Source organism: Nelumbo lutea, chromosome 8, assembly GCF_056320005.1.
Source record: "Nelumbo lutea isolate HS-2025 chromosome 8, American lotus-T2T, whole genome shotgun sequence".
NCBI lineage: Eukaryota > Viridiplantae > Streptophyta > Magnoliopsida > Proteales > Nelumbonaceae > Nelumbo > Nelumbo lutea.
Window position 1 is genome coordinate 1,324,413 of NC_142691.1, and position 59,706 is coordinate 1,384,118.

General features: G+C 38.7%; 2 protein-coding genes and 1 long non-coding RNA gene across 9 annotated transcripts; 1 reads left to right on the forward strand and 2 right to left on the reverse strand.

Annotated features, from left to right (window-relative positions):
- Positions 1-5,384: 5,384 nt before the first annotated feature.
- Positions 5,385-18,380, reverse strand: LOC148842099 (uncharacterized). 3 transcript variants are annotated; one of them, XR_016102829.1, is made up of 4 exons: positions 17,883-18,380; positions 9,459-9,547; positions 5,779-5,880; positions 5,385-5,676 (listed from the first exon to the last, which is right to left on the reverse strand). It is a non-coding gene; the product is annotated as an uncharacterized LOC148842099 (long non-coding RNA). The 3 variants fall into 3 exon arrangements; XR_016102828.1 differs by having other exon boundaries at positions 5,385-5,686; XR_016102827.1 differs by lacking the exon at positions 5,385-5,676 and having other exon boundaries at positions 5,742-5,880.
- Positions 18,381-24,140: 5,760 nt separating this feature from the next.
- On the reverse strand, positions 24,141-29,609 carry LOC148842100 (uncharacterized). 3 transcript variants are annotated; one of them, XR_016103673.1, is made up of 9 exons: positions 29,241-29,609; positions 28,493-28,798; positions 27,987-28,080; positions 27,106-27,224; positions 26,877-27,023; positions 26,535-26,627; positions 26,364-26,452; positions 25,265-25,307; positions 24,141-24,836 (listed from the first exon to the last, which is right to left on the reverse strand). XR_016103673.1 is itself a non-coding variant. In XM_088959295.1 (8 exons), the coding sequence occupies exons 2-7, from the start codon at positions 28,796-28,798 to the stop codon at positions 26,396-26,398; spliced, it is 816 nt and encodes a 271-aa protein (XP_088815421.1). In that variant the 5' UTR covers positions 29,241-29,609; the 3' UTR covers positions 24,917-25,307; positions 26,364-26,395. The 3 variants fall into 3 exon arrangements, 2 of the variants coding, with proteins under 2 accessions (XP_088815421.1, XP_088815422.1); XM_088959295.1 differs by lacking the exon at positions 24,141-24,836 and having other exon boundaries at positions 24,917-25,307; XM_088959296.1 differs by lacking the exons at positions 24,141-24,836; positions 26,877-27,023 and having other exon boundaries at positions 24,917-25,307; positions 29,241-29,392.
- Positions 29,610-44,421: 14,812 nt separating this feature from the next.
- LOC148842101 (P-loop containing nucleoside triphosphate hydrolases superfamily protein) lies at positions 44,422-59,074 on the forward strand. 3 transcript variants are annotated; one of them, XM_088958675.1, is made up of 11 exons: positions 44,431-44,845; positions 45,080-45,152; positions 45,275-45,384; positions 45,590-45,733; positions 46,334-46,442; positions 46,932-47,299; positions 47,420-47,493; positions 54,743-55,047; positions 55,536-55,782; positions 58,290-58,353; positions 58,444-59,074. In XM_088958675.1, exons 1-11 carry the CDS (start codon positions 44,761-44,763, stop codon positions 58,512-58,514), a joined length of 1,650 nt encoding a protein of 549 aa, XP_088814801.1. In that variant the 5' UTR covers positions 44,431-44,760; the 3' UTR covers positions 58,515-59,074. The 3 variants fall into 3 exon arrangements, with proteins under 3 accessions (XP_088814800.1, XP_088814801.1, XP_088814802.1); XM_088958674.1 differs by lacking the exon at positions 58,290-58,353 and having other exon boundaries at positions 44,422-44,845; XM_088958676.1 differs by lacking the exon at positions 58,290-58,353 and having other exon boundaries at positions 44,433-44,845; positions 45,628-45,733.
- The last annotated feature ends 632 nt before the right edge of the window (positions 59,075-59,706 follow it).

Genomic DNA, 59,706 nt, shown 5'->3' on the forward strand with positions numbered 1-59,706 from the left:
AGATATTAAATACCATTGATAAATTAAACTAAAATGGCTTATCTCCATGGGGCTCCACAGATAAGGGATACCCATCCCCCAAACCAATATAGGGCTGTAAACAAGTCGGATCTGGTTTGGGACAGCCTATAAAATCATAAGCCCAGAACCATCTCAATTAATAATTGGGATAACTAGGTCTGTTCCGATTGGACCTGATTATAGTGATAGCTATAATTATTTAAATAAAATAACATAAAATTTGGCTTTTGATAATATAGTCCTAATAAAAATGACAATAAATTAATATAAGTGTTTTTAATCAAAACAATCTTATATCTTATCTTTTAAATTTACACTTTTACACATAAAATATAGTAAAGGTTACAAATGAACTACTTACTAACAAAACAATTCTGACAAATAAATAAATTAATTAAAAAAACAATCAAAACTTTTTGAATAATTAACCAGCCCATTCAACAGGTTGTTGACCAAAATCAATAATTTTGGAGGAAAATGGAACCAATCAAGTGACCGATTCCCGATTTTTCCGGTCCAACTGTCCGGTCCGATCTGATTTTGAAAACCATGAAAGAATTGGTTTGGGTTTGAATTATTCTGAAACCAGTATGAACCAGAACTAATCCAATTAATCAATTATTAATTGAGACAAAATAACAGCACCAAAATCCATATAATCAGTTTATACCCAACCCATTGACAACCCTAAACCCATAGGCCGAACCCGATGGTGGTGGAATTCAATCAATTCATTGTTGAACATACATAATTCAAACCAACTTTAGTACTAAATGTATATTAGCTTTATGCATATGTAAGCATGTGCTTTTAAATATATAATGCCCTATTAATTTAGATCGTATAACCAGTACATGAGAAAAACAAAACTTACCCGGAATGGGTGATTTGTATGCGGCATCAAACGATCAGTTTTCAGGAAATTCTGCAACTCTTGCTTGAAGGGAAGTTCATAGGCAACCAAGGGCGGAGAGCTAAAAGTTGGGATCCCCTCTCTCTTTTTCTATCTCAAAATTAAGAATAAAAACAATACAATTCAGTCATATAAATGCAGTAGAGTAAAAGATATATGTGTTAAATACATATTCGTGTATTTATATGTCTATTTTATATGTAGATATGTATATAATATATTAAACATATGTTTATATAAACCCATAATTAAGTATGTTTTTTATTTTACAATTACAATTTCTAGATTCCTGAATACATATTTTCAAAATCCAAATCATCCATGTATTATACACTTTTATATATTTGAGAAAACTGTATTCAAAACATTTTAAAAATTCGTCAACAATACTTTGTATTAAATACAAATTTAATGGGACCTACCACCTTTGAATGCTAGAAGAGGTGTCCATTTAATGGGCTGTGAATGGAGACTTGATCAGTCCCTAATTAAGGCTGTGTTTGGCTTGAAATAAAAGGTAAAGAAATCTATACAAATTAAGGCTGCGTTCCTACCTTTCCCTATCTCTTCCTTCAAACCAACTAACCAAAAGTGTGGGATTCTTAGCTACGTACCTTAGGCTGTGTTTGTTTGTAGTGCAAGTGCAAGTTTATTTGCACTAGTACTAATAAATGGGAGTGCACATTCTTGTTTAATTTTATTTTATTCTGTTTCATGTCTTAATTTATTTTATTTATACTGTAATCCATCAAAATAAGCTAAAATTTAAAACAAAAAATATGTCAGAATTTACACTCAAATCATTTGCACTGCCATAGTTTTGCATCAATACAAACTTAATTATGGATGAGCCCAGGAACCTCATAATGATTTTCCATGTAATCTATATTTTAATAACTGAGGCCCACCATTTTGAATTCGCATCAAAGCCCCACATACACATCTCAATGTGTATTAGGAATATCTCCCGAAATTGCCGTTGGGAGATGTTCCCATTACACAGTTGGGATGTTCTGTGCGGCGCTGTGGGGCATGCTTTATGGGGTGTAAATGTGAATTCCGCCATTTGATAGATCCTGACTAGAAATTTTGACTACTTGAACATTGCTTGTAGCAGATCCAGAGTGCCCCTAAGTAACCATTAAATGATGACTTTCGTGTGGGTTTGAGGATATTTTAGTCTATGAAAAAGACAACAGAGAATTATCACCATTTAGATCCTCCCATACAAGTGGATTTTGAAGAATGAACTAGAAAATCCAACCTAATAAAGGCTATAAAGCTTTTATGGTTATTTAAATTGAATGAGGACGTAATTGAATCAAGCTCTAATCGAAAGTTTGGGTCCGAATTTGATTAGGCTTAATTTGAGTTTGATGCTAATCAAATACGAATCATGTGGTATATAATCTCAATTAGTTATTTGAACTTGAGCATGACCAATAAAAAATTCACCTCAGATATCATATATTCATTTTCAAGCTTTAAAATCGAATTCAAATTTATCAAATATTTAATCAAATCGAGTTCAAAACAGAAATAGAGTTGGAATCAAACTCAAACCTATAATATATTAGTCGAATCAAACCAAAACATGTCAAAATTCAGTTCGACTCAGCCCAATTACACCCCTAAACCTTGAATTCATCATGCTTTCCTCTACAAATGAACTAATTTACAAAGTATGACTTATACAAACCATGAAATTTCTAAGTAATATTTCTAGTCTTTCAAATCGATTGGTCATTATTATGGTAGAATGTAGTTGCTAATTCACGGTACAGTGCGTTCAACAACTACTGTGATGCTTTGAGATCTCATCAACTATTCTACCAACTTTTAGGGTAGGTCAACAGCCTCACCCACATTTGGATCCTGAATCTTGGATCAATCAAATTCAAATGGATGACAAATCTATTTAATTAGTCGTCCTTCCTGAACTAGTACTTGGTCTCAATTTCTTCTTTCATGAATTAATGTATGACAATAAATTCTTTTACTAATCATGACCTCCTCTACATCAATAAAACAACTGAAGATGATTTGTTTTGCCAAACTAAGAGGTGTAACAGCTGAAGGTGCAAATCATGGCTTTTAAAAAGGAACCGGTGACCGACCGGTCAGGGGTCCGGTTACTGGTTCAAACGGTCTGACCGTTTGACCCAAATAGTCGGCCCATTCTGATAAAAGAATAAAAAATTGAAAAATTGAAAAATAGTCAAAACCGTTTGAACAGTTTGAATAGTCAACTAACCGGTTCAATTGTTTGCCAACCAAAAAATCAACGGTTTTTAGGAAAATGGAATGACCGTTTCCCAGTTTTTCTAATCCAACCATCCGATCCGGTCCAATTTTAAAAACCATGGTGCAAATTAACCAGCGCCAACCACCACCAAACTACTAAACAAGGAAAGTTTCAGAAAAAAAAAATCTACTAATTTGAAAACTCTTTCAAAACTTGTCCCTGTTGAATGTAGAAGTGAAAAGACTTCCACCAACACACAAATAATTAAACTGTATTAATTGTATTCATGTACTCTGTATATGGTCAGCTCATGTGCCGTCCCCTAACTATTCCTTAAAATTTGGAAGGAGTACAAATGCAAATATGTAGAGTGCAAAATTTTTTATTTTGGCACAGTTTGGAAGGAGTACAAATATTAATATATACAATGCAAATATATACAAAATACAAGGTTTTGCACTCTTCATATTTGTATTTGTACTCCTTCCAAACTAAGCCTTTGTATTATTTTATATGTATTTTCACTGTACATATTTGCATTTATACTCTTTTCAAACTGAGCCTAAAAAGAAAAGGAGAAGGGTAAATGGATATTGCCAGCAAAGTCCCATGTGCAATAGGGACTGTAGAACACAAAACTTAAACTTGGATTAATTTAGGCTAATTTATTGTTTTGTTGCAATTTAGGCTCAGTTTGGAAATACAAATACAAATTTGTAGAGTGCAAAATCTTGTATTCTATATTATTTTGTATGTATTTGTATTGTACATATTTGTATTTATACTCTTCCCAAACTGAGCCTAAGAGTACAAATGCAAATATGTGCAGTATAAATCCATACAAAATATACAAAATATAAGGTTTTACACACTATATATTTGCATTTGTACTCCTTCCAAACTCAACACTTAGGTTTAGTTTGAAAGAGTACAAATACAAATATGTACAGTATAAATTAATATAAAATACAAGGTTTTACACTCTAGACATTTACACTTCTGCTCCTTCCAAACTGAACCTTAATATCCACTAGCCTAAAAGCATGTGTGATGCACGTGCGCAAATAAGGATTAACCATATATATGATGTGGTGTTTAGATTTAACTTTTACGGTATATCTATACACAACCTAAAACTCAAAATAGAACATTAGTCCAAACTACAATATTCATTTTGTAGCATTTTTCAATTATAATCTGACCACAAAGAACGATTTAGAAATGGTCACTATAAGAAAAATGACTTTTAGCAGTAGTCAAAACTGCCGCTAAAGGTCCCTAAAACTGCTGTTAGTGACTTTATCGGCAGCTGGAAAACCACCATTAAAAGAACTGCCGCTAGAGGTGTAAAGTGGGCCATGCCGGGCCAGCATGGCACGGCCCATGGGTGGCCCGTGCAAAGTGTGGGCCATGTTGTCCTCCCTAGTGAAAATTTTAGGGGTTGGCCTAGTATAGCCCATGGCCCAGGCCCATGCGAGCTCATGCCATGCCACGGGCCAGGCTGGCCTGTGGGCCAAGCCTTGGGCCAGGTCGGTCCGTGCATCGGGCCAAAGCTATTTATTTAAAAAAATTGACAAAAAACTTAAAATTTTAATTTTATATGAATTTGTGTATAAAATTTCTTATATATGCAATAATTAAATAAATTAGTTTAATAAAATTAAAAAAATATTTATTTTATTAATATATTACATACTATATATTATTATATAATTATAATTTATATAATATTATATAACAATATAAAATATATAAATATATATAGTATATATAATTTATATGGGTTGGGCCATGTCGGCCAATGGGCCACAGGTGACATAGCCCGCTCGATTGTGTCGTATCGTGCCAGCCCGTAGACCTAAAACCCCAGGCCCAGCACGGCCCGCATAGTCGTGTCATGCCAGGCCTGGCACGGCCCATGGGCCGGTCCAAGTTTGTACCGGACCGCAGGCAGCTGGCCTGATTTACACCTCTCTGTGTCCTAAACGTTCTAGCCGCAGTTTTCTCAGGTGATGTTACAAATGTAAAACTGCCATATAAGTTTGGCACGCTTAGCGGCAGTCGCTCAGTCGCCAAATATATATATATATATATATATATATTTGTTCATATAACCCATAACTTCTTTTTAAATTACTCCTGCTTTTCATTTATTTTTAAAATGAAATACATTTGCGTCACAAAATATTTTTCTACCAAAAGAAATAACACACAAATTAATACATCTCAGTTTCAAATTGATACATTCTCTAATACAAATTTCATCATCCATTCTCTAATACAAATACATCTAATACATTTGAATCCACCCATATTTGGTCCAATCAACAGTAAAGCCTGGGGACAGTAGCCATTTGTGTCCTCACCAAGATGTACATCATTGGGGACAAGTGTGGCCGCATCCCCATTCTCTCAAATATCCCGGAAAGCAGTCACAGATCTAGAATTAGCAGGCAAGACAACAGGTCTATTCATAATTCTGGATCGTGAAAGCTTGCTGAACATAGCTTACAAATAAAACCAGATGGAAATAAGCAACAAAGTTTATGGAGTTGTAAGTATCATAGAGGATTGTTGGGGAACCTGCAAGATCACGGACCTGATGCTGTAGCTAGTTATTCATCTTTTAATCTCATTGGGTCAACTGCATTAAAAGAATTTCTTCTCACGGTTTGTGTCCGCCTCCATCTTTACCTTAAACCTGGCAAGATCGGTAATTTTCCCCATCATGAGCAAGCCATAGTTTTGAGTGGGACAAGCAATTCAGGAGCAAGCTATGCAATCCGTATTGTATTACTTATGCACATTGATAAAGCAAGGAATACAATCTGACACCATTCTCTTCTCTCTATGTTATAAGAAACTCTACTGTATAATTCGGAAATGTCGGAATGAATTTGACTGGAAAATTTTCTGGGATCGTCAAAAAGAAAAAAGGTCATTGATGAGCTCCTTGGGCTTCTCTCGTGTATAAATAAATGGGTGATTCTTATTTGATTAATGGTTGGATAAGTAGGGAAGATGAGTTTGGCCAAAAACTGCAAGTTTCATTAAAGTGGTTAGATCCACAGTGAGTCTCTTGTTCTTTCAAAGATTATCTAATTTGTTGGTGAACATTTTTTCTAGGGAAAGGGTGGGGAGTCTCAGCTATTTAGGGCCACATCACATGTAATTTCTAGATTCTCACTGAGGTTCATTTGTAATTGTGGCCTTTCTTTTGATCTCTTTATGGCCAGGTTCTTCGGCCTGAAGTGAAGAATTTGTGATGGGTAGAAGGAAAGGCAGTAGGCTGATAGAAGCTACTAGCGTCTAGCGGAGAGAGAAAACAGCAAAGCCTGCTTTAATAACAACAAAAGCAAATCCTCGAATGCTAATTGATATATGAAACTAGGGAATTAATACATAATTTAGGCTTTCTATTTATCAAATTCTATTGCTTAGCTGCCTAGGCACTGAACTTTTGCATGGAATCACCTATATGTCTTGAAAAGTATGTGACTATTATAATGCATTTTGGTAGTTCAGTAATAAATATTGCATTGGGCACTTTCCTGCAAAGTATGGACAAATATGACCTGAAATGGAAACACCCAACAGACTTTGTAGAGGATCTGTAGAAGTCAATACCCCAATACACCTTCCTCTTCATTAACTAACTTCACAAGTTTTAATGAAAACACCCAGCAGAAAATTTTACTAAATTAAAAAAAAAAGATCCATTTGATCAGTTCTGAATATATCAGTGGTCCTATTGGAGAATTTGATGTTTTCCCCAATGGCTTAATGCACCAAAACCCAAGCATTTATGTTTTTCAGTGTTTAATTGATAAACACCAAACCAAATAAATGTTTCAATCTAAATAAACACCAACGCCTATGTGGCGTTGGCATGGTGACATTGTTTGAAAAATAAAACTCCAACAGAATCAAACATCCTCCAAACCAGTCCTGATTGGTTTCAATCTACGTGATTCGTGCAACCAGTTTCAATCTAGCTACAGGATAAAGCTAGAGAAGAAAAGTTCAATTCTCTAGCTAAATTGATCAATTGGATAATAGATTATGATAAGTAATCCAGCTGCTTCACCCACTTGAAGATGATTTATCCAAACTGAAGTGTCTATTAGATAGACAAGACCACCCTTGAATTGGCTAAGTAGGTGGACCCCAAATTGAATAACCCCCAATATATATACAGTTCACCTTGTCTAAATGATGACATTCGGCCAATCAATATCTGCCACCTCACTTGAGTTCCTATAAGAATGAAGGCCACTACTAGCACAACCACCAGCATCCCACATGATATAGAATTGACCAGGTTTATTACTTGTGATTGGCTCAGTGTTACACGTAAAACATTGGAGAATTCAAACTCCATTAGATCAGTTCAACTATACTACTACCACTGGTTATGGTCCATGTTATCTATATGGTACAAGGACACGGCTGAATAGGGTACCAGATACAGAATTTACACTGAAAATTGAAATATCCAACACCAAACAGTACCCTTATACAAGTAGCCAGGTATCATAGGTCACAATATTTTCAGTCTATGTATCTAGACCTATATTTTTTTACCAGTAACAAAAAACTTTCATTAATTAAGAAAAAAGTTTAAAATACAAAGCTTGGGGGAGGTAAACCCTCTTACCCCCCCCCCCCCAACAGGAAAATTACATAGTAGCCCAAAACAATTGACTTCTTCCCACCCCCCTGTTTGGCCAAAGCATCTGCAAATGAATTAGCACATCTTTTAACCCACCGGACACACACATCCATTCCTTGGGTTAGCCACTTGAACTGCCTTCTTTCATTAACGTATGCCCATAACCCATCATTTGCCTTCTCTATCCAGCCAATTACCACTTGTGAATCTCCTTCGATAATCAACCTATTTATATTCAACTCCTTGGCCCTTTTTACCCCCTCCAAGAGGGCCTGAATTTCTGCTCTCAAAGAATCTCCAACTCCAATTGGTCCTGAAAAAAGTGCTATAAATGAACCTGCCTCTGTTCTAAACACACCACCAACCTCTGATGGCCCTAGATTTCCTTCATTGCTCCCATCAAAGTTGAGTTTGATAAAGCCCTCTATCGGAGGGAGCCACATCGGATGGACATTGACTCTACTAGGAGCCAAGACTGCTATCTCTTGCCAATTATTTATGATGGTCTCTATTGAAGTGTCCTCAAATTGGTTCATTGTTTTTACCCATTGTGCTAGCTACCCTCAAAGAAATCACTTCTATAATTGTGTCCCTGCTTCTTTCTTTTCAGAAAATATCCTTTGGTTCCTTTCCTCCCAAATCGTCCAACAAACTGCTGCCTTAGTGCACCTCCACAAGATTTTTCCCCTCTTTTTGATCTGGCTACCAACTGAATAGGTGAAGAGGCTTCAAATGCTTGATGGGGGAGTCCACCATCAGCTTTACAAAGGGTACACCAGTGCGGGGACAAGCACCAAAAAGGCCTCTCTTTTTGAAGACGATCGCAAGTATTAATTCTTTCCAAAGCTATTTCCCAACAAAGTGCTCCATCCCGAGGTGGGACCGGTTTTCCCCACACCTTTAGAAGGGATGGGAAAGGCAGGAGTAAAAGAAGAATGGGCCAGGGCATTGAAAAAGGAGCCACACCTGAAAGAGCCAGAAGAAGAAAGGGTCCAAATTCGGGAATCCCCCTTTGACGGTTCTAAGAAAACCTTTTGAAGTACTTGAACCAGGGACCACACCAACTCCATCTCAGTATCTAGACCTATAGATGGTTCATCTAGCAAAAAAAAGTGGTGCAAGAGAAAAAGAAAAATGAAGATTTGGATGAGAAAGACAGCTGTCATAAAAAGGAATTCCCTTTATCTTCCTTATTGTCAAACGTATCCTTTAACCATTCTTCCTTTTAGGAAAAAATTGTTTGCTGGAATACAGCAGCCAAAGAAGGAAAAGAAGAAGAAGAAGAGAAGAAGATTTGAGAAAGGCAGCTTTTCTCTTCAGCCAGCCCTACACTCTTATATAGATGATTGTAAAATAATGTTACATGAATGGACTAGAATGTCCCTGATTAGTGATGGGACACCTAGACAAATAAAACAAATAAAACATTAAACAAGTTTAGGCCCAATAACTAAGAACTTAAGACACAAATATGACTAACACAAACACTAAAAACAGCCGAACCAACAAACATAACTATAACTGGGGATGTAAATGAGGATGGGGACGACTCTAATAGCTTGCATATATATATAGCTAAGCTAGAACTATCATGTTTGCATACTCACCTCACTGGAGCTTATTTTTGTGACAAATGAACCAAGATAGTGCCTTCAGTTGACCTTGTATGGCTGAAGGAGACTGGCCCGATTTGAATCTGTGGATCATGTTCTATATTAACCTTGGTAGTGGTGACTGATGACTGGAGAGGTAATTAATGTACATGAGATGCAATTTGTTTCTCTTGTCAAAAGACCAAACTTCTGTTATATTTTTTTTTTCTATTTCCATAAAATTCTAAGAGAACTAGAGAAGTTGAGAAAATTAAAAGCATAAAACCAAAGAACAAATGAAGCAAAAGATCATGAAAAGTATATTAAACAAACATCATTATTTGGCCTACATACATCCAAAATCATAATATATTGTGTACCTTATTGGCTACTGATGCAGTGGTCCCAATTTCCTCTCAAGTACTAAGCAATGGGTCTGAAGAAGAGCCATTATAGGTCCGTTCAAGATGTTGGAGGTAAACCCCATCAATTGGGACCATAGGTTTAGTGGCTTTGGCAGGAAAAAAAAAAGAGCTAGAAAGAGCCATTTAAAGAGACCTAGATCATTTTTTGGATAATATGCATAACCATGAAAGGGATCCATATTGTACATAGAGCAATGGGTTCAGAAAATTTTCAGGAATTTTTCAATGGACTACACATGTTCCATGAATGTGGTCAGACATCTTCAAAGGAGATGACAATACCCAGGAGTTGCCCATCTAAAACTGATCAACACCCCATATTGAGGACCATGGAGCTTCTTCCAAAACCTGCACTGTATATGTATCAAGGTGATGTGCCTTCTCTTCTTTTTAACTTTTATCCTTATTTTAATTCATTTCTTTTATGCAGGAGTAAAAATGTATAACCTCCTTTTTAATTAGATCATTTTGAAGCTCAAGTTCTAGTGCTAGTTACATTAGTTGCAGTTCAATTTTAGAAAAATACTTCCACAGGATAGATGACAAAAGAAAGTGGAAAACTGAAAACCCTTAATGCCTATTATGATAAAGCTTGTAGAACTTCTACCGAGGAATTCAACTAGGTCAATGCACAACTGAACACATACCCATCTGGATCCATGAGAAACAGGGCAGATTTACTGAAAACTCTGCCTACAAAACAAGAATACACATAAGAGGTAACGGAGTACATAAATGTACCAGTTTTGTGTTTGTATCACAAACAAACGCAGCCTATGGACTATTTACCAATACTCCAATAGGGTAAATTATAGACAACCATCCCCTGTATTTTTGGTGTAGTGGCACTTGCCTCCTGATATATATAAGCAAACAAGATAAAGAAAAGAAAGCCAACCAGCAAAATAACAACACTACAAACTAAAGCACATAATTAACAAAGAAAGAAGAACGATCATCAAGAAGGATCTTAGGTTGAGCAGAACAACTGAATGATTGAGGCCCCTTTGGGCTGTAGCGTGAGCAGCTCTGTTTGAGTCTCTTTGAACCCAACTGAAGGAGACATCTAAATTCCTGCATAAAAGCACAATATCCTTAAACACAAAAGAAAATTTCATTTTGACAACCCGAGATAGCATGAGTTAAGGTCTGAATTATCTGTTCATAATCACTTTCCAAAACTATAGAATTGACATTTAAAGTCTTTGCCAATTTTAAGGCTTTGCCAGAGCTTTAGCATGAATCGGAGAACTAGCTTTACTAGGACCATAAGACAGCCACAAAAAGAACCTCTTGGACTACAATTCCAAAAGTAGCATGCTGGGGATCAAGAAAAGCTCCATCTGAATTGAATTTAAGGCTCTGTTCTGATGGAGGGTTGCAAAAAGAAGGCAAGGGGCTTCTTGATATTTAGTTTGCGACAAATACCCCCTGAACTTTCAGATTCCAATACTATGGCCTTTTCATTAGCAATTGGTCAATTAATTCGCATGTGACTGTCATGTGCTTGTTAAACATTTCTAAATCTCCATTTCCTTAATTTTGGGACTATTTTGGCAGGTCACATATCAAAGAGTCCAACTGTTTGATCTATACATACAAACTTACAGGCAATTTTTATGTAATATTTGGTGTATGCCACAAGGGGTATTTTGGTCTTTTTTACCTTTTTAATTTGTATGGTCACCCTAGTATATATAATAAAAAGACTGGCGCCGCCAGTATGAGTTTGAGTTTTCTCTTTCTCCCCTTCTCTTCTCTTCCTCTCCTCTTCGCCCACTCCTTTGTTGATTGGAACATGGTATCAGAGCAGGACAGTTCTCTGTAAATCATCTCCTGCAAGTCGAAACTCTTTCCTGCTCCTCTGGACTGAGAATGGAAGAGACGCACGCGAACTCCATTTGAAGACTGTTCGTTCTTGTCCTGCCCCTGTTTCTTGGACTGCAACTGATTAATACGACACCCAGAGGCCAGTGGATGACTGATTGAATCTCCCCAAGAGGTCGGTGTTCTCTTCCTGTGTTTTTTGTTGTTCCTGGGTTGGAGACTACAGAGACTCTGGACTGAATACGAACAGAAGCTTAAATAACCTCCTTTTTTTTCAGTTCTTGGTGTTGAAACCAAGAACTGGTTAAGTTATTCTGCTTGACCGAATGGTATAAAGGGAGTGTATCCCTTTTTGTGGGTGTGAAGACCCAACAATCTTCATGTTTGCGGAACCTTGGTAGGTCATAAGTGACCTGGTTCGACTGACAGAGGGCAGCAGCCTCTTTAAATGTTTTATGTAGTTCGTATTGCCTTAAGAAGACACCTCTCAGATCTGTGAAAATCTGTGACAGCAAGGGCTGTAGTCTGTTTTAGCAGTTTTTTGTATTTACCTAGTTGGGTAAGGACTGTAATCAGTTCGTGTCTGCTGCCTTCACTCGGCTCCCATGAATTCTGAAGATTCTGCAACTTCAGAAACTACCTCACATCAAGGAAGGAAGTCTGGTGGTTATGAGACCCTGCACTTTCCTTATGACCATTACCCCCTTGGACGGCAGAAACTACTTAGCTTGGTCCAAGGAGATGCGACTGTACATCATTGCCAGGGGTAAGGCTGGATATATAACTGAGAAGACAAAGGAACCTAAAGCTGGTACTGCTGAGTATGATGAGTGGGACCAGGAAAATTGCATGATAATGTCTTGGCTCTTGACCCCAATGCTGCCTTCTGTCAAGCAAAATTTCATGTGGGCTGAGACAGCCAAAGAAATTTGGGATCAAGCCAAGGCAACATACTCAGAACAGAGACAATATCCACGGATTTATCAGCTATAGGCTGAATCTTCAACATGCAAGCAAGGTAGAGGAGTTTATCAGCCTACAACTCTGCTCTCACATCTGTCTGGAAGGAATTGGACTACTACCAAACCATTGAATGGGAAAGTGAGAAAGATGACAAGGCCTACAAACAGTTGGTCTCCCAGCAATGGGTGTTTGCTTTCCTTCTTGGCCTTAACCCCATGTATGAACCTATCCGGGTACAGATTTTGGGCAGCAAGGATCTCCCGTTTGTCCAAGAGGTGCATGCTTTAGTTCAGTTCGAGGAAAGTAGGAGGTCTGTTATGAATCCTCCTGAGGGGGAGACCATAGCTTTAGCCGTAAGAAGTAACACCATTCAGCTAGGAAGGGGGAAAATCAGAAAAAGGTGGATGATAAGGATAAATTGTGGTGCACTCACTGCCAAAAGTCTAGACACACCCGTGAGACATGTTGGGAACTGCATGAAAAGCCAAAATGGGCACAAGAACTCAACAAGAAATCAGCAGCAGAACAGAACAAGAAGCCAACTCAGAAGAAGTTCACCTCTGCCAATCTTGCCTTGCATGCCTCACATGAGTCTCCAGATTGTCCCTCTAGTTCTGATCCCAAGGAAGATATTATCAGCTCCTTCTATAACCATTTGGAGCAGTATGGTAGGGCTTTCAGACAAACAGATTCTAGACCTGCACCTTCTATCTCATTTGCTTCTTCCTCAGGTAACTTAACCTCTGCCTTTCATGTGACTACTAATCCCCTAGAGTCTCTGTGGTTTATTGACTCTAGTGCCTCCAACCATATGACTGGTAAGTCAACTTTGTTTCAATCATATATCCTTTTATCTGGAAAAGATAAAGTGAGGCTTGCTGGTGGATCGTTCTCCTACATTGCTAGTCGAGGATCTATATCTTTACCTTTTGGTCTCTCATTACAAAATGTTTTGCATGTCCCAAAAATGCCTATTAATTTGTTATCCACCAGTAGTATTACACATGCTTTGAACTACTCAGTAACTTTCCTTCCCAATTCTTGTGTTTTTTAGGATGTGGCTTCCGGGAGGACTATTGGTAGAGGGAGCATGGTCGATGGCCTCTATGTGCTAGAGAATAAAGTTGGTTTTGCAGTTTCAGAGTCTTCGAGTCAGTCTAGTAATAGTCTTTTTTTTTTGTGGCACCATCGTTTGGGTCATTTGTCTTTTAAGTCTTTGAAGTACTTATTTCCAAATTTATTTAAGTTTGCTTCTGTTAATGATTTTCAGTGTCAAGTGTGTCAACTAAGCAAGCATTGTAGAACCTCGTTTTCTTTGCGTAATAAAATATCGGATTTTCCTTTCCATATTGTGTACTCTGATGTTTGGGGACCTGTGAATATTCCAATTGGGAATGGCTACAAGTACTTTATTTCTTTTATTGATGATTTTTCACGATTCACTTGGGTGTACCCTATGCACTCATGAGAAGTTCCTAAGCTTGTGAAAGATTTCCAACAAATGGTCTACACCCAATTTCAGACAGAGATTCAGGTCTTTCAATCAGACAATGCCAAGGAGTACTTTCATGGTGACCTCTCCAACTTCTTTATGTCCTGTGGATCTATTCACAGGAGCTCATGTGCAGGACTCCCCAACAAAATGGGGTTGCAGAGATAAAAAACCGTCACATCTTAGAAGTTGCTCGAGGACTCTTGTTGCAGATGCAAGTTCCAAAAAGATTTTGGTTTGATGTTGTTATGACTACCACATATATTATCAACAGGATGCCCTCTCGGTTGTTGGAATATAGGTTCCCTCACCAGCTCCTCTTCCCCAAGGCTCTAATGTTTCCCATACCCATCCGTGTCTTTGGGTGCCAGTTCTTCATCCATGATCTCTCCCCTACTCGGGGTAAACTTGATCTTAAGGCTATTATGTGTGTTTTTCTTGGATATCCCCTTTCTCAAAAGGGTTATCATTGTTTTGATCCAGTTTCAAGGAAATATTTTGTCTCTATGGATGTCTCGTTCTTTGAAAGTGTTCCCTTCTTTTCTGTTTCTCCTCAAGGGGAGAATCTTGGTGAGGAGAAACAGATACAGATTCCAATCTCGTTGCCTTCCCCACCTGACCCTCCTCCATTTCGTGTCTTTCGGAGACAACGTTATAGAAGTCAAGGCCAACAGAGTTCAATAGCCAAGGAATAGCCTGAGACTACGCAATCAATGCCATCGGACTGTCAGGAGCTGAATCAATGCCCTCATCCAGGTATTATTATTCCTGTTGAAACTTCTGAACCCAATGATATTGGCACTTCAAATTGTGATCTAGACCTTCCTATTGCAAAAAGGAAGGGGGTTAGATCATGCACCACACACCACCAATGGCTCAATTCTTATCCTATGAAAATGTCTCACCTTCATTTTGTGCTTTCCTATCTAAAATTGATAATGTCTCAGTTCCTCCAATGGCTCAATTCTTATCCTATGAAAATGTCTCACCTTCATTTCGTGATTTTCTATATAAAATCGATAATGTCTCAGTTCCTAAAGTGTCACAGATGCTCTCCTTTCTCCTAAGTGGACAGAGGCTATGAAGGAAGAAATCAATGCCCTCCACAAAAATGGCACATGGGAGCTGGTGGATCTTCCCGAGGGAAAGGAACCTGTAGGGTGCAAATGGGTGTTCTCTGTGAAACACAAGGCAGACGACACAGATGAGAGATACAAGGCTAGATTGGTTGCAAAGGGTTTCACACGGGTGTATGGTGTTGACTATGCTGAGACTTTTGTGCATGTGGCAAAAATGAATTCTATCTGGGTTCTTATCTCTTTGGCGGCAAACCTTGACTGGGAGCTTCATCAACTAGACATTAAAAATGCCTTCTTGAATGGGGATTTGGAAGAGGAAGTATACATGACTCAACTTCCTGTTTTTTGTGCTAAGGGTAAGAGCAAAAAGTGTGCAAATTAAAGAAGTCCTTATACGGCCTAAAACAATCACCAAGGGCTTGGTTTAGCAGATTTCACCAGGCAGTTCAACAAATGGGGTTCAGGCAATGTCAATCTGATTACACGCTCTTTGTTAAGAAGGAACAAGGGAAAACAACAGCTCTGATTGTTTATGTGGATGATATTGTCATTACCGGTGACTAGGTCTCAGAGATACAAAGGTTAAAAAGGTTCCTAGCTACACAATTTGAAGTGAAGGATCTAGGTCCATTGCATTACTTCCTTGGAATTGAAGTGGCCCGCTCCCAATAGGGCATCTTCATCTCTCAAAGGAAATACACCCTAGATCTCCTGAAAGATACAGGAAAACTTGGGGCCAAACCTGCCAATACTCCTATAGATGTGAATCATAAACTTGGGGACTGTGGTGGTGAGCTTTTGAAGGATCCAAAGCAGTACCAAAGACTTGTGGGGAGACTACTTTATTTATCCATGACTAGGCCTAACAAAGCATATGCTATGGGGGTTCTCAGCCAGTTTATGCATGCTCCTAAGGTAGCACATCTGGAAGTGGCAAACAAGATACTGAGATATTTGAAGAAATTCCCAGGGACAGGCCTATTGTTCAAGAAGCATGGGCATATGAGAGTTGAAATTTATACTAATGTTGATTGGGCCGGCTCGGTAGATGATAGGAAATCCACCAGTGGTTATTGTACCTTTGTAGGGGGAAATCTTGTTACTTGGAGGAGTAAGAAACAGAGTGTGGTTGCCCAATCCAGTGCAGAAGCAGAATATAGGGCCATGTCACATGGAGTTGCAGAGCTACTATGGATCAAGAACCTTTTAAGTGAATTGGGTTTCCAAGCTAAAGACCCTATGTCACTCTATTGTGACAGCAAAGCAGCTATCAACATTGTTGCAAATTCAGTTCTCCATGATAGAACCAAGCATATTGAAGTTGATAAGCATTTTATCGGAGAGAATCTTGAGAAAGGAGAAGTTTGCACCCCTTACATTAGCTCAAAGGAACAACTTGCAGATGTCTTTACTAAGGGATTGAATTCCTTGCGCCATTATGATCTATGTGACAAGTTAGGGATGATTGACATCTATGCCCCAACTTGAGGGGGAGTGATGTAATATTTGGTGTATGCCACAAGAGGTATTTTGGTCTTTTTCTTCCTTTTTTAAGTTGTACAGTCGCCCTAGTATATATAATAAAAAGACTGGCACTGCCAATATGAGTTTGAGTTTTCTCTCTTCTCTTCCTCTCCTCTACGCCCGCTGCTCTGTTGATTGGAACAATTTTAAAGCAGTTTATACACATGAATAATATGGGCAAATTTCTTAAACTACCCTTATGATATAACTAATTGACTAACTCTGCCCTTACTTTTTACCCTTCCTGTAAACTGTTCATCGTCCTCAACCTTGAGACTAATAGCAGAACAATGGTAAGTTTCCCATCATTTTCTTCAGCAGCAACCAAAGAATAACCATTTGTGCCTGCATTGTAGGTTATTTGAGAGGAAAAAAAAAAAGAATACACGGAGGCTCTTTCTTGTGTTGTGTGGTATCCAGGAAACAAATAAACCGAAAAATAGAACCAAAGAAACATTAAAGCAAGAAACCATCTATGTCTCCCACCTATGCAGCATTCTGTGAATTAGAAGTTTAAAACTTCAAATTTCCAAACGGCTTTCAAGCTTTTGGTGTTTTCAGAAAGATACAATTTTATATAATTCCAATAGATAATCAAAAGAAAAAAAAAAAGAGATAAAAACTGCATTTCTTTAACTTGGTAAGTAGTTTTGGATCATGTACCTGAATAAGACAATCTCAAGACTTGACTCAAATTATCTTCCAATTCAAAGGGTTATAACTTATAAACCCAAAACATGAAAAGCTTTCTTCTTGACAAAACAAATATATTAGAAAAAAAAAAACATGAAAAATAGAGACAAAATCTCTTGACAATCCCCCCTTATTTTCTGATAAGTCATACATAGGAAACGAAAAAAAAGATCGAGTTGACAATGACCAGTGACTCAGCCATGATTATTGTCAATCCATTTACCACATACAGCAAAGATATCGCATCAGAACAATGGTCGTCTATTAGCAATATTAAACAACCTAAAATGTAAAAGAAAACAATGGAAGAGCAAACGAAAAAATATGGGAAAAGGGCATTGAGACAAAGAGCGATCCCTAATAAAGGAAGCCATCAAATCAAACAATAGGATCTACATTATAAGTTATAACATCAAAAAACCAAAGGAAAGAATACCTAGGCATTGTTGGGGACATGTTGAGACCTCAAGTTCCCCATCGTTGCCTTGTTGTAATAAAAAATCTCTCATGCACTTTTCAAAATTTTCTTGAGCTTCTTGAATTCAACCCCAGGTAATTGTTTCTACTGCCCTCGCATGTATTCCCGGTACCTCTTACAGAAGTCCATTTACTCCTCCTCCTCCTCCTCCTCCTCCTCCTCCTCCTCTTCTTCTTCTTCTTCTTCTTCTTCTTCTTCTTCTTCTTCTTCAACAAAATTATGAAGATTTCTCACCGGTCACAGAAATTCCTTGTCTTGTTTCACAAGTTATCGAACACTCAAAGTGGCACAACAGAGCAATAAAAACGACAGTCCAGAAGTTGAAGGATCTGTATTTTGGTTTCTATCTCTGATGTGATAACAATCCTCACTTCCCCTTTTTCGGTTTTCTTTTGGCGGAAGTTGCTTTTGGCATACTTTGTTGTTGAAAGATTTTTACGTATCTGAAGCATCATCATTGGAGCTCCGATCTGTTTCCTCTTATTACTCAATTTTTTCAGTTTTTATTTTGAAATTTTGAGAGATAGCCGAGGATAAATTTGACATTTCACTTCTTTATTTTGGCAACGATGGAATAATTACATTAAGAGTAAATTTAGTCAATTAGATAAAGTTTTTTAGGCTATGTTGGGTTTCAATCCAAACGCAAATATCTATGCCACATATTTACCCATTTTCGGTTCATGAATACAAATATGATTTACATTTTAAATCGTTTTTGTATTCATCTTATTTGTTTGAAATGGGTGCAAAAATATGGGCCATCATTAAATGCTCCAAATATCATATGCTTTAATGTCTTAAGTTTAGTCAAAAAATTAATTATTAAGAGAATATAAATTTGCATCCAAAAAATAGGTACATTAATGCTTTCTTTTTACAGTACAAAAGTGTTGAAAAATACAATTTTGCTCTGAAACAAATAAAAGTTCGCAAATACAAACCAGAGTACATAAATACTCCGATTCGGCATTTGTATCACAAACAAACGAAGCCTTAAAAAAAAGTTAATTAGTTAAAGCATGAAATAAAAACCATATTGGTAAAATACAAAAACCTTCCTAAAATTTTTAACAACCATAAAAACCTCTCTTATAGTTTTTTATTTTAACAAAAACCTCTCTTAAACTTTTGAAGAATTTGACAAAAACCTCCCTTATGTCATTGATTAGATGAAAAACATTAAAATGATGTATCAATTTGTTATACCCATTTTACCCTTTTTAAACTATTTTGCATATGTTACTGAAATGCCTCTATTTGAAAATAGAAAAAAAAATCTCAAAATACCTCTATTTGAACTTTGAAGAGGAGGAACGCAACAATTTCCAACCAAACATATAGAACTACGATCTAGTCATCAAGATTGAAACCTATTTTCACGAAGTTGTGCATAATCACTAAATAGAAATCTATTTTCACAAAGGAACTCATCAATCTCGAAGTGACACAAGGGTTCAATGTACTGGTTATTTTCACTTTTTTAAACTACACGTGAAGTGTGAAACCAATCAGGAGTGAGTGTTTGCAAAGGAAAGAATCTTGGTTTCTAAAAGAAACCTGAATCTAGACTCTCTGCTGATTCGAAAAAACATAGGAGTTAAACATAGGTTAAGGTTCAAGGATGCATAAACAAAAAGCGGAAAACACAAGGAAAGAACAGTAAACTACCAGAAATGTGACTCTAATTGAAACTCGCATTGTGATGGAGAGCCGATAGAGCTTACTATCAATGAGAGCTAAGGAAACATGGTAGGTGGCACAGAGCAGCACCGAAACACAGTAGTCACGAACTTTGACATCGTTGCTTGTATGGGAGATAGAGAAGGGAGGGAGTCTGGGATGCTTCGAAATAGAGGGGGATCCATTGGCTTTTATGCATGCCACCCAAAAAAAAGGTGTTCAAGAGAGATTCTTTGCTCTGCAAGTCAGATCTTTACGAAGTACCTCAAAAAAGAGGGGAGAGAACACTTCACAATCAAATCCAAAACTTGACAAGGCCAAGCAAGAAGATAACTATGAAAAGAATCATAAAAACCTCTGTCCAAACTCTCCCGAGAGAGACACAGAGAGACCACCAATCAATGTGGAAAGAGAAAGAAATTTAAAAAGGGAAAAAAATGATGAAAGATTGAAAAGTAATCCGGTGGAGTTCAAGGATAGGAAAAGAGGTCGAAGGGAGATTTTGAATGAAAAATTGAAATTGATGCATAATTTAAAAAAGGGTAAAATAGGTATTTGAAAAAAAATGATACATCAGATTAATCTAAATCAATGACAAAAGGGAGGTTTTTGTCAAGTTCTTCAAAAGTTCAAGGGAGGTTTTTGTTAAAGTAAAACTAGGGGAGTTTTTTATGATTATCAAAAACTTTAGTGGAGGTTTTTGTATTTTACCCTATTTATAAAGTCAATTATGTAAGGTTGAAGATGAACATTGGTGCTATTTTGTGGAATTTCAATGTAGAAGCAAGGATTAAGGTATTGGTACCAAGTATCATATCGTACAATTTGAATACGGATACACTTTGAAAATGCATGGATACAGATATCATACAATGCATTAATTAAGAGTCCAATATGGACTTACTATATTTATACTAATTATTATATCAATTATTTTCTATTTTATTATTTTTACATTTTAACATAAAAAAAAGTTAACCAAATATTAAATATAAATTAATTATCATTTAATAATTTATAAATATATATAATTTTAACTTAAAATATATAAATTTGGTTAAAATTTCTAAGGTATATATCATATGCAAATTCATATTTTTTAATTATTAAAATAATTATTTCATTATTGAAATTTCTATTTGTATATAATTTTTTGAAATTAAAGATCAATTTTTCAGATAAATGTAAATTAGTGGATTTGATAAATTTAATTTAATCTTATATTCTTGAATATTTTGCAAACAGATTTTTATTTTTTATAAATAATAAATATCTTGTCATTTAATGTTAATTAAAATATTAATTAATAATTATAAAAATATATAAATTTTGTAAGATATATCATGTGAAATTTTATAAATTTTTAGTAAGGTAATTATTCTACTATTAATATTTTATTTGTATAAACTTCTTGAGATTAAAATCATCTTTTGATATAAATATAGAAGATAGATCACTTATTCTATTTGTTTATAAAATATTAATTTTAAATATTATTTATTTTAATTTTTAATTAGAGTTGTTAAATGTAAATATTGATTATTTATTTGAACAGACATTAATAGAAAATGTGTTATATCGTTAAATATTTCAATGCATGACATGGCCAAATGGTTTGATGGAGAGTTTAAGGGTTAAGGCTTTAGGCACCACGCGCGAGATGTTCCATGTTCAAATCACGCTATTAGCACATTTGCATTTTTAATCGAAGACGCTACGTAACAGTGGGGGTAAAGAATTAGAATCCAAAAGTGCAAAGGGGTATATGCCATAAATGAAAGTTTGGGGGACCAATTGTCACTGCCCTCTAATATAGGGTGGTAATCTGATAATCTTTAATTCATCCTTAATAATAATTGTAACAAAAAAAAATACTGCTTAAAAGATGGTCTTTGAGGATCTTAAGATGTATAATGACAATCAAGACCATCACTAAAAATTTAAAAATTAGTGATGAATAAAGAAAAATGTCACTAATTAGGTAGATATGATGATGATCTTGTAATGGCATCACTTTGGCTATTTGGAAAAAGATAACATGGGTTGTTTTGGGAGCCTCTACACATACCTTAGATAATTCAGGTCCTGTTTGTCTTTTCAACTAAAAAAGTATTGAATATAAATACCGTTTTACCACGGTTATTATGAGATGTCATTTACAACAGGCTCCCAAAACAGCATAGGTTGTATTTTATAAAGGGATTATGGCTAATAAGGGTAACTTTTTGGTCTTATTATCAATAAAAATAATATTTTAACATAATTTATAGAATAGGGTAACTTTTTTAAAAAATATCAAAAATTTGTAGAAACATTGTTTATCTCCTTCCTCCTTGAGACCACCTAACAAATCTCCCCACCTCCGGTCTCAATCTTTCTCTTTCCTCCTCATCCTCCTCTTTCTTCTTCTTCTTCCTCTTTGAGACCACCTAACAAATCTCCTCCTCTTTCTTCTTCTTCCTCTTATTTCTTCTTATGCCTCTCCTTCTTCTTCTTCTTCTTCTTCTTCATATGAGTTTGGAGCAAAGTTACTATGAGTTCTTCTAAAACAGTTAGAAGAACACATTCGCCCACCAAATAACCAGCAGTCGCTCGCTGCTATTATGAATTCCAAGCCATCGATTCTTTCAAGGATCTGAAGCAGAGGGTTCCGACGATCTTGGGCGTGGATGTGGATCTGAAAGGAGGGCCAACGGTTCAGGAAGCGGTGATGAAGCTCTTTCATGGCCATCGAAAGGAGGAGGAGGAGGAGGAGGAGGAGGAGGAAAGAGAAAGATAGAGACCATAAGTGGGGAGATTTGTTCAATGGTCTGAAGGAGGAAGGAGATGAAAAAGTGTTTCTACCTTTTTTTTTATATTTTTCAAAAAAGTCGCCATATTCTAGAAATTATGTTATAAAATATTATTTTTTTTGATAATAAGATAATAAAACCCAAAAGTTGCCCTTATCAGATATAATCCCTTTTAGGAAGTGATATCACTTGGAGCTTACTTTCAACTATTGACAGCTTGCACCACGTGCACAGGCGTAAAAGGCCTTCAGCACCCTGGACTTAAAAAGGAACTTTAGCCTTTGGGGCTTTAGTAATTAAAGCTGAAGAAAAAATATTACCAAGACCCCTTGCTCCCTTTCCCATGCTTTAGGTGTTAGGTGTTCCACTGCAAATAAAAAGTATAAAACCTTCCTGTTCTCAAACTTCCAAGACAATCAAAATTGACATGCCAAATACCTTTTCCATTGAAAGCCCACCATAATGAATGGAAGGGGTAAACATTATACATGGAATAAGCAGTTAGACTGGCTTTTCCAAAATTTGAATGGATCCAATCCAAAGCCCAAGTCTAACGTAATGTAAAATCAAGCCTGAAGCCCGACCCATGAACAGGTCTAAAGGCAACTACGACATACAAGTCTACCCAATTAAATCTCCACCAACCTTAACAATATACAACTACGATAAACAACCATTTTCCTGCATTTATTAATTTGATATATTACATGCAAATCCTAGAAGGTACCATATCCATTCTACTCCTCTCAAGAACCTAGATAGTTGGGACCAATATTGAGTAATGGCCTTTTATATATACAGATAGTACTTAATATAGCCAATAATCTTAGTATCTTACTATGAAAAACAGAGAAAAGTAAGTATAAAATAACAAAAAAGAAACACAAATGATTTTGTCTTGACAGAAGCAATACCACATCCTTTCAGGCAATTCCATCAAATCACCATCCCAAATATGAAAATCTATTCCCAACAATCTAGAACCAGACTCCTATAATTATCAATCCTTTTTTTAAAACAAAATTACCTTACAATTTTCAATAGAAGAATCGTAGATCGTTCTGGCAATATTATCACAGTGGAGAACTCAAGTCATTTCGATAAAACATCCTTGAAATGTGATGCAATGAAACCTGATCCCGAATAGTATCAAAATGATTCTAGTAGATAAACAATGAAACAAACTAGATACACCTGAATAGTCTCCAAACCACGCAGCTTTTGTGTCCTGATAACCTATATATTTCGGTATACCTTGCCCATCATTCTTGAGGACAGATGTACGGAATCCACACCTTTACGGCTTTACCCTGAAAACGGTTCTGCATCCAAGCTTTGGTTCGGTAATGTCATTGACATTTTTCATATCATCAACACTTGTCAACTTGTATACAGAGGAAAAATGTGAAAGACCATAATCATTCCAAGTGTAAGAGATGAATTTTGACATGTGTAAGATGAATTCGGATCTCCTAAACTTAACGCTTTATGCTAACTTGTACACTAGCCAAAGGTTGGTTTTGGTTGATCAAACTCTCAGAAGTCAGAATAGGTGGTCATGATACCGGAAGATCTCACTTTTTTAGTCTAACTATGACTTGTCATTGGTTAGTGTACAAGTAAGCACAAAGAGTAGGAGATGCGTACTGGTAAGAGATCCAGACATATTAGCAGGCTTTTAGTCGATGATGTGCTCTTGCTTAGGAGTTAGGAATGTTATCAGAGATGTACGCTGCTGCACTTAGGTCTCTGGCTAAATTCTGGCATTCCACATACATTCAGACTGTTAATCTTCTGTTCAAAATAGCAAATTCCCAATGCAACAATCCGCCAAAGGCGCCAACTTAAACTCTCTCCAGTGGATGATCTCAAAAGTCAAGACCCAGCAGCGTTGACACAGTTACATTGACATTATAGTCCACGTATAAGAAACGAGCTTGCTCACAACTCAAAAGAAACATTCTTAGATTGTTTTCCTACAAAACCTCACACCATGATTCTGGGTCTAATTCTCGCCTTTGAACTTGAATATTTCATCCTTTACCAAAAGGAAAAGATCTTGATCTCCTGTACTATCCAAGCTGACAGATGTGGACAGTACAAATGAAAAAGGAAATGCAAGTGAAATGAAGCATACCCTGATGTAATAATAGTAGATATTCAGGGATGTCACCACCCACCAAAGGAAAAAGGATGTGTCCTGGTTGCTCCTTTCTATAGACTAAGTGACTAACCATGCAGCTGGGCCTACAGAATGGCGTGCCTCTCTTCCATGCCACTGTTTATACTTTATTAAATTGCACCCATAGGGCCCTTGGATTGAGGCCATTGAATGAAATTACCACGTTTTTATCGAAATGGAAGACATAATTTCTTTTCCCAGAAGAGCCAGGATCTCGTTCGGGTTCAGTACATGATACATCCGTAGTTCCATACCCTGGTATAGATGTACGTTGCATGAAAAAAAAAACAGAACGAAAATTAACTTCCGTCGTTCATGTCTGTTACTTTTCACAGTTTTACTAGAACAAGTAAAATTCTCGTTCATAAAAAGTTGAAGATTACAACATAAATAAAAGAATTGTAGGAGAACAATATCCAAAAATACATAGAAAAAACAAAAAAACGGAAAAAGGAATGCAATATGGATACACAGGCAAGTTACCTATATTAAAAGGCAATGTAAATATGAAATACATCTTGACCAAGGAAAACCCTAAATCTCTGATAGAAGCTTTGTAAAAGCGTGTAGATGAACAACAATGACTGACTAAAATTTCAATTGAGCAAGATTTTAGTACAAAGACCATAACTTTCTAAGCATTTAAATAAGGGTCTTCATTGTGTACATCAAAATGCACTTACTGGAGCGATAAACGATGTAACTTTATGTCCCTCACTTCAACTCCTGCATCCAACATATAGTCTTCTATTACATTCATAAGTTTTTTTGTTTTCAGCTCAATAACAAATATCACTTCACTAACCTAGGGAGAAATAGCCTGCACAAAATAACCTCTGCATGGATGATAGTAAGAAATTAAGAATAGTAATAAAGCCATGGAAATCAGGACGCAAGGCAATCTACAAATGCCCTCTTTAGCTCTTAAATAGGGGGTGTTAGAGTGGCAGGTGACTGGCAGGTTTATTCTGTTTTGATGTGGTTTTGAAAAGAGAAGGAAAAGTTGCTTCCATACCTATATATCCAGATCTATGACCATAAAAACCCCCAAGGAAAAAAAAAACATGATTCTCAATATTAGAAAAAGTAACTTCTAAAAACAGAATCATGGTTTGCTTTATAGGGTGTAGGGTCGGAAATTGGGATCGATAATTGTGCAAAATTAGGAGTTGCTCAACACTACCATCATCCTATCTCTCAAGGAAACTCTTTTTTGAAAGCCCAGTTTTTTCAAAAGTACCATGCTTAAAATCAACAACCTACATTTCGAACACCACCATAGCCTCCTAATGAACATTTATAGAACAACCCAAGAGATTGCTCTTGACTGCAATTGCTTAATTAGTTGGAGAATTAGAATCATCAGGTACATGGAACTTGGGAAGTATGGATAATGCATTGATAATCTGAGTTGGAAATTGATTGCAATGTAGTTGTGGCATGCTAACTGGATAGGCAGGAAGTTAAAGTATTGTGAAATCTGCCCTTCGTAAAAAGACTTGACTTTGCTGGAGTGTTACTGAGAAATCTGTGAGTCCTGAAATGTTTATACTTTATAGAGTGGACAGGAGAAAAAAGAATTTTCTATATTATGGTGCATTTTGAACTCTTCCCCCACTATAATGTGCACATTTTTAGTTTCTGGAATCTCCAGTTTACATGGGATAACAAATCATCAAATTGCAACAAAATATTCAGGTAGCAGCATTCACATTATCCCATCCAAGAATGAAATAACTTGTAAAAGCAAAAACCATGAAGATAAAGCTGATCAGTTCAAACCTGAGTTTGTAGCATGTTTTCCTTCTACATTTTTAATCGTCAACTTCAGAAGTTTGACAGTGTTGCTCCTCAATTAGGGTTTGAACTCTCTATAGCATTATGGATATGAGCCATAAGTATTATGTTTTGAGGTATAACATAAATATCTAACAAACTTTGCAAGTTTTCTACCTTCACAGAACTTTCAACCTCCTCCAATTTTTGCAATATCAGTTCCCCTGATTGAGGAAACAACTCATGCCTGAGAGATTTTGATGGGAACATCTGCAATTAACACGAAATAATTAATAAAATAACATATTCCAGAAAAAAACAGGATTCTGAGAAAGGTTAAATGAAATATCTCGATAAGATGATAATTGATCAAGTTATGGAATTTCCTTCTCAAACAGACTCAGCCCTAGAGTTGGCAAAAACAATTCCTTTTTGTTGAGATGGTATGATGCATTGTAAAGAAAATACAATTATTTATAAGAAAAAAGAATAAAATAATTTAAGAGAAAGCACCAATACCGGATTTGATGTGACACCTATACCAATATTTTGCCGTATCCTAGCTGCAGTGGAATAACCTATCCCAAAATTTGGAAGATCTTCATTTACAGAAAGTTGCCTAGAGAAAGTTTCACTCCTCATATTTGAAAGACGTGTTAGGACAGCCTAGGCAGTGGATGAGTGGACATAAATTAATTAATACCTGATAAAACAAGAATCACCCAGAAAGACTGCTAATTGGTTGTACCTTTCTGAAAGCTCTAGGATTTGTGATGCCTTGAATTTGAACATCATCACTTGGTGGCCTTCTTACACCAACGTTCTCAATTCTAACAGAATAAACACCAAACAGGGACTGCAAATATCCTGATTATAATGGAACTTTTTTTAAATGTTTGCAATAATGTTGAGTCATCTAGTAAGTCAAGAAACCGAAAAAGAGTACTGGAACATAGACCAAAAACATGGTATCTTTGAAGCAGAAATAACAACATTAAATATTTTCCTTGCATAATTAATATGCAATAGAAGGAGAGTAAGACATCTACTTAACATGGATGCAAGAAGTAAATATAAGAGGTGTAACTTTTTCATGTATGTACCAAGATCATCTTATAAGTTGTAAATATGTAAAGAGTACCTGCTATCAGCAAATAAGTTTTTATGATTTCCCCCTTTTTTGAGAACAAGAAAGTCTATGAATACATGCATGCAGAAAATGCCTTTGAACATATGGAATAAACATACATTGTATATGGTCCACAGACATTTATGAAGCTTGGATGTGGGATAACAAACATAACAGGTCAGTCGTGTTGAATCCAAGGTGTAGCACAAAGTCTGTATATGCAAAGTAAAACCAGTTCAGCTTTAAGTGTTCAAAGCAAAAATGTTCAGAATGACTTTAGCATGTACTACAGGAAACCTGTTGTTTTGTAAAAGATCCAATCTAATCAAGTCATCGTCCATATATCAAGTTTTATTAATAGGTAGGTGGTTTGTAATAACCCCATCCCCCAGCCAATCATCCACCCAAGCACAAAAAAGAAGTGAATATAACTTAAGAATCTATAGTATTCAGGTCGTAGAGAGTATATGCTTATAATGCGTCCACAAGTTTGCTTTTACCTTGTTCAACGACAATATCAGCAACTGAAGGCAGAAGAACATGCTTCTCTTTCTTCAGCACTCCGAAACATGGGAAAGGTACTGGTCTTGTAACCTGAGGCCCAACAAGTGAGAGTTGGCTAAGCAGAGACACTATGTAAATGACATATTTTAGAAAGTAAGTGAAAGCATTAGTTAATTTCCTAATTTACAAAGATATATCTATAGAAAAAAATTCTAGTTCGTATCTTTGTCTTCACCAATTTTACTGTTTTAGTTTTAAGTTTTAAAGTGTTCAAGAAAAAGCAAAAAAAAAATAATAATAATATATGGAATTATGGCAAAATAAAATATGGAATTTTATGGGATGGTCTTGTGAACCACTTTGCAACTTCAACCAAAATAACATATGGAAAATTTATGGCAAGTTATCAATTGACACTGTAGACTATACACTTTTGCGTGACTTAACCGAATGTCCATCAATACCAAAACACATGAAACTTTAAAACCTGGGGGTAAATTACCTTGTACACTATGGCATTTGCGGTAACACACAGCTTTCTTGACTGGATGTCCTTACGGAGTACATATCTCCTCATGGGGAGATAAAGTAACATGAACAACCCAATTCCCCAAGCCAAAATCAGAAGTAATGAGTAAAGAACCCATTGAGCGGTTTGGTACTTCACATAATTTTCCTCCATTTCCTGAAACGATGCCGTGTATAAAATTGTACCATCTTCACCTTCATTGTCTTCATTAGAGTCCGTATCTGACAGTAGTCGTCTCTCCAAGAAATCAATTTCTACAACCCCATCTCCGGATCCCATCTGGAACATAGAATCAATGCATATACAATTACCAGAAAAAGGAACTAACAAATTACAGACTACGTTAACAAAGTAACTATATGAGCATCAGTGAGAAGAATGGAATAGAACAGTATAAAAGTATAAACCAACAAAGCAATTAGGTTTTCTCATCGCTGTCTTTCCCAACACTGTATATTCTGTCACTCGAAGTTTTAAGCAGCAATTGATGTTTAAACCATTATACTAGTTAATTATAAACAAAACAAGAAAAGCAAATCGAATTCTCCTCACAAACCTAAAATGATTTAGCCACTTCCGTCATAATAACTAATAAGAGGACCAACAAAACCCTAAAATAGCTCTAAGATAACTAATGGAATTGTTGATTCAACAATTCAGAAGATACAAAATTTCAAACGTTTGCAGAGGGTTCGGTTTTGAAGAATGATCAAGGAAGTACCTGTTACTCGATCGATCCTATTCTCAGTGGAAACTTTCACAGATCCCAAATGACCGAGGTTCCCATTAGCATGTCTTGTTTTTGAATGTCTGAGATACACCAACAGAAAAAGAAGAAGAATTCTGATAGGTCTAATTGATCTATACCGCCCCAAGGAACAACGAGCCGGATGAATAGTGATAACATGTATCGATGCCTATACATTACCAAAATCCTTCAATGGTTCTAATTGATCTATACCGCCTAAACAAAATAAAAAGCATTCTGATCACACGGTTAGAATATGACCCGATTAAAAATAATCTCCTTGCCGTCCAGATTAATTTATGGATTTCATCAATACCGCTAATTTTCCTATTCACCGGGAAAAAAGCGAAGCATGTACTTATGCTTTGCCTTTTAAACAAGCAGTCAGCTAATCAGATCCATCACTCTCTCTTTCGATTCTCTCCGCAGGACTGTTAGGTAGGTGACCGGGTGTTGGTCTAATGTGAGATCATATCAACGCCGCGCTAATGTGTAAACGGATCGAATTCGAATCGCGTCATGCAAATCCGAATTCGAATATGATATTTGATAGATATTGAAAATTAATATTTGAATTTGAATATTCAATTCGAATTCGTCTAATTAATTCTTTTGGTTAATTAATAAATATATAAAATAAATATTTTATTTATATAAAGTATATAAATATATAAATTATTTATATAATTTACTTGTTATATACAAAATATTTAAAAATCTTATATATTATATATAAGAATTAAATAATCAATCAAATTTAGATATTTATCAAATCGAATCAAGTCATATCCAAATTCAATCCGATTAGTTATTCAGTATGAATAAGACATCCGAACTTGATCGGTTAGATATTCTAATTATCTAAATTTGATTCAATTATATCGAATCTCAAATTTGAAATTGGATTTTCAAATACCATTGACACCTCTACTTATATGCACGTCTCAACGTGCATTATGAATATCTCTCGTGCTTCTCATTAAGAGATGTTCCTAATACTCAGTTCGAATTTGTCATGGGCAAATGAACACCATTTTGTTGGAATGGAAATGGCATATTTCCCACGCCTGTTTGATTGAAACGATAATTGGAATTGGATTTACACTCTTTGCTGTTTGGTTTAATTAGAAGTTGAATTTGAAATTAATCAAAATTTTCAGTTTTACCCTTATTAAAAGAATAAGAAGAATAAAGAAGTGGGAAGAAGTAGTCACAGTTGGACGGCTTTGTTGGGTTAATGTCATGATGGGAGTACAGATTTGGAAGAAGAAGAAGAATGAAGAAAAATAAAAGATAGAAAAAAAGTGGACAGCTTGTGGACAATATTAATAGTGGCAGCAAAGGGAGGAAGGAAAAAGAGAGAATAATGGAGGAAGAAGAGGGAAGAGAAACAAAGGGAAGAAAATGAATAAGAGAGAAGCGAGGTTTTAAAAATCGAACTATAATTGGATAGGGAACCGTTTTGGCAACTGGTTGTGGTTTGAAATTAAAAAAATAAAAAATAAAAATAGCCAAAACCATTAATTGGATCAACGATCGATAGTTCGATTGCTCGGGTGAGACCCTGTTGCTTCAAATGCCTTATTAGTTATTGGCACTTGTGTATGTATGTTACATGTGACGATGATAGCATATAATATATTTTTATTTTTTTACAATTTTTATATTTCTACATCTATAAAAATGATATGTCCAAATAAAATTATTGCAAATGTAACGAGAATTAATAGAATTCTTACTATTCTTATTTATTATGGTTAATTAATAAAAGAATACAATTATAAATTTTATCATTACCTTCTTTTTGTTTTAATTATCGTTGCCTTTGCGATAATTAACTTTTATATAATAAATCCAACTTTAGCTCCTTCAACAATTGAAAACCTTACAATGAACATAAAAAAAAAATAAAAAAAAAAGTATTACTTACTATAGTAGATATCTTGCCATTCAACTATGTATGTAGGTTTTAAGGTAACGAAAATTAAAAATTAACCCACCATATGGTAGGAATAAATAATAGAAGCCATCTTACCTTAATGATCAAGCATTAAGCCAATGAAAATAGGTTACAAATATTAAAAAAAACAAGAAAATAGTTTTAAAAATAAATTGCCCATCAATTTGCAAGTTAGAAATCTCTTTATGGTGACTAATGTGGCCCAAAATTGGCTATTGAAAAGATATGATGTACTTTCAGTTTTTTTATTTAAATAAATAAAGGGTAAATTGTTAAAACCTCCCATCAAATTTTTTATCATTGTTGACCCCTCCTAAAGTTTGGTAAATGCAAGCACCTCCCATGAACTTTTTAACACAATTGCAAATAGACCATCTGCTATGATATTCTACCAAAAAGCACAAAAATGTCCGAAATATCCATATATTTACTTTTTGACCAAAATATTTATTTTCCAATTTTTTTATTCATATCATTCACTACCCCAATCCCTTATAATCTCTTTGTTGGAATTGATGTATTTTCCAAATTTCCCCCTCATATCAATTTCTCAAAGATAAAATTGCAACTTTAAAATCTCTTCTTTTTTGTTGTTCATGAAATTTATATTGTTTTCTATGTATAAACCAATTAATAACATTTTTGTCATTGACTTGTTTTACAAATATGAACAAAATGAATTGAGTTTTGTGTCTTTTTTGTAATAAACATTAAATGAGAAATGGGAGTTATTTCCTGATAAACATTCAATGAGAAAACAAAATTACATATTTACCATTGCTGATTCTCTGATTCAAACCTTAGAGATGGGATATTCTAGTCTAGTGAAAATTACAAAAGCCAACCATATCTATTCCTACTTTTTATAGACCGTATAGATTACCAGTTATTTGAAGCTTTGAATGCCTTGCTTACAGTGACACAATGTTCAATGGGTAGGATCAACATCGTTATTAATCATCAAAATTGTGTTGCCAAGCTTTCAATGATTGTTTCCTGTATTTTGAGAACTAAAAACTTTGACAGTTGCCTCTTGTTTAACACCATGAAGACCATTTTCGGCTGTTTTGAAAAGGATTCCCATTTGCGTAGGTTTCCCAAGGCCTCTCCTCCACCCTCGTAACAATAGGCTTTTCACTGAATTAAGAGTGAATTGGGTTTAGATCCTGACCAAAAAGGTTTAGGAATTCATTTGTTATTGCCCTTGAACCAAAACCCAATGCAATGACACCATTATCTTTCTTTACATTTAATACCAGTGTGGTTACTACCGAATTGCCCTGAAAATGTAAGGCCCCGTTTGGTTTATGGGAATAGAGGTATGGAATCTAGTATGCATTAGCGGTGAGTAACCCATTTACAATGCATGTGAGATAAATAGGCAAATAAACATAGAAATGGATTATCAAATATGAGATAAATAGGCAAAAAGATAAAAATAAAGCATGAACAATAAAACAAACTATTTTCTTACACATTTTATATACAAGTTTTTGTTATTTCTATGTTTATTTCTTTGTTCATTACACCAATATATACAAAACAAGGTTTTTATTGTCTTAAATATATATTTGACCCTAATGTAAACCTTCATACTGTCTTAAATACATATACAAAATAAAGCATGGTTAAGGCCTACGCCTTTGGACGAAGTAAGTCTCAAACAACTCAATGCCTAAGCATTGCTGGTGGGGAAGGCTATAAAGGTGAGGCCTTTTTTCGTAGCCTCGCCTCAAGAGCCTTTTAAAACAATGAATGCAGACGTTGAGAACATGAACTTTATCACTTACAATACCTCCAAATTATCGGGAATGGATCTCACAGTCTCACTTAACCCCGGTATCCATGGGGACAAGAACGATGGCATGGATTCCAGCGGCTCTCACAAATCCGCACCATTACCAATCATTGTTATTAGATCCTCCGAAGACAATGCTCATTGATGTAGCGTAATCCGATCACTCCTATCTGTCACTCGCGTGGCTCCTGAGAGGTACTTGGAACGAGAGGGAAGAAGAAGAACTCCCGGGGGTTTGCCCGGCAGGAACACTCCGATGATTAAGTCAGTATTTCGTGCAATAAGCAAAGGGAAAACGAAGGCTAAGAGTGAAGATTGCGCAGGTGATTCAAAGATACCTTGTTCCTTGAGAATAAGCCCCTTATAACTGAATTCCGTTGCTTCAAGTCCTCTGCTTCTGACAGGGCAGGTATAACCGCCATTGTCAGTCTGCCACAACCATTATTGGCAAGGCTGAGGTGGCACACGCGGGGCCATCATTACAGGCTACGTGCCTGTCAGGTGCGAGATACCTTTCTAAAGGTGACAGGCGCGACGCTATCTGACAAGGGACATGTTTGCTGTCCACTGATTTGTCGGGTACAACGGTCGAGCAGAAAGCCTTCCTGCGGTATGCCGAGCTACTCTTCTACGAATTACCCTGAGCCGGGCTGTCTCTTGAGTGACGAGCTGCCTGTAGCAAGTTATGCCAAGTTGGCTAACCCGATGTGTCTATGCCTAGGGGTGTCCAGAGATGGATCGGCGTGTTCCTATCTGGGAGTGGCCCGAGGTCCATTGGGAGGAGTTCGGGCCTAAAGAGAGGTCAGAAGCCCCGAACTCGGGGTGCCCCGAAGTGCCTTAACCTCGGAGAGGAGGTGCGAGTGAGCAGCTTCCGGCGAGTGGTTTATTCGCCCAGTTGCTGAGCTGAACTCGGTGGGACCTTCCCTCCGAGTTGTGGTCACGTCCGTTGCGCTGTCATGCTGAGTCACTGTTTGAGCAAGGTCACGCCCATGTGTACCCGTACTACGAGGTCGGGCCAAATCACCCCCCATCAATTGCCCCCCACTCCCTGCGCTAGCGGCGATGACCCAGCGCGGGGAGGTCATGACACGCCGGGTGGATTTGGCGTTGGTCTTCATGCTGCTTTGTCGCGCGCTCCGTCCAGCTGGACCGGTCTAGCGCCCGGTTTGATAAAAAAAGACTCGAGTTGCGTATGGATTACGCGCGGATCTCACGTAATTCGAACTTCGTGGACGTCAAAAGCGCGCTAAACCGTTTTTGCCTCGAGGAACTCGTAGCTGTGGCTATAAATAGGGGGACCCTTGGCCATTTTCTTCACCACAAAGCTCTCGTTGTTAGTGTTTGAGCTCGCATTAGAGGTCTCTTAGCTCGGGTCTTCCAGTTCGTCCTGTTCTCCCAATTCGGTTGCGTTTCTTTTGGTGAGTCCTCCCGATCTTCCTTCCCCTTTTCAATTGTTTCTTCCCTTTAGTTCGCTATGTCGTCTAGTGTAGACAGCCTTATTGACGAGCCCGAGGTGGGTACCTCAGCTCGGGGTGGCTCCTCTATTGTTCAACCATCCGAAGTACGGGTGGCTTCAGGTCATCTGGCGTCCACCTCCCATCGAGGTCGGGAGCCAGATCAGTTCGGCCCTTCCATAATGACTTCGGAGAGGCTTCAGAACCTCATACAAAGGTTCCACCTCCCTAAGGAATACTCATATAGCCTTCCCACCAGCAACTTCCCATGAGAGCACGGTCCTAACAAGATCGTGATTTTCAAGGAGCAACTGATAACCGGGCTCCGACTTCCTCTTCACCCTTTGATCATTGAGGTGTTGATACATTTTAACATCACCCTAGACCAACTCCACCCAAACTCCATACGGAATGTGGTGGGGTCCATCTCTCTTTGCTTTAACTGTTCCCTCTCCATAGATTTAGATGTTCTCAACACAATTTTGGCCATAAAGAAGAGCACTTCGGGCGCTCTCCTCGGGCACAAGCGATCCTACTACCTGTCCCCCCGCCCGGGTTTCAAACTCATGCACAAGCTCTTGAGCAAAGTCCCAGCTTGGAAGCGGGACTACTTCGTAGTCCGGAGCAATACGGGGTGGCCCTTCCCCACCGATTGGAGGATAGTCGTTCAAGACCCCGGTGTCATCCTAGACGGGAAGACCAAGAATGTGCTCCAGCCACTGGCTCAGCTCGGGTTGAATTATAAAGACTTCACTTCTGAGGAGAAGCTTCCCAGGCGAGCTTGAGCCCGGGTAGGTCCTCCTTCACTTCGTCTTTCTGTTCATATGTTTACTTTGGGTTGCTGATGTCGTATTTTGCTATAGGTCCCATGGAGGCGGAGAGAATAGACAACCAGAAGCTCTTCTGCCAGATGAAGAGAAAAAAATGCGTAGCCAAGAAGGCATGCGTTGAGTCCCCGCAAGCTTCAGCCGAGCCCCAACCTCCGTAGACTTCAGCCTCGGGGCCCGAGGTGGTAGCCACGCCTGTCGTTGACTTGGAAGAAGGGGTCGTGCCTAAGGGGCTCGAGGTGTTAGCGAAACCTGCCGTTAGGGCCACCGTGCCTACTACCAAGCCCACCGGACCTACTAGTGAAAGCGTTGCCGAGGCCAATGCTGCTGCTGTCGGGGCTCATCCTGCCAAAGCTGCCGCCGAGGCCTCTGAGAGTTTCACTCGTGATGTGGAGATGATGGCTTCCAGCTTGGAGGGTCAGGGAAGCCAAACCGTCCTGAACCCCTAGTATAGCCTGAAGAAGAGCAAGCTGGTTGCATACCCAGGGGAGGTCAGCGAGTGGGCCGAACTCACTCCTGGTCAGCTCGGCGCTCGAGCTGCCACTCATACTATGGTGGTGAGTCTTTCTTCTCTTTTTGCCCCCCTTTTTTTATTTCCCTCTTGACTGGTTTCCCTTTTGCAGGTGAACACCGCCATTCACATCTTGACCCTTCAACCAGATCGGCATCTAAGGCGGGCTCTAGAGGCTGAGAAGTCATCTCGCACAGCCCATACTGAGTTGAGGGCAGCTCGCTGTCAGGTCCACCGCCTGGAGAGTGATGCCTCGACTCAGAAGAGCTCCATCAAGGTGTTAATGGTAGATAAGGGGGAGCTAGCCCGAGACAAAAACAAGCTGAGGGCCGAGGTGAATGGCCTCAAGGTCGGTCAGGAGGCCTTAGGGCTCGAGGTGAACAGCCTCAAGACTGAGCGGGATGCCTTGAAGCTTGAAGTGCAAGGCCTCAAGGAGGCAAAGGGGAAGCTGGAACATGAAGTGGGGTACCTCCATGAAGACATAAGAGAGAAGACTGCAATCTTCGAGGGTGCTCCTAAGAAGGCCAAGACTCAGGCTATCATTGACTACGTCAACTCTTCAAGGTTTGACGACGTGATGACGGGCTTCAAGCTTAGTCGGTGGCTGATTAGGCACCTCTACCCCGATCTGGACACGAGCGCCATCACTACTTCGCGGATTACTGACGACATCGTGCGTCAGTCAAAAGATGACCCCGATTCCAAATATGAGGGCATCGAAGATGAAGCTGAGGATGTTGGTCCAAATACTATCCCCGAGGAGATCCCTGATAGAGGCGATGAGCTCCCGAAGTAGTTTGCTCTTTATATTTGTAACTGAATCTTCTCCCCTTTTCTTTCTTGTAGTTAAGACATTCTCAATGGAATTTATGTAATGAATTTTCTGCAATGAGAAAATTTTTTCCTTTTATTAAAAGTGCGCAATTCATTTTTGTCGAAATGGTTATCTCACCCCAAGCTGTTAACCTATCGAGCTGAACTTCCGAAGTGGGTGTTCCTTAACGGCCATCGTGGGCCCCAAACTGTTTAGTAGGGGTAGCCTCATGTACGCCGGGGTGAGGAACATAGTAGAGCACATGCCCGACTTGTCTGCACCCGCGGTAGGTTGTCGTTTGCTGTCCTTAATGGGTCCAACTCTTTGCATGCCAGGGCTGACTATTTGTTGTAAGGTTCATGCCCGAGCTGCCTGCACCTCAGGCGCTGCAAGTATTTAGTTCATGCTGATGGGGTAACTTAGTTTTGTATGCTGCTGAGGTTTCTTCATTAGCTCGGCGTTTCAACCCTTAGGCCGAAGGAGTGGCTCGTGGCCCACTTTCGGAGTCTGCCCAAGCCATAGAGGCGACTGGGTCCTATTGTGCCAAGGTCATATTAGCTCGGTATTCTGGCCCATAGGCTTTGGAGTGGCTTGTGGCCTACTCAATTCCTACAGATAGTATTGCCTTAGGTTGACAATATTCCATGCCCGAGGTACTTGTTTCCCTTCAAGGGTCTCGAGCTCGTATGTTCCTTCCTCGAGCATTTGTTTCACTCGGTAAGGGCCTTCCTAGTTGGACCTGAGCTTGCAAGCACCAAGCTCAGGTACTATAACTTTACGAAGGACCAGGTCGCCAACGCGGAGATTCCGCTTCTTGACCCTGGCGTTATAGTACCGAACTACTCTCTATTGGTAGGCTGTTGTCCTGATGTACGCGAACTTCGTCAAGTAGATCGAGGTTGGTATGTAGCTCGTCTTTGTTTGTCTAATCACTGTATGCCTCTAATCATGGCATAGGCACTTCGATCTCTGTGGGAATCACTGCTTCGGTGCCGTAGGTGAGATTGAAGGGTGTTTCTCCTGTGGCGGTCTTCTCCGTGGTCCGGTATGCCCATAGAACACTAGGTAGTTCATCTGCCCACAATCCTTTAGCCCGGTCCAACCGTGCCTTTAATCCACGGAGGATGGCCCTATTTGTGACTTCTGCCTGACCGTTTGCTTGAGGGTGTGCGATTGAAGTAAAGTTCTGTCAGATTCCCATGTCTCGGCACCAGTCTTGAAATTTGATATCCTCGAACTGCTTGTTGTTGTCGGAAATCAATACCTGAGGTAATCCGAAGCGGCACACGATGTTCTTCCAAAAGAAGTTTTGAACATTTCGGGCTGTGATCGTCACGAGGGGTTCAACTTCTACCCACTTGGTAAAATAGTCCACTGCTACTACTAAGAACTTCCTTCCACCCGTTGCTGGCGGGAATGGCCCGAGTAGATCGATGCCCCACTGTGCAAAGAGCCACGCGTTGGTGAGGTACTTGAGATCGATGGCAGGTTGGTGGTGATTATTGGTGTGCTTTTGGCATTTGTCGCATTTTTTAACAAGCTCAATAGCGTCTGCCTTTATTGTTGGCCAATAGTACCCCTGTCAAAGTGCCTTCTGGGTGAGGGCCCTGCCCCCAGGTGTCCGCCGCACAGACTCTCATGAGTATCACGGAGTACAAGCTCAGCTTCAGTAGGTCGCAAGCAACACAAGTAGGGGAGCATGTAGGATCTCCGGTATAGCCATTCATCTATCATGACATATATTGGCTGCCTGGCGTTGCACCCTTCTAGCTGCATTGCGATCTGCAGGGAGGGTCCTGTGCAGCAAGAAGCTCGCAAGTGGGTCAATCCAACTTGGTTCTTCTTGAACGATGGGAACGACCTCCTCTACCCCTTTGAGGATGCTAAGTCGAGACAGGTCCTTTATGTACACGGTTCTCATGGCGATGTCGCTGGTGCTGGCTAACCTGGACAGGGCATCAGCCTCAGCGTTCTCCAACCTAGGGATTTGTCTGATGAAGTGTGACTGGAAGTTGAGCAAGGCCTCTTTGACTTTGGCTAAGTAGGCGACCATGGTCGGCTCGCGAGCTTCGTATGCGCCAGTGACCTGGTTGACCACGAGCTAAGAGTCGCTACAGATAACGATGTGCTTGGCTTTTACTTCTCTGGCTAAGGCTAGTTCAACTATCAACGCCTCGTACTCTGCTTCATTGTTAGATGTCGCGAACTCGAATCGTAGCGCGTATTCCAGTTTCGTACCGCGCGGGTCGTGTAGAACTATTCTGGCACCTCTACCCTATTGGTTCGAGGAGCCATCTACATGAAGGATCCAAGGCTCCTCATCCCAGCTCATGCTTGACCTAGCAAGGAGAGATGCGACACTGGCTGCTACCTCACGGGGTTCGAACTGAACCGACCCGGGAGCTTCGAGCTCACCCGAACTGGGGACCTCGTGCTCAACCGGCCTAGGCACTTCGGAGTTGAATGTTTACTCGACGATGAAATTTGCTAAGGCTTGAGCCTTAATGGCAGTTCGCGGCTTGTACTGGAAGTCATACTCGCTGAGCTCAATGATACATTTCGTCAACCGACCAGAGACCTCGAGCTTAAGTAAGACTTGCCTTAGAGGTTTGTCGGTGAGGATGATAACAGTATGAGCTTGGAAGTACGGGTGGAGCTTCCGAGCTGTGATTATCAGTGCGTATGCTAGCTTTTCCATCTCCGGGTATCTTGTCTCTGCTCCCTTCAATACTTTACTAACATAATAGATGGGTTGTTGGACCCGATCTACTTCCTTTATTAGTATCGAACTGACCACTTCGTCACTTGCCGAGAGGTACAGTTCTAAAACATCGCCCTCCTCGGGCCGGGTTAAGGTTGGCACACTAGCGAGGTATTTCTTGAGCTCGTCGAACGCGAGCTGGTAATCTTGGGTCCATTCGAACTCTTTGCTCTTAATTGCCTTAAAGAATGGCAGACAACGGTCCGCCGATTTGGACATGAAGTGGCTCAGGGCGGCTATGCGGCCATTCAACCTTTGAACCTCCTTCAATTTCTAGGTGGTCTCATATCTAAAATGGCATTAATCTTATCTGGGTTGGCCTCAATGCCGCGCTGGTTAACGATGTATCCTTGGAACTTGCCCGAGGTCACACCAAATACACACTTGTTTGGGTTCAGTCTCATATTAAGCTTACGTAGAATTTCAAAAACAGGATGCAAATCTTGTATTAATTCATGCGAGAATTTAGTTTTAATGACCATGTCGTCTACATAGCATTCTACTTTTCTGCCAATTAATGGCGCGAACAATTTATTTACATGCCTTTGAAAGGTTGCCCCTATGTTTTTCAACCCGAAGGGCATAACCTTGTAATAGTACAGGCCGAATTCCGTGATGAAGGTAGCCTTTTCTTCATCCGCGCGGGTCCATCTTGATTTGGTTATAACCTGAATAGGCATCCAAGAAACTTAGCAACTCATGCCCTGAGGTCGCATCCACCAAACGGTCAATTTTGGGGAGTGGAAAGCAGTCTTTTGGGTAAGCTCGATTCAGGTCGGTGTAGTCGACACATATGTGCCACTTGCCATTGGCCTTCTTTACCAGGATGAGGTTGGCTACCCAGCTCGAATAGTGGACTTATCTTATGAAGTCAGCTGCGAGGAGCTTCTCGACCTCCTCGTTGACCACTTTCCACCACTCTGGGGCTAGGTTGCGTTTCTTCTATCTAATGGGCCTAACTACAGGATCAATATTCAGCTTGTGAGTTATGAGTTTGGGGTCTATACCGGGCATCTCTGTCGCGGACCATGCAAAAATATCTAAATTTTGAAGTAAGAAGATTACCAGTTCGGATCGTAGGGGCTCCTGGACGGAAGCGTCCGAGCTGGGTCTGCCGCTGACGTCGAGACTGTGACTGTTTCTTCCGAGGGTGCGACTCGTTCTTCGCCTTGCTTCGTGGGCCGCTCTAGTTCGAGGTCATCGACCACCTTGGTTTTTCCCTTTAGGGCGGCGATATAACACTTGCGGGACTCGAGTTGGTCGCCCCACGCTACCCCCACACCGAAGTTTGTTGGGAACTTCATAGCCAAATGGTAAGTGGAGACCACCGCCCGTAGGACATGGGTGATTGGTCAACCTATTATGGCATTGTAGGGGGAGGGGGTCCCGACCACCACGAAGTCGTGCTTGAAACTGACCACACAAGGCCTTGTATCGACTTCCACAAGTACTGTTATTTTCCCAAGGGGACGGACTTCTTCTCCGCTGAAGCCCACCAAAGGAGTGTTTGTAGGCTTTAGGTCGCTTCTCTGCAACTGAAGCTGGTCGAACACAGGTTTGAAGAGAATGTCGGCTGAGGCGAAGCTGCCTGAGTCAACGAGTACGCGCCTGACCTCGAAGTCGTTGATTCTTAGCTTTATTACGATCGCGTCATCGTGGGGATAGTGGACCCCTCGCGCATCATCTTCTGTGAAGAAAATTGGGTCTTTCGTCCTTGGCCACTTTGGAGGGTTCTGCTCCTCCCGGGTGGCCTCACGAACTGACGTTCGAGCTGCTGCAACAATTGAACCTCTCATTATCATGTGGATGGTCCCCCGAACTGGCCTCTCCTCCGGAGGTTGCCTCTACGGTTGTTCAGCCGGCCTGCTGCTGGACTCGGGAGCATCCTTACCGTGCTCCCCTTGTCGACCTATTTTATTACTATTGTTATTATTATTTTGTACAAAGTTTCTCAAATATTCGCGACGGATGAACTCCTCTATCTCGTTGCGGAGGTTTTTACAACTCTCGGTACTGTGGTCGTGATCTTTGTGAAAACTACCATGTGCCTTTTGAACTCTTTGTGTGTCACGCATTTCTTGGCTTCTACAAGGCGTACAATGGGGTCCAAGCACAGTATCTGCATACAAGCATCGTTAAACCGCTTGATATAGCCCCGGATGGACTCTCCCTCTCTTTGCACTATGTTGAGGAGGCTTTCTTAAGTTTGCGGGCACCATTTGCCAGTGACGAAGTGGGACGTGAAGGCTTGTGCGAACTGTGCCCAACTTCTTATTGATCCAGGTGCCAAGTTTCGGTACCACGTGCGGGCTGCTCCCCTAAAAGTAGTGGAGAAGGCCACACACATGCACGACTCACTGGCTCTCACCAGGTGCATCTGTGACTGGAAGGCATCTACGTGATCATTTGGGTTAAACGACCCGTCATACTTGTCAAGAGGGGGGAGTTTGAAGTCTTTGGGCATTGAGACTGTTAGGAGATCAGAAGACAAGGGGGATGGAACTGAGAGGAGGGGAGCTTTGACTTTGGCCGAGCTTACCTCTTCTTTGCCCCCGAGCCCGGGAAAATCGCGGGTGACAGATCGGTGAGCTCGGCGGAGGCGCCTCTGCTTCTTGGTGGGCTCGGCGTTCGTGCTGCTCACCTCTGTGCTGTCCGGAATGGTTTGTGCAGGAAGTAGCCCGGTTTGCTGGTGATGGCTGCGGACAAAGGGATCCTGTTTGAAGTTTGTTGCCAGTATCTCAAACCGGTTCTCAAGGAGCAGGGTTTCAAACTTCGACTGCCGAGGTGATGTAGACCTGTCGAGTTGGGGTCCTCCTGACCTGTCCGCTCGCGGCAAGACTGGGGTAGCCGATCTCTCTCGTCTGCTGTAGGGAGAGGCCTGGTTTTTTGGGAGGTTTTGGGGGGCCTCTCATTGGCCAGAGGGGCGTTCATCCTGGTGGCGAGACTTAGCTTGCTGCGAGGCTGGGTGCTGGGGCGGGAACTGCGACTGCTGAAGTTGAGGTTGAGGCAGCTGGGGGAACTGCTACTGATACTGATACTGGGAGACCTGGTGCAATATGTGTTGTTGATAGAGCTGAAGTTGTTGGAACTATTGTATTTGGGCCTGCATGGCCCACATGCGCTGCATCAAGTCCTCCAGTTGGTTCGGGCTGGCCGCTGGGGGCACAACCGAAGGTTCGGTGAACGTCGCTCCGACTGTAGCAGGGAGTGGGGCGATGACAGGTGCCACTGTGAGAGGCACGTTCAAGCTGGGGACTCCGTCCGCCAAGAGGGGAACGATGAACTGTCCAATACAGACAGTAGGAAGCTGGGGTTGCTCCCTGGAGTTATCCATTTTCCGCGCTTCGTCCGACGTTGCTAGAGAAAGCCATGAGTGCTGAATTTTCTCAAGGAAGAAGAGAACTGTGAAAGTTTAGAGAGAAAGGCCTTTTGAAGCGTTTCCCACAGACGGCGCCAAATGATGTAGTGCAATCCAGTCACTCCTAGCTGAAACTCGCGTGGCTCCTGAGAGGTACCTAGAACTAGAGGGAAGAAGAAGAACTCCCGGGGGTTTGCCCGACAGGAACACTCCAATGATTAAGTCAGTATTTCGTACAAAAAGCAAAGGGAAAACGAAGGCTAAGAGTGAAGATTGCGCAGATGATTCGAAGATACCTTGTTCCTTGAGAATAAGCCCCTTATAACTGAATTCCATTGCTTCAGGTCCTCTGCTTTTGACAAGGCAGGTATAACCGCCACTGTCAGTCTTCCACAGCCGTTACTGGCAAGGCTGAGGTGGCACACACGGGGTTGTCGTTGCAGGGTACGTGCTTGTCAGGTGCGAGACACCTTTCTAAAGGTGACAGGCGCGACGCTATCTGACGAGGGACATGTTTGATGTCCACAGATTTGTCAGGTATGACGGTCGAGCAGAAAGCCTTTATGCGATATGCCAAGCTACCCATCCACGAATTACCCTGAGCTGGGTTGTTTCTTGGGTGACAAGCTGCCTGTAGCAAGTTATGCCGAGCTGGCTGATCCAAGGTGTCTATGCCTCGGGGTGTCTAGAGATGGATCGACGTGTTCCTATCTAGGAGTGGCTCAAGGTCCATTGGGGGGAGCTCGGGCCTCAAGAGAGGTTAGGATGCCCCGAACTTGGGGCGCCCCGAAGTGCCTTAACCCCGGAGAGGAGATGTGAGTGAGGTGGCTTCCGACGAGTGGTTTATCCACCTAGTTGCCAAGCTGAACTTGGTGGGACCTTCCCTCCGAGTTGTGGTCACGTCCGTTGCGCTGTCATGCTGAGTCACTATTTGAGCAAGGTCACGCCCACGTGTACTCGTACTGCGAGGTCGGGCCAAATCACCCCCCATCACTCATCATTGAAAAATCAAATGCCCGAGAACCTAGAATTGCCACAACCGTGGCCTTATCCTTATGGTTCTAAACTCACCACCTAGTCTCTCATCCCCAACAACCACCTCTCAAGTGCCCCAATCCAAAAATGTTATGGAAAATATTAGAAAGGGTAATTTTGTTATTTTAAAAATATTTGAGTCGCATACAATGTCACATATTTATATATATAATTCACGGTTGGTTAACGGTAGATATTAAAAAGTTTAGGTAATAAATTGATACATTTTGAAGTTGGGAGATAAAAATGAGATTAGGCCAGTACTGATATAGAGACTAATATTAGAGGTGTAAAACGGCTTGACATGGGCCCATGTGGGTCGGGCTGTGGGTTGAGCCTGGGCTAGGTCATGCTGTGGATTGGGCCAAAATTATTTATTTTAAAAAAATTAAAATTATAATTTTATATAAATTTTAATGTATACAATTATTTATATATAATAATAAAATAAAATAATATAATAAAATTGAAAAATATTTATTTTATTAATATATTATATATTATATATTATTATATAATTATAATTTATATAATATTATATATAAATATATGTATAAAATATATATAAACCGTGCTACGAACTGAACCGGGCCCGTTAACCTGAAACCCTAAGTCTATACAAACGTGCCGGGCCGCGGGGGCACAGCATTTACACTAATATCCAATTTTCGAAGTAAGAACTATGAACCTTTTCCCACTTCGAGTATGACTTCGGACATGGCCATGGTGTTGCATTTGAAGTCCTCGAAGTAGAAGCCAAACCGAAATGCCAGTAGCGTCTGCATCACTGCATCTGCACAACAGTGAAACGGTGGACCTTGGATAATCGCTATTCGCCAAGAAACAATCGAGGAAAAAAGCAAAACGCCCATCTCCCGCGCGACCTGAAAAACGAAGAATCGGGCGGGCGGTGCTCTGAACGACGACAACGAGAAACCCTAACTAAGCCCATCAAGACTACAAAGTGAAGAAGAGATGACGAAGGAAGCGAACGACATCTTCGCGTCTTGCTCCTTCGACAGTCTCGGACTAGACTCCTCCTTATGTCAACAACTTCGAGGTTTAGATTCTCTCTGTCGATATTCTTATTTTCCTTTCAAGGTCCCGGGATATTCTAGCACTACACCTTGGTTTAATGCAAAATGAGTTACCTAAAACCAACTCCAACTGGAGTCATACACTTCCCACACTGAAATGAAAAAAAAGAGGAATAAATTAATTCAAATTGAAATGTTAAGTTCTTTCATACTAACGTCGATCTGCTTTCATGTTTTCTCACTGTAATTCTTGATAGAGAGGATGAGTTTCCAAGTCCCAACGCTGGTTCAGTCTCAAGCAATTCCTTTCATTCTCTCCGGGAGACATGTGTATCCTTTGTCTTTGTTTTTTTGCAGCTGTGATGTTCTTGTTTTAGATATTTATAGCTGGGATTTTCTTCTTCTGCCTTATCCATAGTGGTGCTTGTTCTGGTTCTTAACGAAGTTTCTAGACTTGTTAACGCGGCGACTGGGACTGGAAAAACTATTGCATACCTTGCTCCTATAATTCACCACTTGCAGAGGTATAATCCTCGGATTGAGCGCTCTGATGGAACTTTCGGTGGGTACTTTATTTGTTAAGCCCCTTTTTGGCAAAAAGAGAAATAGGTTCTATTTTCTTTCCCCAAACTTGATTGACTCCAGCTCCATGTTATGTAGTTTATACCTGTTATGGTTAGTAATAGAGGTTTTCAATTTGTCATTTCATGTCCTTTGGTTTTGGAAGTATATATTGTTTGATAAAATTGACAGTTCAGGGTTATTAGCGTTGGTGCTTGTGCCAACGCGTGAATTATGTATGCAGGTTTATGAGATCCTACAGAAATTATTACACCGTTTTCATTGGATTGTTCCCGGCTACATAATGGGTGGAGAGAACAGGTCAAAGGAGAAAGCCAGATTGCGTAAAGGTATAAACTAGTATATCTCTTGGTTCTTGGATCTTCATTTGGTGTAGGATTTTTTTGGTAGTCTTTTGGTTTCATCAGGCATGTAGCTTTCTTGACGTTGCTTGAAATGTCATCTGGGTCTACTGCTCTAGGTGTAACATATAAATGCTATAAGATGTATCTACATCTTTGTGAGTAAGATGGAATGGTTTGCTTCTTTATATTTGGACATGTTTCTCACATCATCTCTGTAGAAGACCATTACCTATGTTGGTCCTAGCTATCTCCCTGCAACTGAAATGATTGGCACATTTTTAATAACTTTACCTGGTTGAGTTAGCAAAATCTTGTAGGCATCATTACTTGCTTATTAGTTCCTTGGTTAACGCAAAAACAGTTGCAACTGAAAAATTACAAAAAAGGTTATGTTTTTCTTGCAGTAGTTGCTCTTCATTTATAATGTTCCTTACAATGAAAAACCTTTTGCTTTATCATTATTTTTTAATAATCCACATGATGTTCTAGGCTATAAATGGTACCAATAAGTACTAGCTAGAGGCTATCACTATCACTTTTATAGTGTGATTTCCATTATAATTCATTATGGCATTTTATTTTCAGGAATATCCATTCTTGTTGCAACACCAGGGCGTCTTTTGGATCACCTGAAGAATACATCATCATTCTTGCGTACAAATTTGCGGTGGTTAATATTTGATGAAGCAGATAGGTATGATTTCTTGTCCAATGCTAGGAGTGCAAATTGGGTAAACAGGCCTCGGGCTGGGCCTTTTCAAAATTTATAAATGCTCAACTCAAGCAGATCCAAGTTGCACTCCTATACAGGTGCTGGAACCTACACGATGAAGAAATCTCTTTCTGACAACTGCTAAACTTGAACCAACATTTCTGTGTACACCGTACTCATTATTATCTTGATCTGTTGTTTTTAAATATTATTTGTTCCATTTGCATAACATTTCCCATAAGTTGCCTTCCTAGTTATAAATTATAATGTGCATGTGTAAACTAAGCTTATCATGGTGTGAATGTGTGATATATTGCCTTATCTTGAACAAATTGCGTGAACTGGGTTGTTTACACATTGTGGCATTGTTTTGCATGGGCAATATATACATGCTTGCATATACATTTAACATGGTAACATTATCTCTTGTTTTGAATTATTCTTAATATTTACTGTTTTGCAACTGCACAGAATTCTAGAGCTGGGTTTTGGTAAAGAAATAGAGGAGATACTTGATCTTCTGGGTTCAAGGCAAAGCATGTCTGCTTGCAAGGAGAAGGTGATTTCTAGGTTTTCTGAATTTCAGAGGCAGAATTTATTGCTATCAGCCACCTTAAATGAAAAAGTAAACCGTCTAGCCCATATTAGTTTAGAGAATCCAGTTACGGTTGGCCTTGAAGAGAAGAAGGTCTTCATTGAGCAACAAACTACATTAAGTAAACAGTTTAGATCCCCAGGGTCTGATGTGGATGATGAGTCAGAACAACCAGATAGACACTTAAACTCTTTGAATGGAGATTATAGCCTTCCAACGCAGTTAGTTCAGAGATATGTGAAAGGTATCATTTTTAGGAGATGCCTAAAATGATGCATGAATACTTTTTTGATAATATTGATGCATAACTGTTTTGACTATGATATAATTATATAGTAATTGAATGCTATTTTGTTTTTTACAGTCCCTTGTGGTTCACGGCTTGTAGTGCTTATTTCTATTCTCAAAGATCTTTTTGAAAGAGAAGCTTCACAAAAGGTAAGGTTAAACCTTCAACTTCTAGATTGTCAGTTCTGTTAATCCTTTTTTTTTTAATCTTATTCTAAGAAGATGTAAAATTGTTGTGAATTAGGAAATTTATGAATCATTTCCCCATTTTCTCCACCACATAGCGCCATAACCATTTGCCTAGTAGTGCTTGACTAGTGAAATGAAATAGCCGAAGACCAATACAGTCTCTATTTATTTATTTATTTTTTTCTGTAGGCATTTGGGAATTGGGACCACTCTACTAGATGATATTTCTTCTAACCAAGGCTCAAGGTATTGATACAGCCAATTTACATGAGCTTCTGTATCGGGCATTTCAAAGGCATGGAACATTTTTTTTTTTCAAAATTTTACAGGGGGTTGTTCTTAGGCCTGGCTATCCCCTGAAAGTGGTCAAACTCCCAAAGGCCTTTTATTTAGCGTATCAGTACCCTAAAGATACGATACAGTGATACCCTTGATATGATGCGTATCGTATTGATGCTTTGAACCTTGCTTCTAACCATATGGACCATCCCACAATAAATCTTACTCCGTCTTTGTGGATAAGTGGAACGGAGATTTAGAAGGGCATTGTCAACAAGGGTTAATTTACTTCCTTTTGATATATACGAGTTCCATTAGTTTTTTTGTTTTCATAAATAAACAGTTTCAAATTTCAATATAATGTCTTGAAAGTCCTATAATGATGTTGTGATTCTTTTCCCCTGATATTCTGTACAAATTATGTACTTGGTACTCAAAAATAAGAGAGCAAGAGAAGGGAGAAGAGAGGCTACAGGTTTTGAGAGAAGTGCACCAGTTGAGGAGAAAAGTCTGATCTCCCAATTGCCTAGGCTACTATTTATAATCCAATAATCAACTGAAAATGAGATTACAATTCTGCCACTGTTTTAAGTAATAAAACTAACATAAACATAAAAAGACAAATATATCCCAATTCTAAATGAAAGAAATCAGCAACTGAATAAAGAATACAACAATGTGGTGACTATGCTGACCATGCTCTCAACACATTCATGTTTCATATGGCCATGGGGCTTTATGTGAAAAATGACTAATTACAAAGAAGTAGTTGAATCCTAGAAGATCATATTAGTTTGACATTTTCATTATCTTTTTAATTATTAACTACGAACATCATTGATTTTGGAGATAGAATGTTACGTACAACCCAGTTGGCTCCCTTTACCTAATAAAGAAAAAAAAATTGTTCCCTTCCTAAGGCTGGTTTTTCCCACCTACCTCCTTTTTCTTTTACTTGCAATATTTTACAACTTGTTTTCATTTGTTACCCCCTGATACATTTGTTCCCTGTTTGCCCCTTATTTTGCAAGTGAGTGTTGCATTTGCTGATCTATGTGCCCGATTAACTGGCATGACCATCTCCCTTGCTTTTTGCTCGATTTCACTCAATATATGTCTGTGCTGCCATTTTCCTTTAACAGTTTCATTATTAATATTTAATAGGCTCTTCAAGCATTTTGAAGCATCTATAAGGAATTAATATGTGATTGTGAATGGTCAGGTGGTTTGATCTCCTCATCTTCATTGGAATATAAATGATCAGTAAGTGGACTTTCTAGTTGTTGCTTTTCTAGAACAGTTGAGTCCTTCTAGGATTCAGGTGGGAGAGGAAGTTTCCAGGTTTAGGAAGGCAGACAAAAATGGTATTTTCTGTAGTGAGAATGGGCCGAATGGGCCCTAGTGTTCTTTATTTCTTTTAAGTAGTGTTTAGAAGTTATGTTTCTTAGTTATGGGCTTTATGGGCCTTCTTTTATTTTCTTTAATTATCTCTTTAATGCTGGCCACCCCATTAAGGGCATCCAAGTAATTGTAGTCAGACTTAGAATTATTAATAAAAGATTAAAAGTGATGAAAGGGGGTTAGAGAGAGAGGCTTGAATTCTTCTTTTCTCTCTTCCCTTCCCTTCTTTTCTTTTTCTTTCTCTTTCTCTCTTTTCTTCTTTTCTTGCATTATCTTAATTACTGTAGGTGTAATTTTCAACTTGGTATTAGAGTTAGGCTCTCACTTTTGACTTTTTTCTCCTTTCTTTGCCCATACATAGTGTGTATTGGAGAATTGATCGGTTGATCAATCAGCTACTTATGCAGCTCAGTTAGGAAGGTTTTTGGAGAGTTTTGTGAAGGTTTTTCATCCTTAGTTGAAGCCCAGGGCAGTTTGAACCAAGGAAGGTTTTCTCGAAAAACCTAGATAACCAGAGAAACATTGTTACAAGTTGTAGAGACAGTTTGAACCAGGCGCTTGGGGATCAGAGGTAAGCCCTCTAATTTCTATTAAGGGCGGTTTTGGTTGGATGAATTCTAGAACCTTTGGAAGGGGCGCTTGAAGTTTCTCTCCTTCTCCCCATCCTGCAGGACCCTGTGAAACCCTAATTTTTGGGAGTTGAGAGGTTGTTCTTTGCTTAGAACAGTAAATCTAGCATAGTAAAGCCCTAATTTGATTTTCGTTTGCATCCATTTACTCAATGTAGCAAACTGGAGGAGATACTAAATATTTCACAGATTTTGGGTTTGGACATGGAGGGTCAATGGGGAATTTTTTTTGGGGCTGTGACCACTATGAAGCTAGATGAGACCAATTATTTAGCTTGATCTCAATCTATTAAGATACATGTGTGTAGTAGAGGAAAATGGGGTTATATTACGGGAGCAAGAAGAAACCGGAGGAGGATGATCCTACCTATGAAAGGTGGATGCAAGAAAACTACACAGCAGTGGGTTGGTTAGTGAATTCTATGCAACCACACATTAGTCAGCATTACCTGTGGATGGAAATTGCAAAAGAAGTGTGTGATAGTGTCACAGAGACCTATTCCCAAAAGCTTAATGTTGCTTGGGCCTACAAATTGAAGCATGATGTGAATAATCTTAGACAAGGGGAGAAGCCTTTAGCAATCTACTTCTCTATGCTGAAATTTCTTTGGTAAGAGATTGATTTGATGGGGATTGTTGTTTGGGGTTGCACAAGGGATGTAGAAACATATAGGAGGTTGGTGGAGAGAAATCGGGTCTTTTGAGTTTCTCACTGGATTCAACTCGGAGTATGGTATTGTGAGGCAGAATGTTTTAGCAAAGGATGAGGTGATTTTGTCTAAGGCATATGCTATGGTGAGTAGTGAGGAGAGCAGAAGATAGATTCGGTTTGTTGAGCCATAGGTTGATCACTATGCTAATGTGGGGATGAATCCAAAGGTTAGCACTGGGAAGAAAGCTGTTATATGTGAATACTGCAAGAAGCCTAAACACACTAAAGACACGTGTTGGAAGCTGCATCCAAAGCTCGTTCCTACCAGATTCATGAAAGAAAATGGTGGGAAAAGGGTTGAAACTATAAAAGGTGGAAATGCAAATGTAGCCACCTCTTTAGGAGGTGAACAAGGACAAGGTGGAGAGAAGTTTGTGGGAGAACAACTTGTAGCTGCCAGGGCTGAATATGAGAAGTATGGCTGAATCATCAGTCACTTGGAGGCCAATGCTATATCTCCTTTAGAGATTGTTCCTACCTCTGCATATGCTCACTCAGGTATTTGTGCCACTACACATCATGTTTCTGTCTCAGGTACTCGTAAAACCCCTTCGATAATTGATTCTGGTGCTTCTGGCCATATGACCAATGTTTCATAGTTATTCACCTCTTGCCAACTTCTTTCTAGCTGGGATAAGATATCCCTTGTTGATGGCTCCTTAGCCCCTATCACGGGAAGGGAGACTTTAAGACCTCTAACGCCTCAACCTTATCATCTGTTCTTCATGTACCTAAACTTAATGCCAATTTGCTTTTAGTTAGTAATTTGACTAAATCCTTGAATTGCAATGTGACATTTTCCCATTCATATTGTGTTTTTTAGGACATGGAACCTTAGAAGATGATTGGGAGTGGCCCTGAGGTGAATGGGATCTATTTGTTAGACATGCCTGAGTAGAGCCAAGTACAACCTAAGAGAACTACATTTGTTTTATAGTCCACTAGTCGTATTATGCTATGTCATAGTCGCTTTGGGTCATTTGTCCTTTTCTTCATTGAGTTTGTTGATTCTAGAGTTTTTTAAAGGAATTTGTCTATCGAGTCTTCATTGTGAGTCTTGTGAGTTCTCAAAGCATTATAAGAGCACTTATCCTTCAAGTAATAAAATATCAACTATTCCTTGTAATATTGTTCACTCTGATGTGTGGAGGCCTTACCATTTACCATGTATGGGTGGGTATAAATATTTCATCCTATTTATTGATGGTTTTTCATGATATAGCCATCCTTCTGAGGGGGAGAGATCTCTCGAGTTGTTTTCTTCATCTCTTCCTTTTCCAACTCTAGTTGAGTCTTGTGTCGAGCCCTCCACAGTTATCCCCATTCCCATGGAGGGATTTTCTCCTTTGAGGTCTTCTACTCCTGCTAGTCCTCCAGTTGTTTCCACTCATTCTATTCTCCAGAGGTGGCACCAACAACAAAGGCTAAGGCAAACAAAGGTTGATCCCACACCTCTAGTTGAGATTCAAGCGCTCTCGATTACTGAAGAGAGGACATGTCCATCACCTCCTCCACCAGTACCCACGTTTCTAGACCTTGACTTACCTATTGCTTTGAGAAAAGGTAAGAGGAAATGTACAACTCATTGTATTTTCAAACACCTTTCTTGCAGCTTGTTGTCCCCATCCTAATATATCCTTTCTAGCCTCCATTCCCTCTCAATCCATCCCATTGATTTAAAAGGTGTGCCTTAGGTGCACCTAGCGCATAGGCGAGGTGCCTCGCCCAGGTCCTAGGCGCAACCCATTCAAAAGGCGCACCTTTGAAAATTTGCTGCTTTTTCCTTTTTTTGAGTTTGGCGGCTGGGGAGGGGCATGGCACAAAGGCGGCTCGTAGAATTAGGAATGTAATATGTCACATTAGCTACTTGATGCAATTGAGAAAAAAAGAGATTGTGGGTATTATATGCTTGAAAATGTTTTGTATGTTTGATTTAATTTTTAAATTATCATTTGAGTATGCTTTACATATTATGTTTATGTATTTTAATTTTAGATAATAGGTTTTTTAAAGCATTTATTTTAAAACATAAGTTTATATTTTATTAATATTATGTTTTATAATTTTTTTTTTATTTTTTTGAATTTTTAGCCTTTTTTTTTTAATTGTGCACTTTGCCTCAAAAAGGCACGCGCCTCGCTTTTAAAACACTGATCCATCCCAAAGTTTGTTTTAGAAGCCTTAGACACACCAAATTGGAGGGATGCTAGGAGTACTGAAATAGAAGCCCTTCATGAAAACAATACCTGGGATATTGTTGACTTGCCAGTTGGGAAGGAACTTGTTGGGTGCAAGTGAATTTTCACTATCAAGTATCGTGTAGACGGGTTAATTGAGAGGTATAAGGCCCGGCTTGTTGCCAAGGGCTATACCTAGGTATATGGGATAGATTACATTGAGACATTTTCTTTACTTGCTAAAATGACTTCAGTGAGAGTTCTTTTATCCTTAGTCGTGAGCTATGATTGGCCTTTGTATCAATTTGATGTTAAGAATGTATTCCTGAATGGTGATCTCATTGAAGAGGTATATATGTCCCTTCTTCCTGGTATATATGGCAAGGAAATGGAGGGTAAGGTAAGGTGTGTAGATTGAAGAAATCACTTTATGGTCTGAAACAATCTCCATGTTCTTGGTTTGACATGTTTAGGGCTGCTCTTGTTTATTTTGACTATACTCAGACTCAATCAGATCACACCCTCTTTGTTAAGAGAAAAAACACTCTGGTGACATAGTTACTAGTAGTGATACAAAAGAAATTAGTGCTCTCAAGAAGTTTCTCAGTTTTGAATTTGAAGTTGAAGATTTAGGGGAGTTGCAGTATTTTCTAGGCATTTAGGTTGCTAGGTTCAAGGAAGGTTTTTTTATTTCTCAATGGAAGTATGTCCTAGACCTTATTGAGATTGGAAAACTTTGTGCTGAACTTGCCTCTACCCCTCTTGATGTGATAAACTCTCAGCTAATGATGGAGAACTTTTAGCTGACAGGGGAGTGTTTCAGAGATTACTGGGGAAACTTCTTTATCTATGTATGACTCATCCTAACATTTCATATGTTGTGAGTGTCGTCATCCAATTCATGCATGCTCCTAGAGATATATATGGCTATTGTAGAAAGGGTGCTATGGTACCTTAAGGGAACCCCCAAGAAGGGCATATTATTTGCTAAACATGGATACATGAAGGTAGAAGCATATACAGATGCTGATTGGACAGGAAATGTGATCCGCATCAGGATATTGTGCTATGGTAGCCAGAAATATTGTTTCCTAGAGAAGCAAAAAGCAATTAGTGGTTGCTAGATCTTCAACTGAGGCCGAATATAGAGCTATGGCCCATGGTGTTTCTGAGTTGTTGTGGCTTAGATCTCTCCTAATGAGATGGGTGTTTCATGTGACGAGCCATTGATGTTGTATTGTGATAACCGAGCTACTATTAACATTGCTCACAACCCAGTTCAGCATGATAGAACCTTTCATTGCATTAGAAGAGCAGCTAGCAGATTTTCTAACTAAGGGAGTCCCAAGGGAAAAACTTCAACATTATGTAAGCAAGTTGGGCATGATTGACATTTATGCTCAGCTTGAGGGGGACTGTAGTGAGAATGGGCCCTAGTGTTCTTTATTTATTTTAAGTAGTGTTTAAAAGTTATTTTTCTTAGTTATGGGCCTTCTTTTATTTTCTTTAATCATCTCTTTAGTGCTGGCCGCCCCTTTAAGGGCATCCAAGCAATTGTACTCAAACTTGGAATTATTAATAAAAGTGATGAAAGGGGCTAGAGAGAGAGGCTTGAATTCTTCTTTTCTCTTTTCCCTTCTGTTCTTCTTCCACAAACTATTGCTGAAACTTCTTTTCTTTTTCTTTCTCTTTCTCTCTTTTCTTCTTTTCTTGCATTATCTGAATTACTATAAGTGTACTTTTCAACTTTTTCTAAATGAAGTCTTTCTACAAATTATTGCTAGGGGCTAGGATAGTAGGGTCTGCCCAACACTTTGTACTTTAGAGGTGGACAACCACCCCTGATATAATCCTCATAGTTAATCATTTGATTTCTAGTAGTCAGGACTTGATCTCATTTTTTGGTCCTATGGTAACTTTTCCATGCTCTAAATGCCTATTTGTGCCTACCATGTTTTATCATTTTTGTTATACTTATCCACTGGTTAGATAAACAGAGGTTTATCTTGCAGATTGTGGTGTTCTTTTCAACATGTGATGGGGTGGATTTTCACTATTCACTGTTACGTGACTTCAAGTGGCCATCTAAGTTGCAGCCAGAATTAGTCCAGAAGCAGATGTTTGTCAGGTGTAGAACTTTTCGATTACATGGGAACATGGATCATGAAGACCGGAGAACTACATTTCAAGGCTTCAAGGCAGAGAAATCAGCTCTCTTGTTTTGCACAGATGTTGCTGCAAGAGGTCTAGATTTCCCTAAAGTTAGATGCATCATTCAATATGATTCTCCAGGGGAGTCTACGGAATACGTCCATAGGTATCTACCCTCTCATTTTGCTTGGAGTTTGTTAATTTTCACACAGTAGCTAGTTCTACTTGGCTATGTTATCTTCCTGTCAAAGTTGTCTGTGGTGAATTAGTCTCATTGTATCTATCCTTGCATAGCTTAAATATATTTAAATGTGCTGCATTATATGGTACTGCAGCAAATGAGTCCCATCAAAAGATAAAAAAATAGAGATGAGAAACCATTTGCATGCACATGCCACTTATGTAAGATGGCAGCAAGGCATTTTGTTTCTCTATTTTATTATTTTTGTTCTCACTGGTGGGGGGGGGGGGGATGAGAGTCATTTGGGACTACCTTTGAGTTAGTTGAGAATGGGGGCCATATAAAGAAAAAAGCTATTTATTTTAAGGATCCCCCTGTCCACACAGCATGTGCACCCTTGGTGGTTTAACTTTGATTGGACTAAGAATCTGTCAAGACTTGCTAAACAACCTTCATCCATGATCACTATGCAGGGTTGGAAGAACTGCTCGATTAGGTGAAAGAGGAGATTCATTGTTATTCCTACAGCCAGTCGAAATGGATTATTTGCAGGACTTACAAAAGCATGGCGTGCTGTTGAACGAGTATCTTCTTCTCAAGATCTTGAACAGTTTTCCCTTGTATGATCAAAAGCACCATGCCAATAAATTTGTTTCAGTAGAGGCACATCCTTGGGTGCTGTTTCTACATAAGGCACTTGAATCTTTCATTTTGGCAGAGGTACAACCTTGTGCTCTTACATTAGTTTTGATTAAATTGTTGATTAAGCTAAAAAGTACTGAATTTTCATAAGGCATACATGTTGATCATTTCACTTATTGATTTTTAATGTGGAACTTAATGAACAGTCATTTTTCTCCAAGTTTTGGCCCAAAAGGCCTTGTCATGTGTGTAAAATAAAGCCATTTTATGGACAACTTTAATATTAGAAACTAATAACATGGACAACTGTTATTGATAGGCAAAAAACAATACGTTTGGTTAGGTTGATATGGACTGTGGAATTGGCCACAGGACTTCTTAACATGGCACAAATAGGTGTGGTTTTGTAGGGAAGCTTCCTCGACATATTTATGAGTCAAGTAGCAATCTCCTTGATGACCCATGTAGTTCTGCCATCCGTAGGATTCATGTGGCTAGTGTAGGCTATACATAAGATGGGGGACCTTTTGGATTAGTGATATGTTGACTCATGTGGTTCACATCCAGTCATATCCTTTCTCCCTTGTATCAATGCCTTTCCCAATTAATAGTAACCCTCCAATCCTTTAATATAGGGTGGGAAATTTTCATATGGATGCTTTGCTATTTCTGTTTTGTTCCCAGCCATTAGCAAGGTTTTCTGAAGAAGATCTTGCTTTGCAAAATTTAATGTTTTTTAATGTGGAATAATATTTCCAAAGATGGAGGTCATTCTTTTTGGGGAGTAGAGATCGATACCTGAAGTGGAAACTTTAGAATAGCATGACTGAATTCAATCTACAAGTTGGAACATCTGTCTTTTTTTTTTTTGAGTTTTGAAATAATGAACTTTTAAGATGTCATGCTTTGATATGCTAATGTAAGACTGAATAGGGTAAGAGGCTCTAGAGTGAGATTCAAAGTGAAAATTCAGTTGGGTAGCTTGCTGAATTTTCGAAATTTAAGGGATTTAGTTATGTATCATGGGGGGTGCAACTGTGCAAGGTTGGATTTAGAGTGTTTAGGATGAACTGGTGAGGTTTATTGCAGTTTTAGTAAGCAAGAGATTTCATTAACTAGAGTTCTAGGGGGAATTCTGGTATGAAATTTGTAAGTTTGTAAGTTTGTATTGGAGTTGTATGGAAGGTGATTTAGTTAAATTGGGGATCTAAATGGTCTGGGAACAAGAGCAACTGGGGTTTTAGAGAAGGGTTGAACTATGATATGGAAAAGATATGATATCCAAAAAGCAACTGACCAATAAACTGGAATCATAAATGCAGTAGAGAATCAGGTATTATTTATCAAAATTCATGGGTGGATTTTGATTGGTCAAAATTCTTTCCATACCATATCTTTCCGGCATCATAGATTTTCACTTTAGAGAAAGGCAAAAACAAAAGAAAAATGTTGGATTTTCTGTATTTTCTCACTTACTGTTAGCTTGATCCTATACCAGTCCCAAACAATGTTGTAAGACTTGAAGTGGACTAAAACCCGGGTGATTAACCCATTTCGCCCTTCAAACCCTTATAAACCATCATTTAACCAGGACTTGGAAAGGCCACCAGTTCCTGGTTTTCAGGGTCTGACTATTCGGTCTAGCCGAGTCTTGCAACCTTGGTCCCAAACTTGAGTTTTGATTGGATCTTAGATGGCTGCAATAGTGTTTATGGTTTGGAGAAGAATAATACAGAAAACTAAGGATTACATTCACACCCAGGGGACCTAGAATCACTCTAGGATGCCAATATCACACATAAAGCATGCATGCAAGAGAAATTAATGGTCATTTTTTTATTCATTCCTTCCTATGGATGAAAAGTTTTGGGTGGAACAAATTAGACAATGGCAAAACAAAAGATTCTTGACTGGATCCCACTACAAATAAATAAAATGACATAAACACCCTAATAGGTCAAATCAGCCTAGATTCCAAGAATTATCATCCTGCCAAATCAGAGTCTTTTATTGTAAAAACAGAATTTCGTTAAAAGAAAAAAGAGAAATAGATAAAAGGTGACAAGGCATTACCTGAAAATACCGACCAAGATCATACAGCCATAAACAAGACACCCTCAAACAGTAGGGTAAAAAGATCCACACACCCAACGCTTAACATAAAGTAGTACAACGTAAATCCCAAAAAAGCAGAAGTTGCTTGGCTTTCTTCCATCTGGGATGGGCCTTCAAAGGCCCAGGGTGATCCTATCATATTTCTCCAAAAAGAAGTGATGCTTGATATAAATTTCTTCTTCCTAGAAAAATTATTGCTTTGCTTAAAGGAAACAAAGGGCAGATGTATTATTAATCTGAAGTCTGGGTGCAAACTGGAGCTAATGATAATAATCCTTGGTTAAAAAATCATGTAAAGTGGCAAAGGAAAAACAGGATATTGGCAACGTGCGTTCTCTTTTTTGTGAACTATAAATTGCCAGTAACATGAATGCCTAGTTGTCTCCTTTATGTGTCATTGATTTCATTTGGACAATATCATTCGATAACCAGAACTATAATAACAAGTTTGACAATTGATTTTGACACAGTATTCTTTGGTGGAACATGTCATTATTGACTGGTTCAAACCCCCTGGTTATGCTTCTCCACAAAGTACTGAAAATTCCTAGTTCTTTTGCCTGATACTTAGCTATATTCACTGACCAATCTAACTATAATAATGTGCCTGCTGTATGATTTCAGTCAGGGCTGAAGAAGCTGGCCAAGGATGCATTTTGCTCTTGGGTTCGTGCATATGCTGCTCACCGAGGTGATCTAAAGAGAATTTTTATGGTTAAGAAACTTCACTTGGGGCATGTGGCAAGGAGTTTTGGATTAAAAGAACAACCATCTTTGGTTGGGAGATCGTTTCAAGTTCATACAAAGAAAAGGAAGAAGGATCAGAAACAGAGGGGAATGACAAAAAAGAGACGGGTTGCTGGCAAAACATGAATATTAAAGACAAGGATTATTAGCCGTCACTTTTCAGACCCAGTTCCAAAGATAAGAAAATTCTCAACGCTTTTGATTTAGATTACCATGTGGTTTGAGTCCCAGATGTTTGATGAGTCCATCACTACATCAGTAGGCCTTTAGTGGATAAATTTTGGTTGGGGAGGGTTCCATTTTTCTGGTGATGGCAGCTCTGTGGATATGAAAATCTGAACCCGATATACTATAACGGCTGAGTTGTTTTCAACTTTCCTGATTGTAGTCATTTATGTATTTACTAGCGGGGATCCGTGCGATGCATAGAAAAATGCATTAATTCAGCATTTTATTTGTATTTAAAAATATATAATAATTCAGTAACATATCAGTAATTATTAATTAATTATACAAGCATTTTTTTTCAAATTACAGTAATTTTCTGAAGTTACACTAAATTATACTAAAATTTTTCAAAATTCCATTAATCAATTTATTTAATATTTTCAATAACAATAAAAATATTAATATAAAATAATTGAAAATATTAGTCACTGAAATATTTAAATTATTGAAATTTATAATTTAAAATACAAATAGTATAAAATAATGATTAATTTATTCAAATATCAATAAATTATTTCTTGAAAATGTTTGTAGTTTTCATAAATGTCAATAATCAGCAATTTATTAGTAATTATTCATTAATTATACAAAAAATGTTTAAAATTTAGTAATTTTCCAAAATTAAATAATTTATACTAAAAGTTTGAAACTTCAAATAACCAATTTGTTCTAGTATTTTCAGTAATATAAAATTATTAATATGAAATAATTGAAAATATTAATTACTGAAAGTAATAATTATTGCATTACCGAAAATATTAAAAGTAACTATAACTAAATAATAATAATAATAATAATAATAATAATAATAATAATAATAATAATAATAATATAATAATAATAATAATAATAATAATAATAATACTGAAAACATTAAATCAAATAAGTAAAAAATATAAAAAATAAATAAAA

Excerpts from the sequence above, each read along its gene's own strand:
- LOC148842100 (XM_088959295.1), bottom strand. The coding sequence starts at position 28,798 with ATGGGATCCGGAGATGGGGTTGTAGAAATTGATTTCTTGGAGAGACGA. Across the intron at positions 27,225-27,986 it reads TGATATTGTCGTTGAACAAG|GATATTTGCAGTCCCTGTTT; the intron begins GTAAAAGCAAAC and ends CATTATAATCAG. Across the intron at positions 26,453-26,534 it reads AGGTTGAAAGTTCTGTGAAG|AGAGTTCAAACCCTAATTGA; the intron begins GTAGAAAACTTG and ends ATAATGCTATAG.
- LOC148842101 (XM_088958674.1), top strand. The coding sequence starts at position 44,761 with ATGACGAAGGAAGCGAACGACATCTTCGCGTCTTGCTCCTTCGACAGT. Across the intron at positions 44,846-45,079 it reads CTTATGTCAACAACTTCGAG|AGAGGATGAGTTTCCAAGTC; the intron begins GTTTAGATTCTC and ends AATTCTTGATAG. Across the intron at positions 45,385-45,589 it reads GCGCTCTGATGGAACTTTCG|CGTTGGTGCTTGTGCCAACG; the intron begins GTGGGTACTTTA and ends CAGGGTTATTAG.